The 72,089-nt window shown below is 34.7% G+C and overlaps 5 protein-coding genes and 1 pseudogene across 5 annotated transcripts in view; 1 reads left to right on the top strand and 5 right to left on the bottom strand.

The window, feature by feature from the left end:
- LOC141516697 (olfactory receptor 5B12-like) overlaps positions 1-54 on the bottom strand; it is a 933-nt gene extending 879 nt beyond the window's left edge. The window contains exon 1 of the mRNA XM_074227694.1: positions 1-54. This exon is cut by the window's left edge and continues 879 nt beyond it. Within this exon, the coding sequence (XP_074083795.1) occupies positions 1-54 (54 nt within the window).
- Positions 55-10,574: 10,520 nt separating this feature from the next.
- Positions 10,575-11,507, bottom strand: LOC141516696 (olfactory receptor 5B2-like). The gene has a single exon (XM_074227693.1). It carries the CDS (start codon positions 11,505-11,507, stop codon positions 10,575-10,577), a length of 933 nt encoding a protein of 310 aa, XP_074083794.1.
- A 14,518-nt stretch (positions 11,508-26,025) lies between these two features.
- On the bottom strand, positions 26,026-26,949 carry LOC141516694 (olfactory receptor 5B12-like). Its single transcript, XM_074227692.1, has one exon. It carries the CDS (start codon positions 26,947-26,949, stop codon positions 26,026-26,028), a length of 924 nt encoding a protein of 307 aa, XP_074083793.1.
- A 14,668-nt stretch (positions 26,950-41,617) lies between these two features.
- On the bottom strand, positions 41,618-42,550 carry LOC141519500 (olfactory receptor 5B12-like). Its single transcript, XM_074231726.1, has one exon. The coding sequence runs from the start codon at positions 42,548-42,550 to the stop codon at positions 41,618-41,620; it is 933 nt and encodes a 310-aa protein (XP_074087827.1).
- A 17,440-nt stretch (positions 42,551-59,990) lies between these two features.
- LOC141519499 (olfactory receptor 5B12-like) lies at positions 59,991-60,926 on the bottom strand. The gene has a single exon (XM_074231725.1). The coding sequence runs from the start codon at positions 60,924-60,926 to the stop codon at positions 59,991-59,993; it is 936 nt and encodes a 311-aa protein (XP_074087826.1).
- Positions 60,927-68,394: 7,468 nt separating this feature from the next.
- On the top strand, positions 68,395-70,283 carry LOC141519498 (rho GDP-dissociation inhibitor 1 pseudogene; annotated as a pseudogene).
- Positions 70,284-72,089: the final 1,806 nt, after the last annotated feature.

Raw genomic sequence — 72,089 nt, 5'->3', positions numbered from 1 at the left:
TAATCCTGTAAGGATGAATTCATTGACTTCAGATCTGTTCTCCATAGATATCATTTCAGAGTGATGTCATTTACCTGCAACAAAAATGTAACCATCAGAAAAATCTACTTTGCAAAAAAGAACAACTTTAATACATAAAACTCAGTCAGATACCTATTTTATGTGAAGGGTGGAAATAAGCAATTAAGGGACTGTGATTATATACATGATTGTCACAGATGTTGCTCTAGTCCCCAAAATTCATTCCTATATTTTCTCATAAAGACAGTGTCCCATATTTTTTCATACTACTGCAAATGTAACTATCCACATAGTGGTATTTCTCACTTAGAAAAGGAAAGTGCCTTTTTCTCTAACAATAATTAGAATAAAAGGGGGATTATTTTTATTCTGTGTTGCAGTTCTAGATTTTTTTCTCATGAATATGATAAAGAGAGCAAAGAGGAATAAAGAAGAAGAGGGAAGAAACAGATAAGAGGAAAGATTAAAAAAATTGATACAAGGGAGAAAAGGATGAAATAAATTTGGCCAAGAGTTCTTTGGGATCCTTCTCAGACTTAGAGTAATTCTAACTCTAAGGTTTATGCATTGAACTGCAGACATCAGTCCTTGGGCAGGTTTCATTGTCATTGGACATCAGTTGCATCATTATCGTAATCATCCATCAAAAAAAAAAGCACTGATGTATTAGCAATAAATGGATGACTTAGTATGTTTCTTTTGCATTGCCAATCTCTTTTCCTATTCTCTATCACTGTCACCGTCGAAAGGGAAGGAATCCACAAGCATGAATAATTTGTCTTTTCATTCACTCTATGTTTTGGGGGGATCCCAGAAAAAATTATCACTTTTGTGCTTAACCTTCCAATTTGAATAGAAATCTTATCTATAGAAAGCCTTGCTTGATTCATTCTTTTCCCTTTCAGTGTCTTCCCTCTTTTGATTATCTCTTTTCCTGGATATAATCTGTTGGTAAACTCATATTTTTATGTTGTATTCATAGAGATTGTGTAATCTCTGATGACAGGACTGACTTTTCCTTTTTTATGTATTCTCAGTACATAGTATGGTGCTAGAAACATGCAGGCACTTAATAGATATTTATTAACTCACCGATTGGATAGTAGTCACTTTGATTTTTTTTTTAGGTTTTTTCAAGGCAAATGAGGTTAAATGGCTTGCCCAAGACCACACAGCTAGGTAATTATTAAGTGTCTGAGGCTGAATTTGAACTCAGGTCCTCCTGACTCCAGGACTCCATTGTGCCACCTAGCTGCCCCTTACTTTCAATTTCTAAACTTAGTTGACCTTTAGTCCTCAGACAACTACAAAGTTCTTTGCCAGGCACAATTTTCAGTGTTTATATCTGGAAAGTACCAGCAACAGGAGTGCATCATTTAATTATTCTTAGCTTTAACTGTACCACCATGAGTTATTAGAAGTTTTCATAGAAATTATTAGCAGTGTGTCATGTTATATATAATGATTTGAATTTTAAAAAAATCTATTGTAAACAAAGCAGAGACTCTCAATTAAGCATGATTCCTCAAAGGTCATCTAATTTAAATCATATTTGACCAGGAATTACCTCTTGTCAAAAGACACAGAAAATTGGAAAAAAGAAGATTCCATTAATGAGGAAGAATGATAGAAAAGATATATAATTAACTCTAGCAGCAAGTTGTGGTCTGCAAAGAATTACATCTGACGTGTAAGATGAATTAATATCTCCAATACATGAAAACAAAACCGATTTTTCAGTTATCATTTAACTTGAGAGATGGGACGCCTAATTGAATTGTGGTTCTGGAAACTATTTTTCCTCATTTGAATGAAATAGGTTTGATTAGACTATTAGAATAATTTAATTCTAAGATAAAGAAACCTAGAAATTGCAGTTTAAAAATGCATTGGGGAAAAAGATTATTATAATAATTTTACATGGAGAAAATATACTGAGATACAGAAACCTAGGAATCACATAGGGAAAACATGGTAGAAAGCATTTATAATGCTGTCAGTATATATACTTATGGCAATTTTCAATATCTGAACATCTGCTAGGATGTTCTATTTATTCTACTTGTCTGTCCTTCAAAGCCTTTATTTCTGTAATTCTGTATCCATCTCTGTATTTCTGCATATTTTCTCTCTGTTTCTTCTTATCTTATTTTTACCTTTTGCTTTATCTGCCTGCTTCTCATTGTTTCTCTTTCTATCTGAATATCTATGTGTGCATCATTGCATCTATCTATCTATCTATCTATCTATCTATCTATCTATCTATCATCTATCACTTGATCTAGCATCTGACTCTCTCTTCTCAAATAACAGCAATTAATTTCTTAATGAAAATGATAATTTTATACTTCAAACATTTAAAATGAAGCAGCAAATACGATAAAATTCTATTTTGTATATTATTTTTACAAAATGAGAAGCTATTAGGTAGGATAAAAATAAATTGGAATGTTGTAAGAGTGGAGGGAGAAGTAATTAAATCATTCTAAAGTTTGAGGTAGATAAAGAAAAGAAAACTAGTAAGTGTGAGTTATGCACATTATGGTTTGGGAGAGTCAACATCAGACATTTTAGAAGAAGGATAAAGCACAATAATTTAAATCAATCTTTAGGAAGTTCAAATTTGAAGGAATAGAAATATCTCAAGAATGAATTTTTGAAGATACAAGAAGAAAATTGATAATAAATAAATAAATATGACAAAATATTTACAGGAAAAAAAAGAGAAGATAAGGAAGAATTCAAAAGCAGGTTCTATCCTATTGTAATGCCAAGGGTAATAAAATTGAACTGAAGGAAGTACTAAAGGCTGCAAAAAATGTTGATTTTTTTCATTGAAAGACATCTATTTTAGAGAACAAAGGATTATAATATAATGGAAAGGATTGATTCTCAAGGTGAACAAAGAATGGTAAGAAAAGACAGAACTTTTCAATTTAATTTTATTTCCATTTTCTCTGACAAGCAGAATGACCTTTAGATTTAGAAGAAGAAATAAGAGTTGACAACAAAGTTAAGAACTAGAGCTATGTTAGTGGAGAAAAGAGAAGAAACATTTATATCGCATTTATTATGTTCCAAACATTGTACTACATTTCATTAATATTATCTTATTTGGTACAACACCCCCTATGAAGTGGTACTGTTATCCACAATGTGAAGTGTGAACTTAGGTAATGATGGGTTGAGTGACTTGCCTGGAGTCATGCCTGAAGCGTCTGCAATTGGATTTGAATTCAGGAGTTTTTCCTTTCCCATTCCAATGCTCTATCTACTCTAACAGGGCCGCTTCTTGAAACTGTGTATAGTATCTTAAACACATTGGATCATTTGATTCCCCCAATTTTGTGACATACCTGGCAAGCAAGAAAAGCAATTTGTTATTCCACTACAGTAAGAGACAGAGCATCCAAGCATGCAGAAGACCAATATGACATCACTATGTTAGAGTCCAGTCACATTGTCTGGCTGTAGCTGATCAGATCGACAGGAGCTCAGAGTGCTCTATCACAGGTCCCTCAGAAATAGAACATTAGGGTGGATTCTCGAGAGGAGGGCAATCCTATGCCAGTGTCTAATGTGTATATGTATGCATATGTATATATTTATTTATTTGACTTTAAAAGGTAGAGACAGAAGCAGAAAAAAAAATATTTCTCATTTTATGAAAATAGTTTACTCCTAGCATTTCCTATTGATCCATGACTGAGCCCAAGTCGCCTCATTTCAGATCCTCAATTCATGTCAAAAGATATTTAAAAAATAAATGTCACCTTCATTATAGGCCTGTTAGGAGAAGAAAAATAATCTTGCAAAATGCTCTGAAAATCTTAAAGTTCTTTAGAGGAGTTAAGTAGAATCAATCCATCACAGCTGCTATTATCTATTATCTTTCACAAATGTAGGATATCAAAGGATACTTGACTAGAACCTCTAAGATTCTTTCAGTCTTTAAACTGATGATACCATGACTCTGTGCACTAAATGTGAAGATATTCATTAGTCTTAATAACACCACAGTGAGAGAACTTTTTTTTCCTCATGTGACTAATACAAGACTAATGGTAAGCAAAAGTAAATAAATAAAAATTTAGCTCATAAAGTATTTGAAAAGCATAAAAATTATTTTTGCATCCAACAATAAGGAATGACTTTCCTTTAATGCAATAGGAACTATTTAAGTAGAAAACAAAGGACAACTTAGAGTCAAGATTCATTCATATATTTGTCTCATTCATGATATATATCATGTTCATAATCAATATTATTGAATTAAATTTATGTAGACATATTCTAGGCTATTCCTTTTCACCGATGTACTGAATGTTGAGTCCTCTTGAATTCCCATGTCTAGAAAGAGACTTTCTTGGTTATCAGGGCTGAGCAAGTGATTTGTTTTCCAAAGTGAAATTCCCAGGTGTTGGTAAATAGCACTTTCTTCAAAAAAAAAACAAAAAACTATTGCTAGGCAATCTGAAGATAGGGATTAAGCTTGCTTGGATATTTTCTCATTTTATTTTTGATTTCATGGAAGTAAATCAATATTTCTGCACCTCTATCTGTTCATTTGGAAAATAGGCATAATATATTTTAGAATATGGAGTTAGTTGCGAGGGAAGTGTTTGCCAGAAATTTAATGATATAAACATGAGGTTTACCATGATCAGTACAGGTTATTGCACCTTTCCATGATTATGGAAGATGCTCTGAGAAACATAAAAACGTAGAGAAGAGGACAAAGGTACTATTACACTACACAATGCCAATGTGATACAGGAGAAAGTGCTTTGACCTTAGAATCAAAAGAGGTGGATTTAAATTCTAACTCAGACCCTCATTAATTGTGTATATCTGAACAGATAACTTTGTCAATCAGTCTCAATGTACTTCTCTTTAAAATGAGGATAAACATAATAATAGTAATGGCATTTATCTCTAACAGTTGATGAGAAGTTAAAGAAAACTGAAGTTCTTTCCAAATATCATATATATATATATATATATATATATATATATATATGTAATATAAATTTTACTTCAATGCAAGAAGTCCGTCTGACCTAAATGTTCATATCTAGCAGTTCCCTAAAGGTTTTAATTTAGTTGCTTGCATAGAGTTTACCTTTAATCAACTTTATTAAATGTTGTATTAATTTGCATTACACAATCACCTTTCCTTCAAATAACTCCTTCCAATACTGAAGACTGATACATTTGAAAAGATGCAAGTAGTGGATAATAACAGGTGCTTATAGATCCCTGTGTGTTTGAACACAGTTGCCATACATGATCTCATTTGAGATCTCAGACAGTTCTATGAAATAAGTACCACAAGTGAAATTATGCCTAGTTTATGAATAAGGAATGAAATTTAAACATCTTTTCTATGGGGAAAATAAGTCAGTGTCTGAGTTAGAGGGGATTTTTATGAAGGTCTTCTTACCTCCACATCCAGGAATGTTTCCACTACATCCTTTTAGAGTCTACAGAAGTTCTGCAGTCTTGGGACTGAAAATTCTAGAGCCTTGATATGGAGAAAAGTGGTCTAGACTCCATAAAGGAGAGTCAAAAATTTTGTAGTCAATATTTGGCCTTGAACTCCCAGTTTAGGAAACTTCTACTCATATTAGAGTCCCTGGGACAAAGAGATTAAAGGTTCCTAGTGGCAGAGAGGTCACTTCTGGCCAATACTGTGGCAAGGGTGTAATGAGAGTTGGTGATATCAACTCTTACCCTTCATTCAGTTCAAACTCAGGCAGCACAAAAGACACTAGATGAGTGAATGGATGGTACAGGGAATTTGATCCACTACCTCATTCCCCAGCACTGAGTCCTATGGTGGAATGTTTCAATGTCAGTATCTGAAGTCAGAGTAGAACCATGGACTTTTTTCACAGCTGGAAGTTTGATACCTCTTGGGAGATGATGTTCCCTTGGAGATAATTGGCATCTCTGTTGCCAATTCGTAGGGAAGAAAAGTCATTAAATCCTGCTCTGACCATGGGGAAAAATTATTTTCTCTTAGGTATTTTCTCATTCTTAGGTTGTTTTTACCAATGTGAAGTAGAAAGGCTGCTGGGCAAGAGCTTCTCCTTTCTCCCAGGGAATTTATATTGGTCAAGTCACTAAATATCTCCAATTCTTAATTTGGTCTCCTTTGAAATGGTTGCAATAACCTCAGAACTGAAAATTATTAAAAGGTTTTTGATGAAGCTCAAATGTAATACTGAACATGAAAGAGATGTGGTTTATTGAAAAGATACCCATAAAATCCACAAAAAAATCACTGAATTTTTCAAAAGATCTGGGTGGAATTTGAGGTCATTGTGAATCTTTAAAAGTGTCCCTACTTCTAGATCAAACTTGATTTTCTCATTTTTAAATTCAGGTCTTCCTGACTCCAGGGCAAGTGCTCTATCCACTGTGCCACCTAGCTGCCGCTCATTTTTAAATTCAGATGAGCATACTTGTTTGCTCTCATTCTCATAACCATTGTCAAGATATTAATTTATAAATCAACAAATGATATTCATGTTGTTCTGAATATTTTAGTTATTCTTCTTTATAAATATACTAAGAACATCTAATTTAACCATTTCTTCAACCTCATCTCAACCTGTCCCATTGTGTTTTAACTCTAAGGACCCATGTACTAATGTTTCTAAAAAGTGTTAATTAAAGGCAATGCAGCAATAATCATTTCTCAGGGTTGAAGTGGAGCCTTTTACAAGCTCCCTCCTGATATTCTTTAGGACAAAATGCAAAAACAGATAGAAAAACAAAGGAAAAGATAGTAAAGAGCACAATGTGGTTTTGCATGCTCAATTCAAGAATGCGTCAATAATGACTTATCAATTTGGAAGTTAGACTGTCCTAAGCATCTGCCTTCTAGCTTTTCCCCTACACTGCAAAAATCAACTTTTATTTGCTATTTATATATTTTATGTGTATGCTTATTGCATGTGTGTATTTATTTACACTCATTAAAATTTGTTTTCTTAAACACAGAAATTATATTCATTTCATCTTGGCATGTCAATAACTTACCCTAATCCTTAATTAAATTATTGATCTAATAAAATATTTTGGAATTTAATTATCATTTACTAAGAGAATTCAATAGTGGCATCCTTATCATTTTTTCAGATGGCAAAAATCCAGGAATGACAACTATCACAATGAGAGATCTATTCAAGGTTCAAAAATTCAGAATTTTCCATTAAATTGAACAAGATGAAAACTTGAAAGGAAACATGCAAAATTGCATATTTCTGTTACCTGTATTCCAATATGCTCCCTTTTAGACTTTGTACCTCATGTTCTAACTCACATAGTTTCAGTGTATTTATGTATGTATTTCCACCTGTATTTCTGCATTTAAAAATACTAATAACTCTATTGATACATTTTTCCGAGATTATCAAAAGACAATAAATATCATATTACAATTATAAGATTAATAATTTTCTACTTATGGTTAAATGTAAACTAAATATAAACTCTAAATATAAATTTATAACTTTCATTAAAACAAATATTGGGTTTGTCATATTCTGTAAGCATTAAAATGAATAATCTAAGAAGATTTAAAATGTTAATTCTCTTTTCTCAGATTTCTTGTTAAATTTCTTTATACATTTTGTGAAATTGATATTTTTAATAAAGTGATAAATTAGGTATATTTTCATGTTCTAGCAATTTATACATATCTAATTAAAATTCCATAGTAGACTTTTAATTTGAACAAAGAATTACAGTAAGTGACCTAACACCACACATATTTTTAAACCTGGTTTCATATCAAGTTAATATTTGCATTTTGATGAAAATTAAGAACAAAATGAAAATGTTTGCTCACATAAATATGAGGAAGAAATTATAGAACTGGTGAATTTTTGTGGATGGATAAAAGATTTATATATATATATATGTTTTTATGTACACATATATGTATTATATATAATTTAATAATAATAATAATGACCCATCACTGAAACTAGCTAGTTATGATATGAATTTTTTGATTTTTTACTGACTACATATTAATCAGTCAATAAATATTAAGGACCTACGAACTACCAGGCACTATTCTACATGTTGGCAATAAAAAGTGACACCAGACAATTCCTGCTCTCTAGGAAAAGAATACTAAATAATAAATGTACTTGCAGTTCATTTGTATATATTGCTTCTTAAAAAATAACATTTATATAAGAATTTGCTGTGTAATGGAAAGAATCTTTTCATATATTAATATTGATCTCTAAGGGGGAGCTTTTGGGCACATGGTAAAAGACACTGGATCTGAAGTCAGAAAAAAGGTGCATTCAAATCCATTCTGAGACACTAGTTATGTGCCCATGCACAAGTCATTTAACCTCTGCTTCAGTTTGGCTTCCTTGTGAGGATCAAACATCATAGCATTGACCAAGCTTTTATTCTACTTCCTATTGTATCATACGTTGTATAACTACTAGCAGCCATCATCATCATCATCATCATCATCATCATCATCATCATCACTGTACTGGTACTTGAATACTAGCTATTCTCTAATAGACACTATCAAATGAGTGACCAATGTTGCCAACCAGATCATTTGAAAATTAACCAAGCACAAAAACAATAACATATGAAGATAATGAGTTGAAAGTAGAATATCTGAACCTTGATGTTACAATGGAACATAATATATTGCTTGCTATTTTTTATGATTTAATATTTTATTATTTCTCTACATGTAAAAGACATTTTGACATTTCTTAAACATTTTTGTCACAAATTTTGTATCTCCCTTTCTGCTCTCCCTCCTTTATGAAAGCAAGAGATCTTATACAGTTTATAAACGTTTAGTCATACAAAACATATTTCCACATCAGTCATGTTAGAAAAAAAACCAAAACCACAGATGCAGCCAATAGTTTAGTTAATAAATGTTATAGTGCTCTGGTTGGAGTATTATAGAGAAAGAGCAAGAGAGAGTTCTAAAATGACGAGACTTAAATAGATCACTGGGAAAAAGGACAAAAAAAGAAAGAAAAAGATATACTTCAATCTGCATTCAGATTTCATTCATTCTTTTTTTGGAGATGGATTTCATTTTTTATCATAAACTCTTTAGAACTGCCTTGGATCATTTTATTGCTGTGAATAGCTAGGTCATTCACAGGTGATCATCATACACTATTGTTTTTATTACATATAATGTGCTCTTGGTTCTCCCCATTTCACTTTGCATCACTTCATGTAAGTCTTTCCAGGTCTTTTTTCTTTTTATATTCATTCATTCATTCATTATTACTTTTTTGTAGTTTAATGTGATCCTAGAAATAGTCACAGTTGGACTATCTATGGATGGTTAGAGTTGGATATATGTCTCACATGTATAATCCCCACAGAGACAAATGAGCAAATGAGTCCCTCCATTCCAGCTTCTTTTACTCAATATGGAGTGGTCCACTAGCTAAGTTTTTCCCCTGTTCTAGGAGGAAAGTTAGAGGGATGGATATTAAAGTTAGGAAAGTGGGGGCACCTTCCTTTCTCTTACCTCCAAAGTAGCCCCAGAGAGAAAGTCAATAACCACAGAAAAGTACGTGAATCACATCACAATATCACTAATAGCAGGATGGCTGAGGGTTTAGGAAGAGAATGCGATGGTAAACTAAATGGGGAAGGAATTAAGAGAAAGTTATGGGAGGGGGAGATTCACAGGAAAGTCCATGCCAGTCCTAACCCATTAGTATAGGTGCTGAGTGTCTCCATCCATAAAGTAAGTTGGTTGGCTCAGTTCCAGGGGTGGATCCCCAGATATCTGGAAAAAGGAAGAGTCTTCACAGAGTTCACCACAGGGCTGGAATAATCCTGATTCCCCTTGAAGATCTTTACTTTGCTATTCTGATGAATAAAAGGCCAAGGGTTTGCTATCCTGGCTCCTGGGGAATAAGAACTCTTTGATATTCATGCTATTAAGGATGGTCTTCATTCCCTGGCTGTTGCTTTTCTTCAGCTTCTGAAAAATCCACATGCAACCATTTCTTCTACCAATTCTCCTGGGGTCTCCAGGCATGGTTTTAGTCCTTCAGGTTAAGTCCGGATGTAGAAGGGGCTCAGGTAGCAAGTATATAGGCATTCTGGATGAAGCCATGAGCTGGGAGTCAGAGATGCTTGATTTCTCATGTTTAATGGAAAATTATAATTGCTTTTAACATAAAGAAGAGTTGTAACTCATCTTCAAAATCCCTTCAGATCTCATATGGACCACATTTAATTCTGGAAAATAACCGAGAAAAATTCTCTCTCTCTCTCTCTCTCTCTCTCTCTCTCTCTCTCTCTCTCTCTCTCTCTCTAGCATATGCCTGAATCAAGGTTGCTATTGAAAAATCAAGCTACATGCTGAAACTAAGATTCTTCCAATGTGTTCTAGTTGCCTAGGGTTATACAATATGAAATAATCTAAAACATAATGTTTTCTTTGAAAAAGTATGGATTATACTTCTCTTTACCTAAGAAAAAAGCTTATATTATATTTTACTTCTAAGAAAAAGATGAATTAATCAAACTCGTCCCCTCACAGCTTTCCTGAAAGCATTCCTGACGTCTTTGTTCCTTAGACTATAGACCAATGGGTTCAACATTGGGATGATTATGGTGTAGAACACTGACACCATTTTGTCTGAGTCCATTGAATGATTAGAGCTCGGCTGGAAGTACATGAACATGATTGTCCCATAAAATATAGACACTGCTGTGAGATGGGAACCACAGGTGGAGAAGGCTTTTTGGCGGCCTTCAGCAGAACGGATCTTCAGGATGGTGATAGAGATTAACAAGTATGAAGTAAAGACAACAAGGAATGGGAAAAAGACAGTGAATGACCCTAAGATAAATACTACTAACTCAATGACGTGGACATCAGAACAAGACAGAACCAGAAGAGGGGGCATATCACAGAAAAAGTGATGGACCATGTTGGATCTACAAAATGAAAGACTAAATATGTATCCTGTGACTACAGAGGAGGTCAAAAAGCCACAGATATGAGCAGCACTGGGTAGAATTACAAAAACTATTGGAGTCATGGTGGTGGTGTAATGTAGGGGCTTACACACAGCTGCATGGCGATCATAGGCCATGGCTGCTAAGAGGAAACTTTCAGTACCAGAAAAGGCCCCAAAGAATAGAAACTGTGTAGCACATCCTTTATAAGAAATGACTTTGTCCCCTGAGAGGAGACCAGCCATCACCTTGGGAGTAATAGTTGAGGAGTAGCCAATGTCTACCATAGACAGGTTACTGAGGAAAAAGTACATTGGTGAGTGGAGGTGGGAGTCCCAGGAGATCAGAATTACTAGCCCCAGGTTCCCTAATAGGGTGATAAGGTAGATCAGCAGGAACATAATGAAGAGAGGAACCTGAAATTCTGGGACATCTGTTAATCCTGTGAAGATGAATTCATTCACTTCAGATCTGTTCTCCATAGATGTCATTTCAGAGTCAAGTCATTCACCTGCAACAAAACTGTAACAATCAGAAAATTATACTTTGCATAATGAACAAGTTTAAAACATAAAACTCGGTCAGAAACCCATTTTATGTGAAACAGAAATAAATAATGAAGGGACTAAGAACATATAGATACCTGTCACAGCAGTTACTCAAAGTTACATTCAGTCTATGTTTTGAGGGGTGTCTCAAAGAAATCATCATTTTTGGAAAGCCTTTCTTGATCCATTCTTTTCAATTTCATTGCCTTTGCTCTTTTAATTCTCTCTAATTTTTCCTAAATGTGATCTCTTTTAAGTCTAAATTTTCATGTTGTATGCAAAGAAACTTAGTACTACTTGATGGCAGAGTTAACTTTTACTTTTATATTCTCAGTACTTAGCAAGATGCTGGAAACATAGCAGGCACTTAATATTTATTGATTCACTGATTGTCTCATGGGAACTTTTAATTTCTAAATTTACCTTATCTTTAGTCAACAGACAAGTACATGGTTCATTCCCAGACCCAACTTTGAGCCTTTACATGTGGGAAGAACCAGCCACAGTGGCACATCATTCAATTAGTCTTAGAGTACTTAGTTTCAACTGTACCACCATGTGATTCTCGAAATTTTCATAGAGGTTATAAGTAGTCTGTCACATGCTAAATATAACAATTTGTATTTTGAAAATCTATTGTAAACAGAAACAGAGACTCTCAAGTTATCCTGATTCCTCAAAGGTCATCTAATTCAACTCATATCTGACCAGGAATCACCTTTATCAAAGTCTCAAAAAACCCTAGAAGATTGGCAAAATAAATGAACTTATTGAGGTGGAAGAATGAAAGAGAAGAGATAAATAAATCAAGTTGCATGTTGGGGAGCCCAACAACAATATACCTCACATTCAACATGAATTAGGATTTCCAATGCATGAAAACAAAACTGCTACCATTTAGACTTGAGAGATTGGATCCCTAAGTGAATTCTGGTTCTGGAGTGATTTCTCTCATTTGAATGAAATAGGATAGCTTAGAGTAGATTATTATAATAATTTTATACTGAGATAAAGAAACCCAGCGGGTTTCAGTGGGAAAGACAGTGGGAAACAATAGAGTAGACTATTATAAAAATTTTATCATGAGAAAATATCCTGAGACAAAGAAACAGGAATCACATTGGAAAACAGTTGAAAGCATTTATAATGGTATCAATATGTTACTGATGGCAATCTTCAGTATCTGAGCATCTGCTGGGATATCCTCTCAGAGCATTTGTTTCTCTATTTCTGTTTCCATCTCTGTATTTCTGCATATTTGTCTCGTTTCTGTCACTCCCTGTCTATATATATTTTTTTTAGATTTTTCAAGGCAATGGGGTTGAGTGACTTGCCCAAGGCCTCACGACTAGGTAATTATTAAGTGTCTGAGGTTGGATCTGAACCTAGGTACTCCTGACTCCATGGCCAGTGCTCTATCTACTACGCCATCTAGCAACCTCAACTCCCTATTTTTACCTTTTTTGTCTCTTTCTAGCTGCATGTTTTTACATCTGTGTTTATATCTATTCATCCAGTCATGTATGTATGTATGTATGTATTTATATCTATCTATCTATCTATCTATCTATATCTATCTATCTATCTATCTATCTATAATCTCTCTATTCTCTCTCCTCAAAAAAACAACAATTAATTTCTTAATGGAAATAACTGTTATTCATCAAAAGTTTATGAAGCAACAAATATGAGAAAATTCTTTATAAAACATGAGAAATCATTAGGCAGGGTAAATAAATTGCAATGTTGTAAGAGTAGATAAAGAAGTAATTAAATCATTCTAAAGTTTGAGATGAATAAAGGAAAACTGACAAGTGTGAGCTATTCACATTATGCTTTGGGAGAGTCAATACCAGACATTTTAGAGGAAAGTTAAATAGAATCCTATGAATTAATCCTTTATAGATTCAAGAGACTTGAATATATTGAATGTCAAGAATGAAATTTTGAGGACCCAAGAAGAACATTGATAAGTAAATAGTTTAAAAAAGACATAATATTTGCAAGAAACAAAGGAGAAGAACCCAAGGAAGAATTCACAGATTCTGTTCTATAATCATTGATTCAAAGAAATATCATGGCTCAAGGTGAGCTGAAGGAAGCACAGACAGCTGTAGACTTCAAAAAAGTTGATTTTTCACTGAAAACCAACTATTTTGGGAAACAAATGATAATCAAATGAGGAAATAGATTAATTCTCAAGGTGTACAATGAATGACAAGCAAAAGCAGAGCTCCCCAATTTTTGTTTTGTTTCTGTTTTCTCTGACAAAGACAATGATCTTTGGATTTAGAATAACTAAGAGTTGCCAATAAATATAAGGGCTGGAGATATATTAGAGAAAAGAAGGAAAGAAGCATTTTTATAACATCTATTATGTGCCAAACACTGTGATGCAATTCATTAACATTATTTTATTTGCTATTCACGCCAACCCATGAAGTAGTATTGTATCATTCACAATTTAAGTAAGAAAACTTAGGTAAAGAAGGGTTGAGTGATTTGCCTTTAGTATCTGTAATTGGATTTCCACTCAGGATGTCTTCCACTCTACCGAAGTTGCTTCTTTAAAATGTGTACAGCACCTTAAACACATTGGATCATTTGATTCCACAACAACTTTATGACATACCTGGCTAACAAGAAAAGTGTTTTGACTTTCTATTGTAGTAAGAGACAGAGCCTCCAAGCATGCTAAGGTGATCCTCTCTATTCTCCATTGGGAGTAAAACGATCAGTTGTGGAATCCTCACTTTAGGAAAGGCATTGATGGGCTACGGATTATTGAGAGGAGTTTAGCCTGAGCAGAGAAAGATTTATAATCTTGCCATACTGAAATTGGTGGAAGAAACCGTAGGTGTTTGGTGTAAAGAAGATAAAATGTGACTGTCAGAGCAGGGGTTGGGCATAAATTATCTTCAAGTATCTGTAAAACTAACATATGGAAGAGGGATTTGGTTTGTTTTATTTGAACCCAGATGAAAGAACCAGCAAAAAACTGTAGAAATTATGGACAAGCTAATTAAGGTTTGATGTAAGGAAACTATTGCAAAAAGATGCTATTTAGAAGTGGAAGATGATGACTTCATATGTACTGGATTTCCCCTCCCATAAAACCTTGAGGAAAAGATTTGTTGATCACTGGCTTGTACAACATATATGCAAATAGACATATGCAAATTTGGTCGGTTATTGTCCTTTGTTCTCGAACAGGACAAATACAACATCTCTATGGGAGAGTCAAGATGCATTGTGTCTGACTGTGGCTATTCAGAACCCCATGAGCTCAGAGCGCTCTGCCACAGGTCTATCACAAATAGAACAATATGGGTGGATTCTCTTGATGAGAGTTCCTCATGCCGGCCAAACTTGTGTCATTGTTTAATATACATATATATATATATATATATATATATATATATATATATATATATATATATACACATATATATATGTATATATATATGTGTGTGTGTGTATATGTATATATATATGTGTGTATATGTATATATATACATATATATACATGTATATATACATATATATATGCGCATATGTATATCTTTATATGGGATAAAAAGGTGGAGAAAGAAAAAAAAAAGAAAAAATAGTTCTCATTTTATGAAAATAATTTACTCCTAGCTCTTCCTATTGGCACTGTGACAGTGGAGCCTCAATTCACACATATGTCAAAAGATGATTAAAATTGTCACCTACATCATAAGCCTGCAGGAAAAGAGAAATAACCTTGTAAAATACTTTGAAAATCTTAAAGCTCCTTAGAGGAATTAACTAGGATCATTCTAATTAACACTGTTGCTACTATTATCTTTCACAAATGAAGATATTCAGTAGTCTTCATTGCAGCATAGTAAAGAACTTTTTAATGTGGCTCATATTAAACTAATGGCAGGAGACAAAAGTAAATAAATAACATTTTATCTCAAAAACTACTAGAAAAGTAGAAACATGTTTTTACAATTAGCAAGGAAGAAGTTTTCCCTTAACACAATAGTAACTATTTTAAGCAGAAACCAAGCAACCAACATAGGATTCAAAATTCATAGTAATATTTGTCTCATATATGGTATACATGCCATTTTCATAATGTATATCATTGAATCAAATTTACGTAGACATATTCTAAGATAATACTTTTTAATAGTGTGCTCAATTTTGAGTCCTCTTGAGTTTCTATCACTTTTGATTGCCAGGGTTGAAAAAGTGATTTGTTTTCCACAAATTCCTACTTATTGGTAAATAGTACTTTCTTATAAAAACTATTGATCAGCAGTCTGAAGACAGGTTCTAGTCTTGCTTAATCTATGATTTCATGGAAGCCAATATTATTGTACCTCTCTTTGTTCATTTGGAAAATAGGTAAAATAGAAATAATATATTTTAGGATGTGGAGTCACCTAATGGTTGTGAGGAAAGTGTCAGGAATCAAATGCTATAGAAATGAAATTTATCATGAATTAGCACAGATTATTGGAGTTTTTATGATTATGAAAGAGCAGGTGCTCTGAGAAATATAAAAGCATAGAGAAAAGAGGGTAGAAATATTATTACACTGCACAGTGCCAATGTGATATAGTAGAAAGTGCTTTGATATTAGAATCAAGAAGAGGTGGATTTAATTCTAACTCAGACCCTTATTAATTGCATATGTCTGGACAAATCACTTTGTCAATCAGTCTCAGGTTTCTTAGCTTTAAAATGGGGACAGACAAAACAAAATAATTATAACATTATTTATCTCCAACAGTTGATGAGAAATTCAAATGAGAAAACTGAAACTCTTTCCAAATATTATATAAATGTGAGCTACTTGTCATTCAGGGCAAGAACTCCATTTCACCTAAATTTTATTATTCAACACCTCCCCAAACCTTTTAATTCAGTTCCTTGAATACAGTTTACCTTTAATTAACATTATTTAATTAAATATTTGATTGTATTACACAATCACCTGTTTTGAAGTGACTCCTGATATTGAAAGCTCAACAACTTGAAAAGCTACAAGTGGTGGATAACAGGTGTTTATAGAGAACTGTTTGTGTCAGCACAGTTGCCATGCATGATTTCATATGAGACTTCAGACAGCTCTATGAGATAAGTACCACAAGTGAAATTATGCACAGTTTATAGGTAAGGAAATGAAAGTCAAACAACTTACCCATGGAAAAAATACTTCAGTGTCTGAGTTAGAGATTTTTATGAAGGTCTTCCTGCCTGCAGGTCCAGGAATGTTTCTACTGCATCACTTTTGAATCTACAGAAATACTAGATCGGACATTCTAGAACCTAATTGTCTTGATATGGAGAAAGAAGGTCAAGACTCCATAAAGGAGAGTTAGTCAACAACATTATATTCAATGTTTGTCCTTGGACCCCAAACCTAGGAAACATATACTCATATTGGAGAAATTCTTCACTAGTCCTTGAGTCAAAGGTTCCTAGTGTCAGAGAGCTCCCTCCTGGTCATTGTTGTGGTATGCATAGAATCAGTAGAATGAGAGCTAGTGATGCCAACTATTTCCTTTCATTCAAGTCAATCTCAGGGAGCACAAAAGACACTAGATGAGTGAGTAGAATTTGACCCCAGCACTTAGCCCTCTCTTGGAATGTTTCAGTGAACAATATCTGAAGTCAGGGTAGAGGCATGGACTGTTTGAACTTCTGGAAGTCCTATACCTCTTGGGAGATGGTGTTCCCTTGGAGATAACTGGCATCTCTACTGCCAACTGACGAACAAAACATGTCATTAAAATTTGCCCTGACCATGGGGAAAAATTACTTTCTCATAGGCATTTTCTTATTCACCGATTGTGTTTACCCATGTGATATAGAAAAGGTACTGGTTAAGGGTCCAGAGAAAATCTGTTTTCTAGGTCAGCTTCTTTCTGTCTTCCAGGGAAGTTACATTAGTCAAGTCACTGTCTCCATGTCTCAATTTTTTCTTTGAAATTGTTGTAATAAATATCAGTACTGAAAATCATCAAAAGATTTTAGTGAAACTCAAATGTGATACTGAACATAAAAGAGATGTGTGTGGATTATTGAAAATATGTCCACAAAATGAGGCAGTGAAAAAAAAATCACTAGCGGATCTGGGGTGGAATTGGAGGTCATTGTGAACCTTTAGGCAAATCTCTTATTCTGGATAAAACTTGATTTGTAACATATAGATGAGCTCATAATTATTATCAGTATATTAATTTATATTTTATAAAATAATATTCTTGTTAGCCTGAATATTATACCTATTCTTTAAAAATCTACTCAGAGCTCCTAATGTTCCTATTTCCCATTTTATCTCATTCTTTTCCTGATGTGGTTTTTAGTCCTCAGGACACATGTAATTAAGTTTCTAGTCCAATGGCAACTCAAGGGTATATTGAAATAATTATTCCTCAGGATTTAAGTGGAGTCTTTGATAAGTTTTCTTTTGCTGTTTTTGAGGACTAGATGTGAAAAAAGGAAAAATACAGAACACAATGTGGGAGATGCAAAATATTTTGAATACTTAGATTCAACAATGAATCAAAACTGACATAATCAGTTTGTAAAGTTTTCTATCCTAAGCATTTGACTACTAGTATCACCCCCACACAAAATCAACTTTTATTTGCTATTTATATATTTTATGTTTGCTTGCATATATATATATATATATATACATATATTCACTCATTAACTCATTTACTCAGAAGCTACAGTATTCCTTAATTAAAATAATAGTCTAATGAATTAATTTGGAGTTGAATTATCATTTGCTTGGGAAAACCAATATTGGAATCATCAAATTTCCAGATAGCAAAAATACAGGAATGCTAACTATCACGGTGAGTGATCTATTCAAGTTTCAAAAATATCTCAACAAACCAAAATGTTCCATTAAATTGAACAAAATGTAATTTTGAAAAGAAGTATGCAAACTTGTATACTTGTGCTCACAATATTCCAATGTGTTGTTCCCTTTCAGAACTTTCATTTTGTGTATATTAATGAATATTTGTACATTTATTCATTTTAGTAAGTATAGTGATAACTTTATTTCATAATTTTCTACTTATAATTCTATATAAAGCTCTAAATGCAAATGTATAACTTTTCTTATAAAATATATTTTGTTTGTCCCATTCTGGAAGCAATATAAATAGTATTCTAGGGTGAATTAAAATGCTTATACTCATCTCTCAGATTTCCTGTTAAATTTCTTTATACATTTTGTGAAATTGATATGATTTTAATAAAGAAATAAATTAAATATGTCATGTTATACCATATTTAGACACAACTAATTAAATTTCCATAATAGACATAATTTGAATGGAAAATTGCAATAATTGCCATGACACACATTCTTAAACCTATCTTCACATCAGGCTAATATTTTCATTTTGATGTCCAATAAATACAAAATGAAAATGCTGGCTCAAATAAATATAAGTTAAAAATTTTAGAAGAACTGATTAATCTTTTGTTGTGATAAAAGAATTTTTGGTTAATTTATTTTACATTATTAGAATAATTTTGTTGTGAGAGTAAACATATCCCCACTCCAAAAAAAAAAAAGATTAGAATCCACAATAATAGTGAGAGTGAAAAAGATGTAATTCAGTCTGTGGTCAGATCCCAATGGCTCTGTCTCTGGGATGAGTTGCCTTCTTTATCATAAGTACACTAAAGAAGTTGCTTCAATTTTTTTTCCCACAGTTGCTATTACTAGCTGTATTTTACTTCATTCTATGCCTCCCCTCTCTCATTTATTCTATTTTCTCCCTCCTTTCTCTCTGTCCCTGTTCAGAAGTGTGTTGTATCTAAGTACCCTATCCCACTATCTTCCCTCTCTTCTATCACCTATTCCCCCTCTCCCTCTCCCCATTCCCCCCTATCCCATTACTTTCCTATCATTTTTCTTGACGGTAATATAGGTTTCTATACCCTATTAAGTGTGTAAGAGCCATCTCTGATGAGAATGAAGGCTCACTCATTCCCCCTCACCTTCCCCTGTTCCACTCCTTTGTAAAACACTTCTTTTGATTCTTATGTGAAATATCACAACCCTTCTTCCTCTCCTTTCTCTTCCTCCCAGTATTTTGCTTTATCAACCATTGACCCCATCTTTTTACTATATTATAACATTATATTCTGTTCCTTCTTGTGCCTTTTCTATGTATGTTCCTTCAAACTACTCTTATGAGTGAGAAAACTCATATGAGTGATCAATATCTTCTTCCCTTGCGGGAATGCAACAGTTCAATATCATTTTAGTTCCTCATAGTTAGTCCTTCTTGTCTGCCCTCTCTATGGTTCACCTGAGTCCTGTAATTGAAGATCAAACTTTCTATTCAGCTTTGGTTTTTTCAATAGGAAAGTTTGAAAGTCCCCTGTTTCATTGAAAGTTTATCTTTTCCACCTTAAAGAGGATGTTTACTTTTGCTTGGTAGTTGATTCTCAGTTGTAAACCAAGATCTTTTGCATTCTGGAATATCATATTAGAATCTCCAGGAACCCTGAAGGTGGATGCTATCAGATCTTGTGTAATCCTGACTATAAAGCCACGATAGTTGAATTGCTTGTTTCTGGCAACTTTTAGTATTTTCTCTTTGACTTGGAGTTTGGGAATTTGTCTATAATATTGCTAGAAGTTTTTCTTTTTGGATCTCTTTCAGAAGGAGATCAGTGAATTCTCTCAATTTTTATCTTACCCTCTGCTTCTAGGATCTCAGGGCAGTTTTGCCGTATTATTTCTTTAAAAATGAAGTCTAGGTTCTTTTCCTGATCATGACCTTCAGGTAGCCCAATGATTTTTAAATTATCTCTCCTGGATCTATTTTTGATGTCAATTGTATTTCCAATGAGAAATTTCACATTTTCTTCTAGTTTTTGATTTTTGGAATTGCTTTATTTCTTTCTGATTTCTCTCAAAGTCATTGACTTCCTTTAGTTCCATTCTGCATTTGAAGAAGTTATTTTCTTCAGAGAACTTTTTCATTCTCCTTTTCCAGCTGCCCAATTCTGCTTTTTAAGTCATCCTTCTCTTCATTTGCCTTTTTGTGTTGCATTTTCCATTTGGCCTAAACTTATTTTTTTTACCTATTATTTTCATCAGTATCTTTTTGTATTTCTTTCACTAAGTTGCTAATTTGGTTTTCATGATTTATCTGCATCATTCTCATGTCTCCTTCCAATTTTTCCTCTACCTCCATTAATTGTTTTTCAGATTCTTTTTTGAGCTCATCCATATCCTGAGCCCATTTCCTATTTCTCTTGGAGGTTTTGTATACTGAAGCTCCAATTTTGTAATCTTTTGAATCTTCCATGAGACCAAAGTAATTTTCTATGATCAAATTATTACTTTTCTTTTCTTTACTCATTTTCTCAGCCTATGACTAATTTACCGCATTTCCAAGGATTGAAAGGGGGAGGTTGGGACAACCCAAAGGCACCTTAATTCCTCCAAGATCTTATGAGAGGCTCTGACTGCTCTTTTGCCTGTGCTGTGGAATGTGGATGATCACAGGCCCTCCCCTCTGCCCCTGAGCTGTGAGGAAGGTTCTTGCTAGGCTATGATGGTGTGGGGGCCTGGACTGAGACCTGAATTTGAATGTGGGGAAACACTAGATCCCTTCCCCCAGGGAAAGCAGAGAGACCTCTGCAGTATCCCCTGACACCCTTACTGTCTGTGGGCTGCACTCTGGACATGCTGTGGGGCTTTGCTGACTGCCGCAGCTTCTCATTGCAGCACTGCTCTGAGGCTGCTGCTTACTCCTTACTCACTCTGGTGTGGCAGAATTCTCTCACACCCCTTCAAGCTGTTCCCAGTGATCCCTGGGCCAGGAGATCTGGAAACTGACCCCTCTGCCACAGACCCAGGTGCCCTCAGTGATCTAGGTACTCGGCTGGCTGCACTTGCAGAGGCTTTTTCCAGCCACAGGTCATGGTGAAACAGCCCTTTCCTGTGGAACTTCTAAGTTGTCTTGTACTGGGAAATTGTATCACTCAGTCTTTCTGTGGGTTCTGCCCCTCTAAATTTTGGCTCAAGTCATAATTTGATGGCTTTTGGAGTTTTTGGGGGGAATGAGTTCCTGGAAATTTCTGTCTTCATGCTGCCATCTTGACTTTGCCCCCAGAAAAATTTTTCAAAAAAATTTGCCAAATTAACCAGTCACTGAAACTAACTAGTTATGTTAGGAATTATTTTGCTTTTATACTGGCTAAAAATCAGTTAGTAAATATATGTTACCTAAGTCCTTATTGGCTACCAGGTATCATTCAACATGTTGGCAATATAAAAAAAGGGACAAAAGGCAATTCTTGACCTCAAAGAAAAAAGAGAACTAAATAATAAGTGTACTTGAAATACAACTGTATATATTGCTTTCTTTTAAAAGTCATTTATATGAAAACTTAACAAGGTATAGAAAGAATTTTTTCAGATATATATATAGATATATATACATATATATATGTATATATATATGTATATATATATATATATATATATATATATATATATATATATATATACATATTACTTTTTTTCTCTTGCAGGCAGCTTTTGGGCATATTGTGAAGGACTTTGGGTCTGGATTCAGAAACATGTGAGTTCAAATCTATTCCAAGGCACTAGCTATGAGACCTGGGACAACTCATTCAACCTCTGTTTGCTTCAGTTTGCCTTTTTTCCAAGATTATTGTATCAAACCTTATTGTAGGACAGGTAAGTGGTGCAGTGGATAGGGCACCACCCTGGAGTCAGGAGGACCTGAGTTCAGGTCTGGCCTCAGACACTTGATAATTGCCTAGCTATGTAAGCTTGGGAAGGTCACAGCCCCATTGCCCTGCAAAAATAAACAAGCAAACAGAAAATAAAAAATATATATATTGTATTGGTAAAACACTTAGTCAAGTGCACGTCATAGCTCAGGTGCTGCATTACTATCATCATCATCATCATCATCTTCTTCTTCATTACTATATTAGAACTTCAGTACTAGCTGTACTCTAATAGAGTATATCAAAAGAATGACCAATGTGGACAAACAGGTCATTTAAAAATTAACCGAATATAAAACAATAACATATGCAGATGATGAGTTTAAATTAGAATTTATGAACCGTAATATTGCAGTTACACAATATATTGCTTGTTATTTTTATAATATAATATTTTATTATTTCCCAATTACATGTAAACCATTTTAAATTTTCTAAATTTTTTTTGTCACAAATTTTGCACCTCCTTTCTATCCTCCTTCCCTTAAGAAGGCAAGCAACTTGGAATAGCTTATATATGTTTAGTCATGCAAAACATATTTCCACATTAGTCATTTTGGAAAAAAAACAAAACAAATCAACAGAGGGAGTGTACCCATAGTTTAATTAATGAGTGTTGTAGTGCTATAATTGGAGTACTATAGGGAATGAGCAAGAGACTATAATAAAAGGACTGAACTTAAATAGATCATAAAAAGAAACAGCCAAAAACAAGAGGTACTTTAATCTGCATTCAGACTACATTCATTCTATTTCTGGAGATGGATATCATTTTTTTTTTAACATAAACCATTCAGAACTTTCTTGGTCCATTGTATTTCTGAGAATAGCAAAGTCATTCATATGGCCTTGGGTGATGAAGCTGTGTGCTGGTAGTCAGAGATACCTCAATTTTCCATATCTATTGCAAAATCAGACTGCAGCCTGGACAGATGGGATTGGAGATAGGGACATCACTGGCAGAGCCTGTAGTCTTTGGTCCCAGGGTCATCCTAGATTCTAGCTTTTTTCTAAGATTTGATAAATGGTCAACAGATATGAAAATGGAGTTTTCAGTGAAGAAATTAAATCTATCTATGTTCATTTGAAAACAAAATTTCTCTAAATCATTATTGATTAGAGAAATACAAATAAAAATAGCTCTAAGGTGAAACCTCATGCTTATTATATTGACTAATATGGCAAAAAAGAAAAATGGGAAATATTTGAAGAGATAATGTTAGACTAGGATATTAATGCAGTGTTGGTGGAGTGACCTAATCCAACCATTCTGGAAAGTAAATTGAAATGCTGACCAAAGGACTCTAAAACTGCCCATACCCTTTGATCCAATACTATTCCTAGGTCTATATCCCAAAAAGATTGTCAAAAAGGGAAAAAGACTCACAAGTACAGAGATATAAATAACAGCTCTTTTTGTGGTGTCAAGAAACTGGAATACCTAAAAAAATGTGGTGCATGAGTATCTAGAAATACTATTCTTCTATAAGAATCATGAGCAAGTGAATTGCAGGAAAAAACCTGGAAAGACTTCCATGAACTGATGTTGAGTGAAGTGAGTGGAACCAAGAGATCACTGTACACATTAATAGCAATATTGTATGATGATCAACTATAATACACTTAGATCTACACAGCAGTATAATAATAAAGACAATTCCAAAAGACTTGTAATAGAAAATGTCATTCATATTTAAAGAAAGAACTATGAAGTTTGAATGTAGACCAAAGCACAGTATTTTTACTTTTTAAAAAATTCATTTTATGATTTTTTTATTCTCACATTTCACCCATTTGTTCTGATTCTTCTTTTACTACATGATTAATATGGAAATATGTTCAACATGTATAATCTATATGAGATTGCTTGTTACCATGGATATGCTTTAAGGAAGGGAGGAAACTAGAAAAATGTGGAACTTGAAATCTCATGGGAAATGGATAGTGAAAACTATCTTTACATATAATTTGTAAAAACAAAATTAAAATAAAAGAAGACACATATTGCCCACAGTATAAAAGTTCTTCACAAACCCTTGTCACTATCCTTAGGTTTTATTCCTTCTTAAAAAGTAGCCATTTTGAAGAGGTGTTTTGGAGTCAGGTCCAAGTGACTCTCAAAGAAATAATAATAATAATAATGACTATGATGATGATGTTTGTCCTTCATTTTCTTTTTTTTTTTTGTTCAAGGCAATGGGGTTAAATGGCTTGTCCAAGGCCACACAGCTAGGTAATTATTAAGTGTCTGAGGCTGGATTTGAACTCAGGTACTCCTGACTCTAGGGCTAGTGCTCTCTCTCTATCTACTGCTCTATCTAGCTGCCCCTTGTCCTTCATTTTCTTTTTTTGTTTTGTTTTGTTTTGTTTTAGGTTTTTGCAAAGCAAATGGGGTTAAGTAGCTTGTCCAAGGCCACACAGCTAGGTAATTATTAACTGATTGGGACTGGATTTGAACTCAGGTACTCCTGACTCCAAGGCCAGTGCTTTATCCACTATGCCACCTAGCCGCCCCTTGTCCTTCATTTTCAAAGAAGACCATGACATCAAGGAGGTGAAGCCACGAGAAGCACATGAATTGTATTTGAGTGAAGGAGTACCATACCAAGTTGCCAGGCTCACTTTCTCCTTCAGAGCCAGCTGGATCCATTGGCCAGATATGAATCAGGATCACTGGAGACAGTACTGGATGCTAGGCAATCAGGGTTAAGTGACTTGCTCAAGGTCACACAGCTAGTTAATGTCAAATGTATGAAGCAGGATTTGAACTTCCATCCTCTGACTCCAAGGTCACCTAACTACCCTTTCACAAAGAAAAAATTACATTTTGAATATATATCCTGAACTGAAGAAATTAACAAATGGTACAGATGAGGACTTAATTCATTCTTTTGTTGCTGATCTAGAATTCAGAACATGATGGAGAAAATAATAACTGATTTAAAGTATATCAATTTTTTTTTCTCTCAAGACTTGGTTTTTAACAATTTATTGGAAGAATTCTGGTTTAGGAAAAATCATTATAATAACTTTATCGAATTTAGATGTCTGTGTGTATGTATGAATGTATGTGCGTGTATGGTTATGTGTGTGTGTGTGTGTGTGTGTGTGTGTGTGTGTGTCAATGGATCACTTATTGGAGCACTAGCCTTGGAAAAACGAGGAATCATCTTTATGAGTTACTAAAGAGTGTAAGTCACTTACTGGGTGTGTGACTTTGAGCAAGTCTCCTAACTCTTTTTGCCTCATATCTTCATCTGGTAAATGATAGAAGGAAATGGGAAAATCACTTCAATGTCTTTGTAAAATAAAATGAAGTCATGATGAGTTAAACACAACAGAATAATAAGAAGATAACACACATATTATTCATTCCACATAACAATTTTATTTTATAGGTTATACTCTAAAGACATTTTAAGCATGTGGAACCTAATATTGGGTCTTGCCTATTTCTATACAACATGAAAATATCTAGGAAAATATAAATTCATGTTTCTCCTTATTCCAAATCGATGATACTTTCTTCTACATAATGTTGCCTTTGAAAAATTTTGGACTATACTTCTCCCTGAATAAGAAAAATAGCTTGATTTGGGAGATGGATCACAGTGTGAGGAAGGTACATATTGAATCTTCTAAGGAAAAAAATATGATCCAATTGAAATCATTGTCAACTTAAAGCTTTCTTGAATGCATTCTTGACATCTTTGTTCCTTAGACTGTAGACCAGAGGGTTCAACAAGGGGATGACCATGGTGTAGAATACCGATACAAATTTATCTGTATCCATTGAATGACTTGAACTGGGTTGAAAGTACATAAACATCATTGTCCCATAAAATATGGACACTGCTGTTAGATGGGAAGCACAAGTGGAGAAGGCTTTCTGGCGGCCTTCAACAGAATGGATCTTCAGGATGGTGATGAAAATTAACAAATATGAAGTAAAGATGACAAGGAATGGGAAAAATGCAGTGAATGGACCTAATATATACAGTACTAACTCAGTGCTATGAATATCAGAGCAAGATAGAACTAGGAGAGGGGGAATATCACAGAAAAAATGATGGATCACATGGGACCTACAGAAGGAAAGGGTAAATGTCTTTCCTAAAGCTATGGAGGAGGCTAGAAAGCCACAGAGGTAAGCAGCAGCAGCCAAATGTGCACATAGAGTTGATGTCATAGTTGTGGTATAATGTAGGGGCTTACACACTGCTTCATGGCGATCATAAGCCATAGAGGCTAAGAGAAAACTTTCAGTAGTAACAAAGGCCCCAAAAAAGAAAAACTGTGAAGCACATCCAATAAAGGAGATGACCTTGTTTCCTGTGAGGAACCCAGCTATCACCTTGGGAGTAATAGCTGAGGAGTAGCCCAAATCCACCAGAGAGAGGTTACTGAGGAAAAAGTACATGGGGGTATGAAGGCAGGAATCCCAACATATCAGAGCTATTAGCCCCAGGTTCCCTACCACGGTGATGAGATAGATGAGTATGAACATTATGAAGAGGGGAACCTGAAGCTCTGGGGCATCTGTTAATCCTGTAAGGATGAACTCACTTGCTTCTGATCTATTCTCCATAGATGTCATTTCAGAATAATGTCATTCACCTGCCAAAAAAAATTAACATCAGAAAAAACACTCTTCATGAGAAATGATTCCAAGATATATAACAAAGTCAGAGACATGTCTTATGCATTAAATAGAAATAATTCTTTGAAGTACAAGAACATCTAGATGACTGTCCTAACAGTCATTATAGGTCCCCCAAATTCACTCATCCACTTTTTCATAATGAGGGAGAGTTCCTCACCTGTTACTTCTTAATTTTCAAAATCTACTGCAAATATAAGAATTCCCAAAGTCACATTTCCCACTTTGGGGAAAGTAGGCCATATTCCCTGGCAAAATTTGCATCAGAATGGAATTTATGTTGTTTGGGGTTAGAGAATTTGACACTTTCTCATGAACATGCTTCATTCTGATGAAGAAAAAAGGAATGGAGGCAAAAAGGGAGAAATCAAGTGAAGTTAAAAAACCAGAAGAGTGGATTAAACCAAATTTCATCAAGAGTTCTCAGTGATCCTCTTGTAATCATTGTTGCATTAATACTTATGAAATGCATTGATGTCACCATTACCAGAATTATGAAAATTGCCAATAAACACAAGTGGCCTAGTTGTGTAAATTACTTGTCAAAAAATCCAGTAATGGATCACTTAACAATAAATAAATATTTCCTAAATTTGCTTTCTCTCTGTCCCTTCTTCAATTCTCCACCTTGGCTATAGTGGAAAAAGAAGGCAGCATCAGAGTGCGCTTTCATTCGCTATGGAGTTTTTTTGAGTCCCAGAAAAATCAACTCTTGATTTTATCCTTCAAGTTTGAGTTGAAATTCTACCACCAGGAAGCCTTTCTTGATGCATTGATCTCAATTTCAGTACCTTCCTTCTTTTGTTCATCTGTAATTTGTCCTTAATATAGCTTCTATGTAAATATATATATGCATTTCATTTGCACAGAGATTATGAAATCCTTGATTGCAGAGACTCTAACTTTTCTTTCTACTCTTAGGGCTTAGTATGCTGCTTCACACATCATAGGTACTTAATAAATGTTTATTGACTCACCAGTTATCCGGTATAACCCACTATTTCTGAAGTAAGCTAAGTTGACCTTAGCCATCAGTCAATGACATAGTCTAGGCACCACTTTAGAGCTTTACAACTTAGAATGACCTGCCACAGTTGTGCATCCCTCAGATAGTCTTAGAGTACTTAGTTTCATTTCTACCACCATCAGTTATTAAAAAGTTTTCACGGAAATTATAAGTAGACTGCCACATGCTGCCTATAACAATTTGTATCTTTAAATAAATCAATAAATAGAAAATCTCAAGTCAGCATGGTTCCTCAGAAAAACTACAATTCAAGTCACACCTGATCATATGTCACCTATTTCGAAGTGTCAAAAGACATGAAAGATTGATAAAGAATAAATTCTAGGGTGGCTAGGTGGTGTAATGGATAAAGCACTGGCCTTGGAGTCAGGAGTACCTGGGTTCAAATCTGGTCTCAGACATTTAATAATTACCTAGCTGTGTGGCCTTGGGCAAGCCACTTAACCCCATCTGCCTTGCAAACAAAAACCAAAAAAAAAAACAAAACAAAACAAAACAAAAGAATAAATTCTGTTTAAGGAGGAAGAAAGAAAGAAGAAATTAGAAAATTAGTTTGATTAGCTGATTGGGATGACCAAGAAGTTATACCTCATATACAAGATGAATAGGAATCTCTAATACATGAAAACAAATCTGGTTGTCAAAGTACCAATGAAAATTCAGAGATGGGATTCATAAATAAGATATGGTTCTGGAAAGCTTTTTCCCTTATTTGAATAATTAGAGTAAGTTAGAGAAAGTAATTATCATATTTTTATACTGAAAATTTATACTAATGTTAAGAAATTCAGAAATCACAGTAGGAAAACTTGTGGGAATTAATTTATACATTCAAATATATTACTGATGGGAGTCTTCGATTATGTTGTCGTATGCCAGTATATTCTCTTTTTCTGAGTCTCAGTGCCTTTCATTGCCTCTTTCTCTATCTCTGTGTTATTGTATCTCTGTGTATTATTCTCAATCTTTATCTCTCTGGTTGTTTTTCCCTTTTTTGTTGTAATGCTGTTTTTGTCAGTATATGTCTGTCTGTCTGCCTGTCTGTCTGTATTTGTTTGTCTGTCTTGCTCTCCTCAAAGAATAGCTATTAATTTCCTGATGAAGATGATATTTTTATACATCAAAATAAAGGCACAAGTAAGAGAAAGAATCTAACCTTCACTGAGTCTCATAAAATATAAGGTATTATTAGGTAGAGTCAAAATAAATACTAATGTTACAAGGCTAGGGAAAATTAGTGAAATCATCCTAAAGTTTGAGATAAAGAAAGCAAAACTGCCAGTAATGCGCATTATGCTTGGGGAGAGCCAGTACTAGGCATTTTAGAGAATGGCTAAAGCAGGATCCCATAGATTACTTCTTTAGGTAGTTAAAAAATGGAAGAAAAAAGAAAGGTCTTAAGATTTTTGGAAGATAAATATGAAAAAATAACTATTAGGCAGACTGAGATGTGTAAAAATATTTCAGAAAAGGAAAAAGTCAATGTAACCAAGGATGATTGCGAACGCAGATCAGATATTAATAGAGTTTGAGTAGTGCTGAGGCTCAGGCTGAACTGAACTAAAGACTGCAAAAGATGGATATTGGAAAAATAGGATAATCAAACAAGAACTGGACTGATTCTCAAGACTGAGAAGACAAGTGCAGTGAATGATAAGCAAAGGCAGAGATGCACAATTTTTATTTTGAGTATAAATATATATACATATATTTCCATGTTTTATGTTAAACAGGGCAGCTTGCCCTTTTCTCAAGACTTGATGGGAGACAAAATCCAATACATGTTTAAAAAAAAGTCCTTTTCCACATCTGAACTGAAATATTTTGGAAATATTTTCCTTACATTAAATCTAAGTCACCTCATGTCAGAATCTCAGTTCTCTCATAAGTCAAAAAGGGATAAATGTAATGATACCTACATTAAAGGACTGTCCTATGAAGAGAGAAATCTTTTAAAAATTGTATGAAAACTAAAGCTTTCTAAAAGACTTATCTATTGTTTTTTAATTAACACCACTACTACTATTTATTTGTCTTATCTTTCACAAACCCCTTAAGGACTTTTACTCCTAGAAAAACATGTATCTCAGTTTGCTCATTCATAAATAAAAGATATTACAATAGATGACTTCTGAAAATTAATGATCCTATAAAACTCCCCCCCCAGTGTCAATTTTAAAGATATTCATTAGAATTCATAATATTACAGGGAAAGACCATTTTTATGTAGCTAATGTCAGACTGATAGGAAGAAAAAAGCAAATAAAACTTTATGTCACAAACTATTAGAAGAGTACAAAAAAATTCAACTGATGCAACTAACAATTATGAAAGATTTTTCTTTAAATAATAGTAAAATTTTAAGTAGGAAACTAACAGCCAACTTAGAGTCAAAATCTATAGTAATATTTGTATTATACAAGTGAGGTATGCTATTTCCATAATAGATACTATTGAATCAAATATGTATAGACATAGTTTATGTCAATTCTTTTCACTGATATACTCAATACTGTCTCCTTTTGAATTCCTATGTCTAAAATGATTCCTTCAGGATCTATATGACTTGAAAAGGGATTTGCTTTCTAGTCAGAAAAATCCACATGTTGATGAATAGCACTTTCTTAGATAGTGTGTTAAGTGTCTTAAGTCTTGGCTTCTAATCTTGCTTTCACATTCACTTTATTTAATCTCTAATTTCATGGAAGTCAATCATTTCTGCATGTCTTTCTGCTAATTTGGAACATGAGGAGAGTATTTCTTAGATTACAGAAGTCAATCAGTAGTGGTCAGGAAAGTGTCAAAATCAAGAATCAAATGCAATAGGCATGGGACTTACCCTGATCATTATAGGTTATTGAACCTTTACATGCTTATGGATGAGAAACACGAAGGCATATGGGAAAGGTCAGAGCCCCTACTGATGTGTAAAATAGAAAGTGCTTTGATCTTCGTGTCAAGAAGATATGGATTTAATTCTTACCTCAACACATTATTAATTTTATATTTCTGGACAAATCACTTAAGTCAGTCAGCCTCTGCTCACTTATCAGTGAAGGGGAGGACATAATAAAATGATATTTAGCTACAACAATTGTTGGGAAATTTAAATGAGAAAATATAAGCTCTTTCCCAATGTTATATAAACATGAACCTTTATCCTTCAGGGAAAGGACTCTACATCACCTAAATTTTCTCATCAAACGTCTCCATAATACAATACCTTGCACCCAGTATGCCCCTAAACAACATGATTAAACTAAGTTTGTTTGGACTATGCAATCATCCATCCCTCAAATGACTCCATCAGTTTCTAAAGAAGGATGAGTCTGAAAAACTGCAAATGTGTATAATGTGTTTTTAGAACCCTTTTATCTTTGAACACAATTGACACACACACACACATATATATATATATATATATATATATATATATATATATATATATATATAATTCATTTATACCTTGAAAGTCCTATGAAATATGTACCATAAGTTAAATTATGCACAATTTATTAATAAGGAAATATAAATCAATAGACTTACCATGGGAAAAATGAGTCAGTGTCTGATACTGAAGGTTTTTGTGCAGGTCATGCTGACTCTGTTTAAAAATATTTCTGCTATACCATGTTGGTGTCTACATAACCACTGCAATTAGGTTTTAGATTTTCTAGAACTTAGTTTTTTTGATATGGGGACAGATCACCAAGACTCCAAAAAGGTAAATTAATCAAGAACTTTCTATTCAGAATTTTGCCTTGAACATCCAAGTCTGGGGAACATATGATCCTATTAGAGTCTCTTTACTAGTCACTGGGACAAAGAATTCAATGTTACCAGGAGGCAGAGAGATCACTCCTGATCATTGTTGTGACATAGATGGCAGTTGAGTTAGTGATGCTCAGTCCTATCCCTCCCTTCAGTTCACCTTCGGAAAACAAAGTAAATGAGCAAGTAGATTATTCAGGGAATTTGGCTTACTACTCTGTTCCCCAGCACTGAACCCTATAGTTAAATATTTCAATGTCAGTAGCTGAAGTCATGGTAGAGCCATGGACTTTTATCAGACCTATCTGATAGTCCTACAACTCTTGGGAGATGGTGCCCCCTTGGAAATACGTAGCTGCCTTGCTGCCAACAAACGAACAAAACAAACCATTAAATTATACTTTGACCAAGGGGATAAACTATTTTCTCATCAACATTTTAGCAATTGGGAAAGAAAGGAACCTGGGGAAGGTCATTGACAAAAGCTGGCTTTTAGTCCTGCTCCTAACATCTCCTAGTTAGGATGCATAATTCAAGTCACTGAACATTTCTGGGTTTCAATTCATTCCTCTTTGAAATGGGTCTAAAAATCTCAAATTCGAAAACATTTAAAATATTTTAGTGATGATAAAATGTGATACTGACCATGACATATGTTTATGTTATTTAAAAGATCTCTATAAAATGAGACAAGGAAAAATCACTGAACTTGGTGTTAGGAAATCTGGAATTTTTGAAAAATGCAATGGAGTGGAAGGTGTGGGGGAATGAGTGAGCCTTCATTCTCATAGAAAGTGGTTCAGAGAGGAAACAGAATACTCACTTCTAGAAGAAAAAGGAGAAGAAAGGAATGGGAGGAAGGGAACAGGGGGAGGGGAGGGGGGTGAAGGTCATAGAAGAAAGGGAAGATTGTGGGGAGGGTAATCAGATAGAACCTTCCTTTGAGGAGAGACAAAGTGAAAGGAAAGAGAAAAATGAAATAAATGGGAGTGGGGAGGAATAGAATGGAGGGAAATGTTGTTAGCAATAGCAACTCTGGGGGAAAATATTGAAGCAACTTCTCTGATGGTCTTATGATAAAAAATGTAATCCATCCTGGAGACAGAGATGATGGTATCTTAACAAAGTCTGAAGTCAATATTTTTCCCTTTTATCTCTCAGTTTTTTTTAGATTTATCTATCTTTGTGGGGGGCAGGAGGATTATGTTTACTTTTACAACAAGACTATTGTATTAATGGGAAAATGAATGATATTTTTGAAAAAAATTAAAAAAAGATCTGGGATGAGAAAAAATAAAACAATACAACAATAATATCAACAACAGACCTATCTGAAGAATTAGGACATCTGAATGCAGAGAAAATCATCCTATATTCACTTTAAAAATTGCTTTTATGTTTTTTTCTTTGTTATGCTTTTGCCTAAGTTCTAATTTATCTTTCAAAACATGATTAATACAGAAATATGTTAAACACAATTGTAAATTTGCAACCATCTTTTATTCACTGTATTAGGGAGGTGGGATAGGATAGAAATAAAGATGATAGAAAATATGGACTTCAAAAACTTGCCAAAGGATGGGTGTTGAAAGCTGCATTTGAATGTAATTGGAAAAAGAAAATTAAAAAAAGAAGAACAAAAGATCTGGTATGGAATTGTGAAATTTTAGACAAGTCACTTATCCTATTAAAATACTTGATTTCCTCATTTGTAGAATGCAAATCCTCTAATTCTCATGAGCATTGCCAGAGTATTAATTTGTAAATAATAAATCATATTCTTATTATGCTGAAAATTATAGCTGTTCTTTTTAAAAATCCACTTAGAGCTGCTAATCTATCCATTTTTCCAAACTCCATCTTATCCTGTCTTTTTTTCTTCTAATTTGTGATGACACATTCCCTTAAGGATTTAGTTCAATTGTAAATTAAAGGAATGTTGCAATAATCATTTCTCAAGGTAGAAGTGGAGCCTTTGGCAAGTTCTCTGCTGCTAATCTTTTTTTTTTAAGGTTTTTACAAGGCAAATGGGGTCAAGTGGCTTGCCCAAGGTCACACAGCTAGGTAATTATTAAGTTTCTGAGGCTGGATTTGAACTCAGGTACTCCTGACACCAGGGCCAGTGCTCTATCCACTGCACCACCTAGCTGTCTTCTCCTGCTATTCTTGAAGACATTAAAAAAACAAACAGTAAAGAACAAATTGTAGCAGAGACAGATTTTTTTTCATACTTAGATTCTAGAAACATTCAATAATGGGTCATCATTAAATTGCAAGTTGATGTACACCAAGTCTTTTCCTGTTAGCATTTACCACACATGTCAAAAATCACATGCATGAGTAAATTTATTAGCATATATAAAAAACTTGCTTTCTCATGAACCAACACTATATTATTTTTGCCTTGGTATACTCAGAACCCACACTGGACCTGAATTAAAGTAGAAGTCAAATAAACTATGGAGAAATTCAACTCATTAATCATTTGTTTGGGCAAAGCAATATTGACATCTTTATATTTTCAGATAGAAAAAAATCTAGGAGGGGCAACTAATAGAGGAATCTATTCAAAAATATCTCAGCAAACTAGGTTTTTCAGTTAAATCTAACAAGATGAAATTTTGAAAATAGACTAGCTAACTTTAATACTTTTGTTTTCTGTTGTCCAATGTGTTCACTCCCAGAAACTGCAATGATCTTCTTGTATGCAAAGTCTATTGTTAACAGATTGAAGGCAGGCATGAACTATCTTGTTATGATGATAGTTAATTGCCCTCATGTTAGGGTGTACAAGGTTCTTCTGGATTTGCTCATCGGACTCAGCATCAGTTGCTGCAAATCCTTCCAGGCTTCCCTGAATTCCCATCTCTCCTGATTTCTAACAGAATAATAGTGTTCCATCACATACATATATACAACAGTTTGTTTAGCCATTCCGCAAATGATGGGAATTCCTTCAGTTTCCATTTCTTTACCATCACAAACAGAACTACTATGAACATTTTTGTACATGTGATGTTTTTAACCCTTTTCTTAATCTCTTCAGGGTAGAGATCCAGCTGGATCAAAGAGTATGCACATTTTTGTTGTCTTTTGGGCATAATTCCAAATTGCTCTCCAGAAAGATTGGATGAGTTCACAGCACTACCCACAATGTATTAGTGTTCCATATTTCCCACATCCCTTCAACACTGATCATTGTCTTTCTGGTCATACTGGTCAATCTGAGAGGTGTGAGGTGGTGCCTCAGGGGTATTTTAATTCTCATTTCTCTAATAATTAGTGATTTAGAGCAATTTTTCATATGACTATGGATCGCTTTGATTTCCTCATCTGTAAATTGCATTTGCATATCATTTATCTATTGGGGGGAATGGCTTGTCTTTCTTCTAAAATTTGACTCAGTTCTCTGTATATTTTAGAAATGACTCCTTTGTCAGAAATACTAGTAAAAATTATTTCCCAATTTACTACATTTGTTTTGTTCTTGGTTACAATGGTTTGGTCTGTGCAAAAGCTTTTAAATTTAATCTAATTAAAATAATTTAGTTTGTTTTTAATGATGTTTTCCCTCCCTTTCTTGGTCATAAATTGCTTCCCTTTCCATAGATCTGACAGGTAAACTATTTCTTGGTCTTCTAGTTTGCTTATAATATTGTTTATGATGTCTAAATTGGGTATCCATTTTGATCTTATCTTGGTATGGGGTGTGAGGTATTGGTCTAATTTTAGTTTTTTTCATACTAACTTCCAATTTTCCCTACAGTTTTTATCAAAGAGAGAGTTTTTTATCCCAATAGCTGGACTCTTTGGGCTTATCAAACAGCAGATTACTATAATCATTTCCTGCTACTGCACCTACTAGTCTATTCTACTGATCCACCATTCTATTAGCCAATACCAGGCAGTTTTGCTTTATAATATATTTTTAGATATGGTAGGGCTAAACCACCTTCTTTTGCACTTTTTTCATTAATTCTCTGGAGATTCTCGATGTTTTATTTCTCCATATGAATTAACTTGCAATTTTTTTCTAACTCCTTAGGGTAATTTTTTGGAATTTTGATTGATAGGGCACTAAACAAGTAGTTTAGCTTTGGTAGAATTGTCATTTTTATTATATTAGCTCTCCCTATCCATGAGCAGTTGATATTTGCCCAGTTATTTAAATCTGATTCTATTTGTCTGAGAAGTGTTTTATAATTGTTTTCAAAAAGTTTTCTGAGTCTGTCTTGGCAAATAGACTCCCAGGTATTTTATTTTTTCTGAGGTTACTTTGAATGGGATTTCTCTTTCAAGCTCTTCCTGCTATATCTTGCTAGACATATATAGAAAAGTTGAGAATTTATGAAGGTTTATTTTATATCCTGCAACTTTGCTTAAATTGCTAATTATTTTTAGGAGTTTTTTGGATGTTTGTTTGGAAATCTCTAGGTATACCACCATGTCATCTGCAAAGAGTGAGAGTTTTTTTTCTTTTCCTTCCCTATTCTAATTCCTTCAATTTCTTTTTCTTATCTTATTGCTGAAGCTAACATTTCTAATATGATATTGAATAATAGTGGTGATAGTGGGCATCCTTGTTTCACCTTGGATCTTATTGGGAATGCCTCTAGTCTATTCTTATTGCATATAATGCTTGCTGATGTTTTCAGATAGATACTGTTTATTATTCTAAGGAACAGTCCGTTTATTCCTATGCTCTCTAGTATTTTTTTTAGGTTTTTGCAAGGCAAATGGGGTTAAGTGGCTTGCCCAAGGCCACACAGCTACGTAATTATTAAGTGTCTGAGACCGGATTTGAACCCAGGTACTCCTGACTCCAAGGCTTGTGCTTTATCCACTACACTACCTAGCCGCCCCATCTCTAGTATTTTTAGTAGGAATGGGTACTATATTTTGTCAAAATCTTTTTCAGAATCTATTGATATAATCATCTGATTTCTGATAGGATTTGTATTGATATAATTAATTATACTGAGAGTTTTCCTACTATTGAACCAACCCTTCATTCCTGGGATAAATCCTACTTGGTCATAATGTATTATCCTAGGGATAATTTGTTGTAGTCACTTTGCTAAGATTTTATTTAAGATTTTTGCTTCTATATTCATCAGGGAGATAGGTCTATAATTTTCTTTCTCTGTTTTAACTCTTCTTGGTTTAGGTATCAGCACCATATTGGTGTCGTGTTAAGTGTTAGTCAGAGTTCTGTCTTCACCTGTTTTTCTAAATAGTTTATATAGAATTGGAACGAGTTGTTCCTTTAATGTTTGATAGAATTCATTTGTGAATCCATCTGGCCCTGGAGATTTTTTCTTAGGGAGTTCAATAATGGCTTGTTGAATTTCTTTTTCTGATATAGGGTTATTTAGCTATTAATTTCCTCAGCATTTAACCTGGCTAACTTATATATTTTTGTAAATTTTCATACATTTCATTTAGATTATCAAATTTTGGCAAAATAATTCTGAATTATTACTTTAATTTCCTCCTCATTGGTGGTGACTTCACCTTTTTCTTTTATGATACTAGCAGTTTTATTTTCTTTCTTTTTTTAAATCAAATTGGCCAGAGGTTTATCAATTTTATTGTTTTTTTTCTTAGAACCAGCTCTTGGTTTTATTTATTAGTTCAATAGTTTTCTTGTTTTCAATTTTATTCATTTCTCTTTTGATTTTTTTTTGAATTTCTAATTTGGTATTTAACTTGGGTTTAATTTGTTTTTTTCTCTAAATTTTGTTGCATATTTTGTTCATTGATTTCCTCTTTCTCTAATTTAATTATATAAACACTCAAAGATATAATATATCCCCTGACAGCCACCTTGAGTGTATCCCATAGATTTTGGTATATTGTTTAATTATTGTCATTATCTAGGATAAAATAATTAATTCTTTCTATGATTTGCTTTTTGATCCACTCATTCTTTAAAATGAAGTTACTCAGTTTCCAGTTAGTTTTGCATCTATATCTCCCTGGCCCAATATTGCATATGATTTTTATTGCATTATTATATAAGAAATATGTATTCACTATTTCTACCTTTCTGCCATTTAGTATTAGGTTTTTATGTCCTCCTACATGGTCAACTTTTGTGACTCTTTTATGTGAAATATCTTAAGCCCCTTTTTCTTATCCTTTGCCTTCCTCCTAGTACTCCATCTTTTGACTATATTATACCATTATATTCCCCTCCTTTCTATGCATATATTTGTGTGTGTGTGTCTATATTTGCTCCTTCTAATTGCTCTTATAAATGATAAGGTTCATAAGAGTTAACAGTATCTTCTTCTCATGCAGGAATACAAACAGTTCAACTTCATTAAGTTCCTCAGTTAGTCCTTCTAGTCCACTCTCTCTGTGGTTCACCTGAGTCCTGTACTTGGAGATCAAACCTTCTGTTCTGCTGTGGTCATCTCATTAGGAAAGTTTGAAAGTCCCCTGTTTCATTGAAAGTCCATATTTTCCCCTGAAAGAGGATGTTTAGTTTTGTTGGGTAGTTGACTCTCAGTTGTAATCCAAGATGTTTTTCCTTCCAGAATATTATATCTCAAGCCCTGCAAGCCCTTAATGGAGATGTTGCCCAATTTGTGTCATGGTAGCTGTCTTTTATTATTTTTGGCAGCTTTTAGAATTTTCTCATTGTCTTGGGAGTTTGGGAATTTGGCTATGACATTCCTGGAAGTTTTTCTTTTGAGTTCTCTTTCAGGAGGTTATTGGTGAATTCTCTCAATTTGTAGTTTTCCCTCCACTTCTAGTATATCAGGGCAATTTTACTGGATTATTTCGTGAAAAATGAAATCTAGACTTTTCCTGGTTGTTTCTTTCAGGTAACCCAATAATTTTTAAATCATTACTCCTGGATGTGTTTTCAAGATCACTTGTTTTCCCAATGAGATATTCTTTCTTTTTATTTTTTTTTGGAAGGCAAATGGGGTTAAGTGGTTTGCCCAAGGCCACACGGCTAGGTAATTATTAAGTGTAAGAGGATGGATTTGAATTCTATACTCCTGACTCCAGGGCCGGCACACTATCCACTGTGTCACCTAGCTGCCCCCCCATGAGATATTTCATATTTTCTGCTATTTTTTTTTATTCTTTTGCTACAGCTCTATTTCTTCCTGATGTCTTCCAAAGTCATCGACTGCCTGTAGTTCCAGTCTACATTTGAGGGACTTATTTTCTTCAGAGAGTTGTTTTATTGCCTTTTCCAGCTGTCCAATTCTGCTTTTTAAGGCATCTCCTCATTTGCCTTTTGAGTTGCCTTTTCCTTTTGACCTAAACTGCTTTTTAACATGTTATTTTTTTAATATAGTTTTGTATTTCTTTCACCAAACTACTGACTTGGTTTTCATAATTTATCTGCCTCACTCTCATTTCTATTCCCAATTTTTCCTCTACCTTCCATAATTGTTTTTCAAATTTTGCTCAGCTCTTCTACTACATAAATCCATTTTCAATTTCTCCTCAAGGTTTTGTATACAAAAGTTTCAACTTTGTCATCTTCTTCATATGCATTTTGATTCTCTATGGTACCGAAGCAATTTTCTGTGGTCAGATTCTTCTTTTTCTGTTGTTTGCTCATTTCTTCAGTCAGTGACTGATTTACTGCACATCCAAGACTTTGGAGCATTCTTGGGGCATCCCAGAGGGACCTTATTTCCTCCAAGGTCTTCTGAGGGGTTCTGAATGTTCTTTTCCCTGTGCTCTGGTATGTGGATGACTACAAGCCCTCCCCTTTTCCTGGAGCTATGTGAAGGGTCCCTGCACCACTATGGTGATATGAGGGTCCAGACTGAGGACTGGATCTAATTGTGGGCAGACAACAGAGCCCTAACCCAGGGAGAGAAGAGAGATCTCTGCATCCACCCCCTGCCCTCTAACCCCTTACCATCTGTGGGCTGGAAGATCTGTAAGTGCTGAGTGGTTTTGCAGATTCTTGCTGCAGTTTCTCACCCCAGGGTTACTCTGAGGCCTGAGCTCTGTTTTGAGATCACTCTGATGAAGCAGAGTTCTCTCACTACTCCTTCAAGGAGTCTTTGGTGATCCCTAGGAAAAAGAGGTCTGGAAATCACCCCCTCTTCCATGGACCCAGGAACCCCCAGTGACCAAGATGCCCCCAAGCTGTTCCTGGAAGGCTGGAGCTTGTTTGCTCTGGCCAGGCTGCACTGCACAGTGGCTATGGTTGTTACCAAGCCCTGGTCTCAGTGAAACAGACCTTTTCTGCAGGTCTTCTAAGATATCTTGGACTGCAAAATTGTATCACACAGTTGTTCTCTGGGTTCTGCCTCTCTAAACTTTGGTTTGATTCATAATTTGATGAATTTGGAGTATTTTGGGGAAAGACTTCCATGGGAATTCTTGCTTTCAAGCACCATCTTGATTCTGTCCACCTGGTCTTAACAAGACACATCTTGAAATACTGCAGTCACTATACAAATTAATGTTTACCTAGATAAATATTCTCATTTCCTTAATTGTTTCTTATATGGAATAATCTTCAGTAAATTTCCTCTCTTCATGCTCCTCTCAACAGTGTTCTTCCTAAGATGTTTCAACCCCAAACTGAAGAAAAGACACAGATATAAGCCAAAAAGGAGTACCTGGTGTTATAGTGGAAAAAGAACTGGGTGGATCTAGCGTCAAGAAATTGTGAGTTCAAATGGTGCTGCAGACATTTCCTAGTCATGTAGCACTGTGCAGTTCTTCAGACATAGATAATTATAAAGCACCCAATGAAATATTATGTAGAAGGGAACTGATATTGAAGTTGGGGTCAGTATATTATACTGACAATGCAATGAAATAACTCTTTCCCCCCTGGATCAAATATATTTCCCATCTCTTGGGACTATGAATTGGCTTATTTTCCTTTCTAAATGTAGTCAAAAGAGAGCTGTTCTAGAGCCAGGACCAAGGAACTCACAAAGAGATCATTAGATTTTGTGTGTAAGTACTTGTGTGGTAGAAATCTATTAATGCTACAAATCAGAACATAATTTTTTTGTTTATTGATGATCCAGATTTCAGAAAGTGATAGAGGCAATAATATCAATTAAATTTCAAAGTATAAACATATACTATTTTTTTTCTGGAGAGATAAATGGTACTTAACCATTGATTACTTCATAACTGGTTCAGGAAATGCTTAGCTAACAATGCCATTAATATAAAATTTATATCATCTAGATGACCCAGTGACTTTATTCTTCAGGTAATAACACCTTCAAAAATTATGCAGCTGATCTTTCTCTTTCTAGCAAACATAATTGCAATTGTTCTGTGTGTGATTGTGTGGGTATGTGTGTAAGCACCCAGACACATGTATATCTAGGTGGCTCAGTATGTAGATCTCTGAGTTTGTAATAAAGAATAATAATTTTCATGAGTCTTTTAACCTCATATATCTGCGTTGGGTAATGACTGGGGGGCAGCAATACAAATCAATCCATTATCTTTGCCAAATAAATCTCAAAATTGATTTATGGGACAATAGAGTCATGAAAAGTCAGACACAACTGAACAGCAACAAAAAATATAATAAATTACTTTTATTACATTCATAACGATTCCATAAGAGCAGAGATGCTATTAAGTTCTTTTAAACAGATCTGAGATTGGGATTTGTTAAGAGTTATACAGCATAAAAATATCAAGGATAATATAATTCATCTCATTCCTAATTTTGCATCTATTTTCCATTTTACTATGTAAAATTGATTTACACTTCTGTGTGCAGAAGGAGAATAGTCTGAGGGGTGAATATACAGACTGGATTTTCTCTCTAAGAAAAAAAGGCTCTAATTAATGTGGTTGTCCCCTCACAGCTTTCTTAAAAGCATTTTTGACATCTTTGTTCCGTAGAGAATAGACTAGAGGGTTCAACATAGGGATGAACATGGTGTAGAACACTGAAACTACTTTATCTGTATTCATCGAATGTTTTGAGCTGGGTAGGAAGTACATGAAGATGATTGTCCCATAGTATATAGCCACTGCTGTGAGATGAGATGCACAAGTGGAGAAGGCTTTTTGTCGACCTTCAGAGGAACGGATTTTCAGGACGGTGTTGAAGATTAATAAATAAGAAGTAAGGATAACAAGGAATGGGAACAATACAACGAGGGACCCTAAAATGATGAGCATTGTCTCAGTGATGTGTACATCAGAGCAAGAAATAATGAGAAGAGGGGGTATATCACAGAAAAAATGATGGATAATATTGGACCTGCAGAAGGAAAGGCTAAAAGTCTTTCCTGTAAGTATAGAGGAAGCCAGAAAGCCACAGACATAAGCCCCACTGACCAGATTTGTACATAGAGTTGGTGTCATGATGGTACTGTAATGTAGGGGTTTACAGATAGCTGCATAGCGATCATAGGCCATTGAGGCTAAGAGGAGAGTTTCACTACACGAAAAGGACCCAAAGAAGAACAACTGTGCAGCACATCCTATAAAAGAGATGGTCATTTTCCCTTTGATGAGACCAGCCATCACCAAGGGGGTAACAGCTGAGGAGTAGCCAAAATCTACCAGGGAGAGGTTACTAAGGAAAAAGTACATTGGGGTGTGGAGGCAGGAGTCCCAAATGATTAAGACTATGATCCCCAGGTTCCCTACCAGGGTGATGAGATAGATGAGCATGAACATTATGAAGAGAGGAACCTGAAGCTCTGGATCATCTGTTACTCCTGTAAGGATGAACTCACTCACTTCAGATCTGTTCATCAAAGACATCATTTGGGAGTGATTTCATTCATTTGCAGCAAAAGTGGAAGATCAGAAAAATTCACTCTGTATGACGATTGTCTCTAAGATACAAAACACTACCATAGATATAAAAGCTAGAAATAAGCAATTAGGACACCAATATCGTTGAGGTAGTTGTCATAACAAGTAATCTAGGTCCCCAAAATTCACTCATTTATTTTCTTACAGAATCCTTCCTCCATTGCTTCTCACTTTTCAAAATGTACTACTAATGTAACAATGCCCAAAGTGGTATTTCCTACTTTAGAAGAGGGAACTGAGCTTTCCTTATGAATATGTTCACCCTGATGAAGAAGAGAGAAAAGAGGAATAAAACTGGAGAGGGAGAAACCAAATGAATGGAAAGTTGAAAAAAAATTATGACAATAAATAATAGAATCAACAAAAGTTGATCAAGAATTTACTGGGATCCAGCTCAGTCCTGTAATAATACTTGTTATAAAGTTTAATTCAATTCAGAGAAGGATCAATTCTCAGGGAAACAAAGTTGAATATTTATGGGAATTATTTGTCAAAAAGACCACTGGTTGATCAATTATCAATAAATATATGTTTTCTATTTTCTTTCCTTCATACAATCTCTTGCCGTTCTCCTCCCTAGTCATTGTGGTAACAAAGTGTATAGGTATCTTGCCCTTTCATTCACCATATTTTGGTTCGAAGAAAAATAACCATTTTGGGGTTGTATTTGAAATTCATGGATCTAAATTTCAGTTCCTTTCTTGTTGGATTATTTATGTTTTATCCTAACAATATCTTGCTTTCAAACTGATATTTGCAAATTATTTACATAGAGGTCATGGGCTTCTGATGGCAGGGACTGTATTTTGCCTTTCTTTATATTCTCAGTGCTTAGCATTGGAAATATAGTAATCACTTAATAAATGTTTATTGTGTCACTAATAGGTCAATAGCAACATTCAGTTGTCTGAAATAAGACATGGTGGCCTTTGGGCACCATAAAATACATGGTCTATGCTCAGCTGCCACATTAACCTTTACTGCTTGGAAGGACCTGCCACAGTTGTGCACTATTCAGGTAGTCTTACAGAACTTCATTTCATCTCAACCAATGTAGTCATTAAACGTTATATACATTAATGGAAACATTAATAGACCAATTAGAATTCTTCTCAGAAGTTCACTGATATAAAAAAATCATGACAGACTTGTTATGACAAATGACATCCACATTCAGAAAATAAAAAATTAAGAAATCCAAAGCTGTGTAGTCTGAATGCAGAGAAAGTTACTATTTTCACTTCTTAAAATTTCTTTTGTTTTTTTTTCATGATTTTCCCCCTTACTTCTAAATCCTGTTTTACAACATGACTAATAAAGAAATATGCCAAACATGACTATATACATAAAATTTAAACCAGATTGTTTGCTATCACAGTTGGGCTGGGGTGTGGGAAGGGAGGGTGGTAAAAAAATGTGGACCTCAGAAACATGAAAATGGATCAATATTGAAAATTGTCTTTGCATGTAATAGAAAAAACAATAAAATTTCTAAGAAAAATTTTCATTGAAGTTATAATTAGACTGCTACGTGCCATCATTAGCAATTTGGAATTTTAAAACCTATGGAAAGCAGAAACATAGAATCTCAAGTCAGTGCTAACTCATACGCAATTTATTTCAGCTCCTATCTGATTAGAAGTCACTCTTTTAAATTAGTAATTACTTCATTAATTAGTTATTTATGGAAAACAGGATATATTAAAGATAGGAAGTGAAATAGATAAAAAGAAAGAATGAATGAGCAGAGCAATAGAGTTCTAGGAGTATTTTGGAGTGTTCAGAGAATTAAGCCTCCCATACAAGATGAATTAAACCTGTAATGCATGAAAGCCAATCAGGCTGCCAATGTACCATTCAGATTTCAGGGATGAGGCTCACGAATTGAATATGAATCCAGAAAGCTTTTTCCCACTTTTTGAATAAAATTGAATTAATTACAGTAGTTTATTATTTTAACCTGGAAAAGAAATATATACTCAAATAAAAAAATCAAGAAAAAATGAGAAAATGTGTTGGAAAGCATATATATTACTGTTGGCCATGTTCAATTATCTCACCATCTGTCAGAATGTTGTCTCTTATTCAGTCACTCAGTCTCTCATTGTCTTTCTCTGTCTTTCTCTTTTCTGTCTCTGTTTCTTGTATCTCTTCAAATGTATCTCTCTACACCATCTGTTTTTGCATTGTCTCTCTGTTTTTCTCAGTTCATTTTTTCTATCTTTCTATCTATCTCTATATCACCGACCAAAGAACACTTATTCGTTTCTTAATGAAAATTACATTTTATGTATCAGATTATTCATTAGGAATTGTTATGTACGAGCAAAATAAATTGGGGTGTTTGAAGACTAAGAGTAAAGTAATTTAATTATCTGAAAGATTGAAATATATAAAGAAAGGAAGATGAGAATTTTCAGTAATGCGCATTATTGTTGTGAAAGTTAAAACCAAGTATTTTAGAGGAACGAAAAAATAGGATTCCATAGAATGTCGCTACAGAGAGTTCAGATTGGCAGATGAGTGGAATATTCCCTCTTAAGAGTTAAGGACTTCCTAGTGAAGTTCCCATTAAAACAAAGACAGACTATTACTCTTAGAGTATTCTTAGAAGAAAGATGGAGAGAGACCTTGCATTCTAAGCCAGATACCCTCTCCATTCTGTTATATGGGGGAAACAATGGACTATTTCTAGAAAGACCTTGCATTTTTAGTTAGTCACCTATTTGATGATAAAATTATCTTAACTGGGGGAATGGTATACTATCCCCAGGAGAAAAACCTTGCATTCCAATGAAGTTCTTAAGACTCTTCTTCTTTGATGGTAGTAAGTAGACTGTTCCTAGACCTTGTGTTTCAAGACAAGTTACATTACTTCAATAAGATAGTTATAATCCTGAAGGTTATTCTCACCATTTAGATGGTGAGGTATTATTTCATGAAAACCTTTCATTCTTTCCTTTGTAACTGGGGCAGATTCTCAGAAGTAAAATGTATCTCCGAAGACTAATCAATGAGTCGAGAGAGAGAGAGAGAGAGAGAGAGAGAGAGAGAGATGATAGGGAGGAGGAGGGGATCCTGTTAAGACATAAAATCTTTTTGGCCTCAATTCAGGGCAGCTCCTTCATCTTCAACACCTTTGTGAGGCTTGGAATGTAGCCTTTTTTTTTAAAGAAAAGTCAAAACAAACTTTTTTTTTTCTCAGAAGAGTTTCTTATTTTTTACGTGGACTATTATCCCACACACAGGTAAAGAAATATCTCAATAATGAAATATTGAAGATTAAAAAAAAGAAAATTGGCTATTGGGCAGACAGAAAAAATAAAGAAGAAAGAGAGGTGTCCAAGGATGATTGCTAAAGTAGTTCCTATTTCTCATCAATAGGATTGGAGGAGGAGTTTCTGTATTCAATTTGAACTGAGAGAAACCAAGAAAATTAAACATTACAAAAGGTCCAATATTTTTTCATTTTTAAATTGGCTATTTGGGAAAGAAAAGATAATCAAATAAGGAATTGAACCGATTCAGAAGGCTGAGAAGGCAAGTACAATTAATAACAAGAAATATCAGAGGTGCTCAATTTGTTTCCTATTTTCTCTGCCTAGGAGACTGATCTTTAGACTTAGAAGAATCGAAAAATTAAACCTTGATATGACAGATAATAAGAACCAACCCTAATATTAGTAGAGAGAAAGGAAGCAAAATATAGACTCTTATGTGCCAAACACTTCATTACACTTCATAAATATTGTGTTGTTTCTCACAATAGCCCAATGTAGTAAGTATTGTTATTATCAACTTTTTTTTTTCAAATTCAGGTAACTGAGGCAAACTACTGTTGAATGACTTGCTCAGGATCTTACCTTAAGTGTCTACTATGTAATTTGAACACACACTTGTGATTCCAGATGTAATGTTTTGCCCTCTCTACCACAGCATCTCCTTTAAAATATTAAAAGCCATGTAAATACATTGAGGCATTTGCTCCCCACAGCAACTTTGTGACATACATGGCAAACAGGAACACCTATTTGCCCTTATGCTACATAGACACACAGTGTCCAGTCATAGGAGGAGTCCTTTCTATTCTACTTTTGCAGCAATCATTCAGCTGTGGCTTCCTTGCTTTAGGATGAACAATGATAAGCAACCAGAATGGATAAGAACTTGGAAATCTTGTCCTCTTGGGACTGATGGAAGGAACTGAGGATATTTGCTGTAGAAAAGGGGTTGGGATTAAAGCTACCTTCATGTAGGACTCAGATATGAAGGAAGCATTTGATTTGATTTATTTGTATCTCAGGCAAAGAATATGAGGAAATTTTAGGTGTTTAGGAGAAGTAAAACTTATAAGAAAAATATTCCCAAAATATTGCTTTTCACAAATGGGAAGCATTGTCTTAACAGATATTCAATTTTCTCCCCCTTAATGTCTCTAGGGAAGGACTGATTGACCTCCTTTTCAGCTCTCATACATATTTGTGTTCAAATTTAAATTAATGAATGTACAAATAATATCAGAACCCAAGTCTTCAGAAAAGGATGGAGACAGACAAAAATGTTTTATTTCTCATATCAAGGAAAAATTGCATCCTAATTCTTATTGGTTTTGTAACTATTTACAAGTCACTTCAACTCAGATCCTAAGTTCACTCAGAAGCCAAAAAAAAGATAAAAAGCAACATCCCCTACATCATAGTTCTGTTCTATGATGAAAGACAATTTTGTAAAAAAAAAAAGGTTTAAAAACCTTAAAGCTCTACTATTTCCAATTTTTAAAAGGTGTCTTATGAATTATGCCTTTTTCCTCTCTAATATTTATTTTCTGGTTGCAATTGACTCTTCTTCACAACATGATTAATATGGATCTATGTTTAGCATAATTATACATGTAGACCTTATATAGTATTCTTTTTGTTGGGATCACCGGGAAGAGAGAAAATAAAAAAAAATCAAAACTTAATAAAATGATTGTTGAAAATTACCATTTCATTTACTTGGAAAAATCAATATGTAAAATACTATAAATAAAACTTTGCAAATCTATTAAATTTATTTAATGTTATTCTAAACAATTCTGTAGCTGCAATCTCTATTTTCTTTCACAAATCCCTTAAATTATTTTAATCTTAGTATATCATGAACTTCAATTTTTCTTTGGTAAAGACTTTTCACTTCCAAGATTCTTTCCATCTTTGAAGTGATTATCCTAACACTTTTGATCTGTATCAATTTTGAGGATATCTATTTGTCCTCGCTACAAAACATTTTTTCTCACTGTGGTTAATGAGAGATTGATAGGCAATGATAAAGTTAATAAGAGTTCATCATGTAGATTATCAAAGGAGTAGGAAAAAACAAACTATTTTTTGACAACTACTGAGGAAAGATTTTACATTAATATAATAGGAACTAGATTAAGTAGAAAACAAAGAACCCACATAGAGTCAATGTTCACAATAATCTTTACTTCATACATGAAAAGTGTTGCATTTCCCTAATTGATGATATTAAATTAATATGTATGACAGTTCATCCTGATGCAACAATGTGGGGTCCACTAGAATTACTTTGTGTAGGGAGAGCACGTCTTGATCACCAAGACTGACAGGTTTTTGTTTCCTACACAGATATACACAGGTGTTGGTGAAAAGGACTCAGAATAATTATTTAGAAGTCTGAAGACTTGGATTCTGATCTTATTTGTATGTTCACTAATTTAAACATTGTTTTCAATAAGAGTAATCAATCCTTCTGCACCTATCTCTGCTCATTTGGAAAATGGGAAAAATATTTTTTTAGAGAATGGAGGTCACACAATGGTTATGAGGAAAGGTTTACCAAGAATCCAATATTACTGACCTGAGACTTACCATGATCAGAGCAGGCTATTGGACTTTTTACATGATAAGAGATAATCAGGTGATCTGTGAAGCACAAAGACAGGATGTTACAAAGCACTGTTCTGGCAATATGGTTTACTAGAAACAGTTTTGATCACTGAGTCGAGAAGATGTAGATTTAAATGGCATGTCAGACTCATTAACTGTAATCGAGACAAATCACTGAAGTCAATCAGTGTTACTTATCTGTGAAAGGGATAAGAATGTAATTATAATATACATGCATACATATATAAAAGGGAATTATCTATAAAAGCAAATTATAACATATATACATAAACATATATCCAAAAGTTGTTGGGAGATACAAATGAGAAAACTGAAGGTTTTTTCCCAAATGCTTTATGAATATGGGCTATTATCCTTCAAGGAAGGACTCTCACCTAAATTTTTTTTCCCTTAATTCCCTCTCTAAAGTTTGGAATACAGTACTTTGCAGTATATGCACATGCAGGACAATGCATGCAGAATACTCTTGAACAGCAATATTAAATTAAATGTTCCTTTAGACTTAATAATCATCTGTCCCTCGAATGAATCCTTGTGTTCCTGAAGGATGAGAAGCAAGAAAAGCAGCATGTTTGTGTAAAATGATGTGTTTCTGCAGATCGTGTATGTTTGAAACAGAACTATACATTATCTCATTTGAGCCCTATACAGCCCTAAAAATTAAGTACCACAAATGTAACTGTGTCCAGTTCATGGATAAGGATACAGAAGTCAAAAGACTTACCCACTGGGGAAATGAGTCAGTGTCTGAGACAAAGGGCATCTTCCTTCAAGTCTAGAAGGTTTACACTAAAATATTTTGACATCTACAAAAGAACTGCACTCTTTGAATCGATCACAGAAATTAGTTGGCATGAACTAGAGAAAGGTGGTCAGGATTCCAAAAAGAAGAGTTAACCAATAGCTTTATATTCAAAGCTAGGATCTGAAACTTCCATGTCTAGAAAACATAATCACATTGAATAACCTCTTCGCTAGTCACTGGGGCAAAATAATATGTTTTACTATCAGTAGGCAAAGCCATGGAAGATATAAGGACTTTTTGTAGAACTGAATGACCTAGAGCTCTTGGGAGATGATGCTCCCTTGGAGATACCTTGTGACTCTACTGCCAACTCATGATAAATAAACAAAGAAAAGAAACAAACCATTAAATTTTGCTCTGTCCAAGGGAGAATTATTTTTCCTAGAAGAAAGATGGAGAGAGACCTTGCATTCTAAGCCAGATACCCTCTCCATTCTGTTATATGGGGGAAACAATGGACTATTTCTAGAAAGACCTTGCATTTTTAGTTAGTCACCTATTTGATGATAAAATTATCTTAACTGGGGGAATGGTATACTATCCCCAGGAGAAAAACCTTGCATTCCAATGAAGCTCTTAAGACTCTTCTTCTTTGATGGTAGTAAGTAGACTGTTCCTAGACCTTGTGTTTCAAGACAAGTTACATTACTTCAATAAGATAGTTATAATCCTGAAGGTTATTGTCACCATTTAGATGGTGAGGTATTATTCATGAAAACCTTTCATTCTTTCCTTTGTAACTGGGGCAGATTCTCAGAAGTAAAATGTATCTCCGAAGACTAATCAATGAGTCGAGAGAGAGAGAGAGAGAGAGATGATAGGGAGGAGGAGGGGATCCTGTTAGGACATAAAATCTTTTTGGCCTCAATTCAGGGCAGCTCCTTGATCTTCAACACCTTTGTGAGGCTTGGAATGTACCCTTTTTTTTTCAAGAAAAGTCAAAACAAACTTTTTTTTTTTCTCAGAAGAGTTTCTTATTTTTTAAGTGGACTATTATCCCACACACAGGTAAAGAAATATCTCAATAATGAAATATTGAAGATTAAAAAAAAGAAAATTGGCTATTGGGCAGACAGAAAAAAATAAAGAAAAAAGGGAGGTGTCCAAGGATGATTGCTAAAGTAGTTCCTATTTCTCATCAACAGGATTGGAGGAGGAGTTTCTGTATTCAATTTGAACTGAGAGAAACCAAGAAAATTAAACATTACAAAAGGTCCAATATTTTTTCATTCTCAAATTGGCTATTTGGGAAAGAAAAGATAATCAAATAAGGAATTGAACCGATTCAGAAGGCTGAGTAGGCAAGTACAATTAATAACAAGAAATATCAGAGGTGCTCAATTTGTATCCTATTTTCTCTGCCTAGGAGACTGATCTTTAGACTTAGAAGAATCGAAAAATTAAACCTTGATATGACAGATAATAAGAACCAACCCTAATATTAGTAGAGAGAAAGGAAGCAAAATATAGACTCTTATGTGCCAAACACTTCATTACACTTCATAAATATTGTGTTGTTTCTCACAATAGCCCAATGTAGTAAGTATTGTTATTATCAACTTTTTTTTTCAAATTCAGGTAACTGAGGCAAACTACTGTTGAATGACTTGCTCAGGATCTTACCTTAAGTGTCTGCTATGTAATTTGAACTCACACTTGTGATTCCAAATGTAATATTTTGCCCTCTCTACCACAGCATCTCCTTTAAAATATTAAAAGCAATGTAAATACATTGAGGCATTTGCTCCCCACAGCAACTTTGTGACATATATGGCAAACAGGAACACCTATTTGCCCTTATGCTACATAGACACACAGTGTACAGTCATAGGAGGGGTCCTTTCTATTCTACTTTTGCAGCAATCATTCAGCTGTGGCTTCCTTGCTTTAGGATGAACAATGATAAGCAACCAGAATGGATAAGAACTTGGAAATCTTGTCCTCTTGGGACTGATGGAAGGAACTGAGGATATTTGCTGTAGAAAAGGGGTTGGGATTAAAGCTACCTTCATGTAGGACTCAGATATGAAGGAAGCATTTGATTTGATTTATTTGTATCTCAGGCAAAGAATATGAGGAAATTTTAGGTGTTTAGGAGAAGTAAAACTTATAAGAAAAATATTCCCAAAATATTGCTTTTCACAAATGGGAAGCATTGTCTTAACAGATATTCAATTTTCTCCCCCTTAATGTCTCTAGGGAAGGACTGATTGACCTCCTTTTCAGCTCTCATACATATTTGTGTTCAAATTTAAATTAATGAATGTACAAATAATATCAGAACCCAAGTCTTCAGAAAAGGATGGAGACAGACAAAAATGTTTTATTTCTCATATCATGGAAAATTGCCTCCTAAATCTTCTTATTGGTTTTGTAACTATTTACAAGTCACTTCAACTCAGATCCTAAGTTCACTCAGAAGCCAAAAAAAAGATAAAAAGCAACATCCCCTACATCATAGTTCTGTTCTATGATGAAAGACAATTTTGTAAAAAAAAAGCTTTAAAAACCTTAAAGCACTACTATTTCCAATTTTTAAAAGGTGCCTTATGAATTATGCCTTTTTCCTCTCTAATATTTTTTTCTGGTTGGAATTGACTCTTATTCATAACATGATTAATATGGATCTATGTTTAGCATAGTTATACATGTAGACCTTATATAGTATTCTTTTTGTTGGGATCACCGGGAAGAGAGAAAAGAAAAAAAAATCAAAACTTAATAACATGATTGTTGAAAACTACCATTTCATTTATTTGGAAAAATAAATATGTAAAATACTATAAATAAAACTTTGCAAATCTATTAATTTTATTTAATGTCATTCTAAACAATTCTGCAGCTGCAATCTCTATTTTCTTTCACAAATCCCTTAAATTATTTTAATCTTAGTATATCACAAACTTCAATTTTTCTTTGGTAAAGACTTTTGACTTCCAAGATTCTTTCCATCTTTGAAGTGATTATCCTAACACTTTTGATCTGTATCAATTTTGAGGATATCTATTTGTCCTCTCTACAAAACATTTTTTCTCACTGTGGTTAATAAGAGATTGATAGGCAATGATAAAGTTAATAAGAGTTCATCATGTAGATTATCAAAGGAGTAGGAAAAAACAATTTTTGACAACTACTGAGGAAAGATTTTCCATTAATATAATAGGAACTAGATTAAGTAGAAAACAAAGAACCTACATAGAGTCAATGTTCACAATAATCTTTACCTCATACATGAAAAGTGTTGCATTTCCCTAATTGATGATATGAAATTAATATGTATGACAGTTCATCCTGATGCAACAATGTGGGGTCCACTAGAATTACTTTGTGTAGGGAGAGCACGTCTTGATCACCAAGACTGACATATTTTTGTTTCCTACACAGATATACACAGGTGTTGGTGAAAAGGACTCAGAATAATTATTTAGAAGTCTGAAGACTTGGATTCTGATCTTATTTGTATGTTCACTAATTTAAACATTGTTTTCAATAAGAGTAATCAATCCTTCTGCACCTATCTCTGCTCATTTGGAAAATGGGAAAAATATTTTTTAGAGAATGGAGGTCACACAGTGGTTATGAGGAAAGGTTTACCAAGAATCAAATATTACTGACCTCAGACTTACCATGATCAGAGCAGGCTATTGGACTTTTTACATGATAAGAGATAATCAGGTGATCTGTGAAGCACAAAGACAGGATGTTACAAAGCACTGGTCTGGCAATATGGTTTACTAGAAACAGTTTTGATCACTGAGTCGAGAAGATGTAGATTTAAATGGCATGTCAGACTCATTAACTGTAATCGAGACAAATCACTGAAATCAATCACTGTTACTTATCCATGAAAGGGATAAGAATGTAATTATAATATACATGCATACATATATAAAAGGGAATTATCTATAAAAGCAAATTATAATATACATAGATAAATATATATCCAAAAGTTGTTGGGAAATACAAATGAGAAAACTGAAGGTTTTTTCCCAAATGCTTTATGAATATGGGCTATTATCCTTCAAGGAAGGACTCTCACCTAAATTTTTTTTCCCTTAATTCCCTCTCTAAAGTTTGGAATACAGTACTTTGCCGTATATGCACATGCAGGACAATGCATGCAGAATGCTCTTGAACAGCAATATTAAATTAAATGTTCCTTTAGACTTAATAACCCTCAAATGACTCCTTGTGTTCCTGAAGGATGAGAAGCAAGAAAAGCAGCATGTTTGTGTAAAATGATGTGTTTCTGGAGATCGTGTATGTTTGAACAGAACTATACATTATCTCATTTGAGCCCTATACAGTCCTGAAAATTAAGTACCACAAATGTAACTGTGTCCAGTTCACGGATAAGGATACAGAAGTCAAAAGACTTACCCACTGGGGAAATGAGTCAGTGTCTGAGACAAAGGGCATCTTCCTTCAAGTCTAGAAGGTTTGCACTAAAATATTTTGACATCTACAAAAGAACTGCACTCTTTGATTGGATCACAGAAATTAGTTGGCATGAACTAGAGAAAGGTGGTCAGGATTCCAAAAAGAAGAGTTAACCAATAGCTTTATATTCAAAGCTAGGATCTGAAACTTCCATGTCTAGAAAACATAATCACATTGAATAACCTCTTCGCTAGTCACTGGGGCAAAATAATATGTTTTACTATCAGTAGGCAAAGCCATGGAAGATATAAGGACTTTTTGTAGAACCGAATGACCTAGAGCTCTTGGGAGATGATGCTCCCTTGGAGATACCTTGTGACTCTACTGCCAACTCATGATAAATAAACAAAGAAAAGAAACAAACCATTAAATTTTGCTCTGTCCAAGGGAGAATTATTTTTCCTAGGCTCTTTGCCATTCAGAGAATATTACTAAAGTCATGTAGAAAAGGGCATGGGCAAAGCCCTTGAGAGAAGATGACTTCACTCCTTTATCAACTAACTCTTATATCACTCCCATTAGCAAAGTGATTAATCATCATAAAGTCTTAATTTATTCTGCTTTGAAATGTTTGTAATAATCTCAGATCTAAAAATCTATAAAAAGATTTGAGTGAAGGTCAAATATGATACTAATAATGAAAGCTATATATATGTATATGTATATAATTACATATATATATAGATGTAGACATTTAGATAGATTAGAGAGATATAGAGAGATATGCATATAGGAACCTTGATTACTTCAGTTGTAACATGCAGATAAAGATAATTTCATTGTCTATTACTCATGACTTTATCAGGGCTATAATTTTTAAATTGCAAATGTTAATCTTACCTGACCTCATACACTTAATACTTAGATGAGTGACATTGGGCATTTCATTTAATCCCATTGCGTTGCCAAAAAAAAATGGTACTCTATTTCCTGCATATTATTACTATTATTTATTTTTTTAGGTTTTTGCAAGGCAAATGGGGTTAAGTGGCTTGCCCAAGGCCACACAGCTAGGTAATTATTAAGTGTCTGAGGTCAGATTTGAACTCAGGTGCTCCTCACTCCAGGGCTAGTGCTCTACCCACTGCACCACCTAGCTGCCCCTATTGCTCTTATTTCAAAAATCCACTCAAATCCCCTAATTTTTCAATTTTCCCAATCTCCATTTTTTCCTCCTGTCTTGATTTTTTTTTACTCTGAGTGCATAGGCCCTTAAGGTTCTAGTACAATGATAACTAAAGGGAATCCTATAATAATCATGTATCAAGGTTGAAGTGGAACCTTGAACAAACTTACTATTCTTTTGAACAAGAAGCAAAAAGACAGTAAAGAGCATGGTGCAGCTGATTTAGAAGATTTTTGTACTTGGATTTAAAATAAATTCAGTAATAACTCATCATCAAGTTGGAACTTTTTAGTCCTAAGCATCCTGCCAGGTAGTAGCCCCCTTATACCAAAAAATCACCTTTCATTTACTGTCTATATGTTTTATGTTCTCTTATATATGCATTTTTATTTTCATCCTATAAATTTTGTTCTTCATGGAGGGTTACTTTTCTCTTGATAGACCAAAGACCTAAACAGGATCTTAATGTAGTGACCAAGTATTTTTTTTTTTGTCGAGTTCAATTGATTCAACACTTCCTTGGAAAAAACAACATTGGTATCTTTATCAAATTTCCAGATGGCAAAAATCCAGAAAGGACAGTGTCATACTGAGTGATCTATTCAAAATTCAAATTTGTGTGAGCTGGCCAGAATTTTTTTTTCAAGGTAAATGGGGTTAAGTGGTTTGCCCAAGGCCACACAGCTAGGTAATTATTAAGTGTTTGAGACCAAATTTGAACCCAGATACTCCTGACTCCAGGGCTGGTGCTTTATCCACTGCACCACCTAGCCACCCCTCAGAATTTTCAATTAAAGGAATCATGTAACATTTTACACTTGTGTTAGGTTCAGTTACATGTGTTTCCTTCCAGAAATGACATCTCATGTTCTGTCTCACACTTCCATATTCAAGGTATTTGTTATACTTTGTGTGTGTGTGTGTGTGTGTGTGTGTGTGTGTGTGCATCTATGAATTATTCTGAAGATTATGAGAAATAATTCAGGAAGATCTTAAAAGCTTACTTTTTTTTTGCCTACTTTATCATAAGTTCACCAGAGAAGTTGCTTCAATATATTTCCCACAGTTGCTATTACTAGCTGTATTTCCCTTCATTCTATTCCTCCCCTCTCTCATTTATTCTATTCTCTCTCTTCTTTCACCCTGTCCCTGTTCAGAAGTTTATTGTATCTGAGTACCCTCTCCTGTGATCTTCCCTCTCTTCTATCACCTATTCCACACTATTTCCCCCTTTTTCCTCACATTTTTCTCTAGGGTAATATATATTTCTATACCCTATTAAGTGTGTATATTATTTCCTTTCTGAGTCATTTCTGATGATAATGAAGGCTCCCTCATTCACCCTCACCTTCCCCTGATCTACCTCATTGCAAAAACTTTTTCTTGATTCTTTTATGTGAAATAGCTTAGCCCCTGCTTCCTCTCCTTTACCTTTCTCCCAGTACTGTCCTTTATCACCCATTGACTCCATCTTTGTACTATATTATACCATTAAATTCACCTCCTTCTTGTGCATGTCTGTGTGTCCATATATGCTCCTTCTAACTGCTCTTATACATGAGAAGGTACATAAGAATTATCTGTACCTTCTTCCCATGAAGGAATATAAACAGTTCAACATCATTAAGTTCCTCATAATTAAATCTTCTCGTCCACCCTCTCTATGGTTCACCTGAGTCCTGTACTTGGAGATCAAACTTTCTGTTCTGCTCTGGTCATTTCAATAGGAAAGTTTGAAAGTCCCCTGTTTCATTGAAAGTCCATCTTTTCCCCAGAAAGCAGATGTTTAGTTTTGTTGGGTAGCTGACTCTCAGTTGTAATCCAAGATCTTTTTCCTTCCAGAATATTATATCTCAAGCCCTATGAGTCATTAATATAGATGCTATCAAATCTTGTGTCAACCTGAGTATAAGAGTCATGGTAGTTTAATTGTTTCTTTTTGGCAGCTTTTATTTTCTCACTGTCTTGTGAGTTTTGGAATTTAGCTATAATATTCCCAGAAGTTTTTCTTTTGAGATCTCTTTCAGGAGGTGTTTGGTTTCTAATTTGCTCTCTGCTTCTAAGAAATCAGGGCAATTTTGCTGTATTATTTCATGAAAAATGAAGTTTAGGCTCTTTTTCTGGTTGTGACTTTCAGGTAGCCCAATAATTCTTAAATCATTTCTCCTGAATGTGTTTTCAAGGTCAGTTGTTTTTCCAATGAGATATTTCACATTTTCTTCTAATTTTTGGTTCTTCTGGTATAGTTGTATTTCTATCTATTTCTTGCAAAGTCTTTGACTTCCTTTAGTTCCATTCTACATTTGAAGGTGTCATTTTCTTCAGAGAGCTGTTTTATCTCCTTTTCCAGCTGACCAATTCTCTATTTTAAGGCATTCTTCTCCTCATTTTCCTTTTGGGTTTTTTTTTTCTTTTGACCTAAACTGCTTTTTAACATGCTATTTTCTTCAATATGTTTTGTATTTCTTTCACCAAGCTACTGACTTGGTCTTCATGATTAATCTGTATCACTCTTATTTCTACTCCCAATTTTTCCTCTACCTCCCTTAATTATTTCAATTATTTTTGAGCTCTTCTATTACATAAAACTATTTTCTATTTCTCTTCCAGGTTTTGGATACAGAGTCTTCAACTTTCCCATCTTCTTCATAGCCATTTTTATTCTCTAAGGGACCAAAGCTATTTTCTATGGCCCAATTATTCTTTTTTTTTGTTGTTTTGCTCATTTCCTCAACAAATTTACCACACATTCAAGGCTTTCAGAAGTTCTTGTGTCATCCCAGAGGGACCTGATTTCCTCTGAGGTCTTATGAGAGGCTCTGACTGTTCTTTTCCCTGTACTCTGGTATTTGGAAAACTATAGGCCCTCACCCTTCCCTGAAGTTATGTGCAGGGTCCCTGCTCCACTATGGTAGTATGAGGGTCCAGATTTTGACCTGGATCTAATTGTAGGAAAATAATAGATTCCACCCCAGGGAGAACAGAGAGACTTCTGCAGTCCCCCCCTTCCACATACACCCTTGCCATCTGTGGGCTGGAAGGTTTGTAAGTTCTAGGTGTCTTTGCAGATTCCTGCTGGAGGTTCTCACCCCAGGGCTGCTCTGAGGCTGGAGTTCTGCTCTGATGTCACTCTTGATGAGGCAGAGTTCTCTCACTACTCCTTCATGGAGTCTCTGGTGATCCCTTTGAGAAAGGGGTCTGGAAATCATCCCCCTCTACCATGGATCCAGGCAGCCCCCAGTAACCCAGATGCCCCTCAAGCTGTTATTGGAAGGCTGGAGCTGGTTTGCTCTGGCCAGGCTGCTCTGCACTGTGCCTGGTACAACCACTGGTCTCAGTGAAACAGACCTTTTCTACAAATCTTCTAAGATGCCTTGGGCTGGGAAATTGTATGACACAGTCTTTCTGTGCATTCTGCCTCTCTAAATTTTGGCTCGAATCAAAGTTTTATGGCTTTTGGAGTATTTTAGGGAAGGAGTTTCTGGGAATTTTTTCTTTCAAGCACCATCTTGGCTTTTTCCCCCCTTGATCACAAAGACACATCTTGAAATATTGCAACCACTACACTGAAATAAATAGTTGCCTAGATAAACATCTTCATTTCCTTAAATGTTTCTTGCATGGAATCATCTTCAGTAAACTTCCTCTGTGCATGCTCCTCCTATCAGTGTTCTTCCTAAAGTGTGTCAACCCAAACTGAAGAAAATAGTCAGATATAGCCCTCAAATGAGTACTTGTGCTTTATAGTGGATAAAGGACTAGTTGGATGTAGAGTCCAGAAGATGTGAGTTCAAATGGAGATGCAGACATTACTTCGTTATGTACCACTGTGCAACTCTTCACACACACAGATAATTATGAAGCACCTAAAGAAATATTAGATAGAAGGGAATTGATATTGAAGTTCATATCTGTATATTATACTGACAATGCAATGAAATAAGTTGTTTCCACTGGATCAAATATATTTCCTGGCTCTGGGGACTATGACTTGGTTTATATTGCTATTCTAGAGCCAGGACCAAGAGACTCGCAAAGAGATCATTGGATTTGGAGTGTAAGTAATAGTGTGGTAGAAATCCATAAATGCTACAAATCAGAACATACTTATTTTGCTTGTTGATGATCCAGATTTCATAAGGCAACAGGCAAAATAATATCAGTTAATTTTTTTTAGGTTTTTTGCAAGGCAGATGGGGTTAAGTGGCTTGTCCAAGGCCACACAGCTTGGTAATTATTAAGTGTCTGAGACCACTTGAACCCAGGTACTCCTGACTCCAGGGCTCGTGCTTTATCCACTACGCCACCTAGCTGCCTTAATTAAATTTCAAAGTATAGGCATATACTATTTTTTTTTTTTCTGGAGAGGTGAGTGGTCCTTAAACATTTATTACTTTATCATTGCTTTACGAAATGAATAGCTAGCAATGCCATTGATAACAAAGTTTTATCATATAGATGACTCAGTGACTTTGTTCTCCAATAATAAACTCTTCTCTTTCTAGGAGACATATCTGCAATTGCTCTGAGTGCATTTTTGCGTGTGTGGGTATGAGCACAGACACATGAATGAATAGGTGGAATAGTATGTAGATCTCTGAGTTTGTAATGAATAAATTCAAACTGAATCTCAGGGTCTTATTGGTTCTGTGACTATTGACAAGTCTTTTAATCTCATATCTCTGCCTTGGATAATGAATGGGGGACAGCAATAGAAATCAATCCATTATCGTTGACAAATAAAACCCAAAATGTATTTAATGGGACTATAGGGTCACAAAGAGTCAGACACAACTAAATAGCAACAAAAATATAACACAATTTTTATTATATACATAACAAGTCCATAAGAGAGGAGATGCTGTTAAGATCTTTTACACAAAACTGATATTGTTATTTGAAGTTACATGGCATGAAAATGTCAACGATAATATAATTCTCATTCCTAATTCTGAATCTATGATTCATTTTGCTATGTAATATTAGTTTGAAAAAGTTTGATTTATACTTCTGAATAAGGAAAATAACGTGAATTGGGTAATGTGTCCCCGAGGGGTGAATGTGCAGATAGAACTTTCTCTCTAAGAAAAAAAGAGGATCTAATTAATGTGGTTTTCCCCTCACAGCTTTCCTAAAAGCATTTTTGACATCTTTGTTCCTTAAAGAATAGACTAGAGGATTCAACATAGGGATGAACATGGTGTAGAAAACTGAAACTACTTTATCTGTATCCATCGAATGTTTTGCGCTGGGTAGGAAGTACATGAAAATGACTGACCCATAGTATATAGCCACTGCTGTGAGATGTGACGCACAAGTGGAGAAGGCTTTTTGTCGACCTTCAGAAGAACGGATTTTCAGAACGGTGTTAAAAATTAATAAATAAGAAGCAAGGATAACAAGGAATGGGAACAATACAACGAGGGACCCTAAAATGATGAGCATTGTCTCAGTGATGTGTATATCAGAGCAAGAAATAATGAGAAGAGGGGGCATATCACAGAAAAAATGATGGATAATATTGGACCTGCAGAAGGAAAGGCTAAAAGTCTTTACTGTAAGTGTGAAGGAAGTCAGAAAACCACAGACATAAGCCCCACTGACCAGATGTGTACATAGAGTTGGTGTCATGATGGTACTGTAATGTAGGGGTTTACAGATAGCTGCATAGCGATCATAGGCCATAGAGGCTAAGAGGAGAGTTTCACTAGCAGAAAAGAACCCAAAGAAGAATAACTGTGCAGCACATCCTTTAAAAGAGATGGTCATTTTCCCTTTGATGAGACCAGCCATCACCAAGGGGGTAACAGCTGAGGAGTAGCCAAAATCTACCAGGGAGAGGTTACTAAGTAAAAAGTACATTGGGGTGTGGAGGCAGGAATCCCAACAGATTAGGACTATGATCCCCAGGTTCCCTACCAGAGTAATGAGATAGATGAGGGTGAACATTATGAAGAGAGGAACCTGAAGCTCTTGATCATCTGTTACTCCTGTAAAGATGAACTCATTCACTTCTGATCTGTTCTTCAGAGACGTCATTTGGGAGTGATGTCATTCACTTGCAGCAAAAGTGTAACATCAGAAAATTTCACTTTGAAAGATGAATGTCTCTAAGATATAAAACACAACCGCAGACATCAGAGCTAGAAATAATCAATTAAGACACCAAGATCATTGAGGTAGTTGCCATAGCAGTTACTCTAGGTCCCCAAATTTCACTCATCCATTTTCTTATAATGTTCTTCTTGCATTGCTTCTCACTTTTCAAAATGTATTACTAATGTAGCAATACTGAAAGTGGTATTTCCTACTTCAGGACAATGAAGTCATCTTTCCTTTTGAGTATGTTTTACTTTGATGAAGAATTGAGAAAAGAGGAATAAAATTACAAAGGGAGAAGCCAAATAAATGAAGAGTTGGAAAAACTACAACAAGAAATAGAGGATCAACAAAAGTTGGCCAAGAGTTTACTGGGATCCAGCTTAGTCCTGTAATAATGCTAGTTATAAGGTTTAATTCAGTTCAGAGAAGGAATAATTCTCAGGGAAACAAAGCTGGATATTTATTGAAACTTTTTGTTAAAAACACCACTGATTGGTCAATTATCAATAAATGGAGGCTTTCTATTTTCTTTCCTTCATACACTTTTTGCCATCCTCCTCTATAGCCAATGTGATAACAATGTGTAGAGGTATTTTGTCCTTTCATTCACTATATGATATTTTGGTTCAAAGGAAAATCACAACATTTGGATTGTCTTCTTTGAAATTCACTGAACTCAATTTAAGTTTCTTTCTTGTTTGATTATCTATATTTTCCCTATAAATATCTTGCTTTCAAACTGATATTTGCAAATTGTTTACATAGAGATTATGGCCTTCTGATGGCAGGTACTATGTTTTGCTTTTCTTTAAATTCTCCATGATTAGCATTGGAAACCTAGTAAACACTAAATAAATGTTTATTGCATCACTAATAGGTTAATGGCAACTTCTCATTGTCTGAAATAAGACATGTTGGCTTTTAGGCAAAATACAATACATGGCCTATGACCAGATAACACATTAACCTTTCACTGCTTGGAAGGACCTGCCACAGTTGTACATTACTCAGGTGGTCTTGCAGAACTTCATTTCATCTCTACCAATTTAGTCATTAAAAATTGTAAACATTAATGGAAACATTAATAGATCAATTAGATTTGACAAAGTTCTTATCAGCACTTCAGTGATATAAGGAAATCATGAAATATCTGTTATGAAAAGTGAAATCCACATTCAGAAAACAAAAAAATATTAAAAACCAAAACTATATAGTCTGAATGCAGAGAAAAGCATACTATTTTCACTTTTTAAAATTTATTTTGTTTTTTTTCTTTTTTCTCATGGTTTTACCCCTTAGTTCTAAATCCTCTTTTACAACATGACTGATATGGAAATGTGCCATACATGATTGGATATAGACAACTTATACCAGATTGTTTGCTATCACACTTGGGAGGAGTGTGGGAAGGGAGTGTGTAGAAAAATGTGGAACTCAGAAACATGAAAGTGGATCAATATTGAAAAGAGTCTTTGCATGTAATTGAAAAAAAATAAAATTTCTAAAGAAAGTTTTCATAGAAGTTATAATTAGGCTGCCACATGCCATCTTTAGCAATTTGCATCTTTAAAACCTATGGAAAATATAAGCATAGAATCTCAAGTCAGTGTTAACTCATAAGCAATTTATTTCAGCTCATATCTGATTAGCAGTCACTCTTTTAAATTAGTAATTACTTAGTTATTAACGGAATACAGGATATATTAAAGATAGAAAAGGATATGAACTAGATATGAAGGAAGAAGAAATGAGCAGAGCAATAGAGATTTATTAGCATTTTGGAGTACTCAAGGAAATAAGCCTCACATACAAGATGATTTAAACCTGTAATGCATGAAAGCCAATCTGGCTCCCAGTGTACCATTCAGATTTGAGGGATGGGGCTCATAAATCAAATATGATTCGGGAAGGTTTTTTCCTTCTTTTTGAACAAAATGGAATTACTCGCAGTAGTTTATCATAATATTTTAACCTGATAAACAAATATATATTATATATATGCAAATAAATAAAACATGAAAAAATTCAGAAAATGTGAGAAAAAGCATATATATATATATATATATATATATATATATATATATATATATATATATATATTACTGTTGGCCTTGTTCAATTATCTCCCCATCTGTTAGAATGTTATCTATGACTCTTAGAATCTTCTTAGTAGAAAGAGGGAGAGAGAGCTTGCATTCCAAGCTATTCTCTTGGGTGGGGCAGTGGACTATTTCCAGGGAGACTTTGTATTTTTAGTTAGTCACCTATTTGATGATAAATCTATCTTAACTAGGAGAACAGTAGATTGTTCCCATGAGAAAAACCTTGCATTCCAGCGAAGATCATAAGACTCCTCTTGTTTGATGATTAATAGATTGTTCCTAGACCTTGCATTCCAAGACAAGTTACATTCCTTTAATAAGAGAATTACAATCCTGAAGGTTATTCTCACCGTCTGGGTGGTGAGGTAATAAGGTATGAAAACCTTTCATTATTTTCTTTGTTTCTGGGGTAGATTTTCACAAGTAGAATGTAACTCTGAAGACTAACCAATGAGTTGACAGAGAGGGACAACAAGAAGGAGGAGGGGATCACGCATTGCTTGACTGGCAATTCGGGGCAGCTCCTTGATCTTCACTACCTTTATGAGACTTGGAGTGTGCCCTTTTCTCGAGAGAAGCCAAAATAAAATTTATTTTTTTTTGTTCAGAGGAGTCTCTATTTTTTAAGATTTTTATCCCACACACAGGGGAAACACATAGTTCAATAATGAAATGTTGAAGATACAAATAGAAAATTGACTATTGGGCAAACAGATAAAAAATGAAGAAAAAAAGAGAAATATCCAAGGATGATTGCTAAAGTAGTTCCTATTTTTCATTAGTAGAGTTGGAGGTATACCTGTATTCAATTTGAACTGAGGGAAACCAAGAAAATTAAACACTAAAAAAGGTCCAGTTTTGTTTTTTATTTTAATTGACTATTTGGGAAACAATTGACAATCAAATAAGGAATTCCACTGATTCAGAAGGCTGAGAAGACAAGAACAATTAATAAGAAGGAATGTCAGAGCTGCTCAATTTGTACTCTATTTTCTCTGAGAAGGAGATTGATCTTTAGATTCAGAAGAAAGGAAAAATTAAACCTTGATACCACAGACAAGAACTAAACCTAATATTAGTGGAGAGAAAGGAAGAAGCATATAATTTCTTATATGCCAAACAATTCAGTACACTTCATAAATATTATGTTATTTGTTTCTCACAATAGTCCAATGTAGTAAGTACGGTTATTATCACATTTTTTCAAACTGAGGAAACTGAGGCAAACTACAGTTGAATGACTTGCTCAGGATCCTACCTTAAGTGTCTGCTATGGAATTTGAACTCACACTTGGGATTCCAGATGTACTGCTCTATCCACTCCACCAGAGCTTCTCCTTTAAAATATTAAAAGTAATGTAAATACATTGAGGCATTTGCTTCCCAAAACAACTTTGTGACATACATGGCAAATAGGAACACCTGTTTGCCCTTATGCTACATAGACATTCGGTGTCCAGTCATAGGAGGAGTCCTTTCTATTCTACTTTTGCAGCAATCATTCAGCTATGACTTCCTTGCTTTAGGATGAACATTGATAAGCTAGAATGTTTCCAGAAGAGTTCAACCAGGATAGATAATCTCATATAGGACTCAGATATGAAGGAAGCATTTGATTTGGTTTATCTATATCCTCAGGCAAGGAAGATCAGGAAATCTTAGATGTTAAGGAGAAGTAAAAAATATAACAAAAATATTCCCCAAATATTACTATTCAGAAATATAAATATTTGAAAATGATGAAGACAAAGACAAAAAAGTTTTATTTATCATATCCATGGTGACCATGGACAAGTCACTTCTTCTCAGAACCTAAGTTCACTTGTAAGTTGATAAAAAGCACTGGCCCCTACATCATAGGACTGTCCTATCATGAAAGGCAATTTTTAAAAAATATTTTTGAAACCTTAAAGCTCTACTATCTCTAATTTTTAAAAGTGGGCTTGCGTATTATTCTTTTTCCTCTACAATTTTTTTTCTATTTGGAAATGACTCTTCTTTCATAACTGATTAATATGGATCTATGTTTAGCATGGTTATACATGTAGAGCCTCTATTGGATTCTTTTTGTTGGGGTCAGGGGGAAGGGAGAAAATATAAAATTGAAAACCTCTCACAATGATTCTTGTAAACTACCATTTCATGTAGTTGGAAAAATAAATATGTGAAATACTGAAAAACTTTGCAACACTATAGAAATTATTTAATGTTATTATAAAAAATAATGCAGCTACCATCTCTATTTTCTTTCACAAATCCCTTGAATTCTTTTAATCTGAGGATATCATGAACTTCAGTTTTTCTTTAATAAAGAACAGACATTTGACCTCCAATGTTCTTTCCATCTTTGAACTGATTATCCTGACATTTTTGATCTTTATTAATTTTGAAAATATCTATTAGTCCTCATCACAATGGATTTTTTCTTCATGTGATTAATGGGAGACTGATAGGCAATGACAAAGTTAATAAAAGTTTATCGCAAAGATTATCAAAGTAGGAAAAAATAAGGTGTTTTACAACTAATGAGGAAAGATTTCCATTAAAATAATAGGAGCTACGTTAAGTAGAAAACAGAGAGCCTACATAGAGTCAATGTTCAGCATTAACTTTAATTCATACATGACATGTGTTCCATTTCCCTAATTCATCCTATTAAATCAATATGTATTATAGTTCTCCATGATGTAACAATGTGGGGTCCACTAGAATTCCTTTGTCTAGGGAGAGCACTTTTTGGAAACCACAGTTGACAAAGAGATTGGTTTTCTACACACACATAGACAAGTGTTGGTGAATAGGGATCAGAAAAAATAATTGATTAGAAGTCTGGAGACCTGGGTTCAGATCTTAATTGTATATTCACTAATTTAATCAGTGATCTCATGAAAATTACTCAGTTTTTCTGTACCTCTCTGCTCATTTGGAAAAATGGGAATAAAATTTTTTAGAGAATGGAGGTCACATAGTGGTTGTGAGGAAATGTTTACCAAAAATCAAATACTACTGACATGAGACTTACCATGATGAGAACAGGCTATTGGACTTTTTACATGATAAGAGATAAGTGGGTGATCTGTGAAGCACAAAGACAGAAAGAAAATATTACAAAGTCCTGGCCTGGCAATGTAGTTTAGGAGAAACAGTCTTGATCACTGAGTCAAGAAGATGTAGATTTAAATGGCATGTCAGACTCATTAATTCTAATCTAGACAAATCACTGAAGTCAATCAGTGTTACTTATCTGTAAAAGGGATGAGAATGTAATTATAATATACATACATATATAAATGGGACTTATCTGTAAAAGGGAATTATAATATGCACACATGCATACACATATATCCAAAAGTTGTTGGGAGATACAAATGAGAAATTTGAAGCTCTTTCCAAATATATGGATATGAACTGTTCAAGTCAAGTTCATTCTCACCTAAAGTTCTTAAAATTTTTCCTAAAGTTTTGAATAGAGTACTTTGCAATACATACAAATAGAATACAGTCCATGCAGAATACTTTTTTTTTTAGTTTTTTTTTTTCCAAGGCAAATGTGGTTAAGTGGCTTGCCCAAGGCCACACAGCTAGGCAATTATTAAATGTCTGATGCCAGATTCGAACTCAGGAACTCCTGATTCCAGGGTTGGTGCTCTAGCCAATGCGTCACCTAGCTGCACCCATGAAGAATACTTTTATGTGCTCCTTTAAATTTAATAAATATCTGTCCCTCAAATGACTTGTTTAGTTCTTGAAGGATGATGACCATGAAAAGCATTGTTTGTGTAAAATCATGTGTTATTACAGAACTTGTATCTTTGCACAGAACTATACATGACCTCATTTGAGCCCTACACAGCCCTGGAAATTATGTACCACAAATACAACCATGCCCACTTTATGTATAAGGAAATAGAAGTCAAAAGACTTACCCATGGGGAAAACGAGTCAGTGTCTGAGACAGCAAAGATAATTATGTAGGTGTTTTTGCCTCCAAGTTCAGAAGGGTTTACACTACAACATTTTGGTATCTACAAAAGCACTGCCCTATAGAACCTAATTGGCAGGAACTAGAAAAACGTAGCCAGGATTCCAAAGAGCTTTATATTCAAAGCTAGGATCTGAAACTTCCAAGCCTAGAAAACATAATCATATTGAATAATGTCTTCACTAGTCACTGGAGCAAAATAATTAAAATGTCCCAGAGATCACGCCTTCTAATTTCTGTAGCAGAGATGGCAGTAGAATCAATCATGTCCACTCCTACCCTTTGTACAGTTCAATTGTAGAAAGGGCAAAATAAAATAGATGAGTGAGTGAATGACCCAAGGAATTTAACCTGCTGTTTATTTCCCTGTTACTGAACCCTATAGAATAATGTTTCACTGTCAGTAGGCAAAGCACTGGAAGATATAGGGACTTTTTGTAGACCTGGATGACCTACAGCTCTTGGCAGATGATGCTCCCTTGGTGATAAATGGTGACTCTGCTGCCAATTCATGAAAAACAAAAAGGAACAAATCATTAATTTCTCCCCTGACCAAGGGGAAAATTATTTTTTTTCCTAGCTTTTTTGTCATTCATAGCATATTACTAAATCATGTAGGAAAGGGCATGGGCAAGGCCCTTGAGAAAAGGTGACTTTTAGTGCTTTGTCTACTAAATCTTATCTCAGTCCCATTAACAAAGTCACTAAACTTCTTAAACTCTCAATTTGTTTTGCTTTGAAATGCTTGTAACAATCTCAGAACTAAAAATAGTCAAAAGTTTTTGGTGAAGATCTAACATGACCCTAACAATGAAAGATAGATAGAGAGAGAGCAAGATAGAGAGATAGTGAGATAGAAAGATAGATATGTTTTTGAAAAGATCTCAACAATGTGAGGCATTAAAGAATTCAGTGAATATGCTGATAGATCTGGGATGGAATCAGAAGTCATTGTGAAACCTTAGGCAAATCACTTATCATGGAGGAACCTTGTTTACCTCAGTTGTAACACGAAGTTATTTTTATAATGGACTTTTTCTTACTTTATCAGGATAGTAATTTTTGAATTACAAATGTTACTCTTATCCAACCTCAGACACATAATACTTACTTAGCTGAGTGACCTTGGACATGTCACTTAACCCTATTGCCTTGTAAAAAAACAAAGAAAAGATATTCTTAATTTTCTTCACATTATTGCTATTATTTCAAACATCTGCTCAGATCTTCTAATTTTTCAATTTTCCCAATCTCCATTTATTTTCATTCTTTCTTGAATTTTTGTTCTGAAGACACAGGCCCTTAAGGTTCTAGTACAATGATGACTAACGGGAATCCTGTAATAATCATCAAGGTTTAAGTGGAACCTTCAACAAAATCCCTCTTACTATACTTGAGGACAAGAAAAAAAGGCAGTAAAGAGCATTGTGTAGCAGAATTTGAACATTTTTATACTTGAATTTTTTTTAAAAAATTCAGTGGTAACTCATCACTAACTTAGAAGTTGTCAGTCCTAAGCCTCATACCAGCTAGTATCCCCCTCACACCATGACACCAGCTTTCATTTATTGTCTATATATTTTATGTTCTGTTATAATGTGTTTTTTTATTTTCATCCTATAAATTTGGTTCCTCATGGAGAGGTACTTTACTCTTGATAGACCAGAGACTTAAACTGGATCTTAATTAATTGGTATCTTTATCAAATATCCAGTTGGCAAAAATTCATAAAGGACAGTATCACACTGAATGATCTGTTCAAGATTCAGACATATATGAGATGACCAGAATTTTTAATTCAATCTAATAAGATGAAATTTTGAAAGGAAATGTAAAATTTTTATATTTGTGTTATGTGCAGTCTAATGTGCTTCCTTTTAGATATTTCATCTTATGTTCTGTCCCCCCCTTCAACATTCAGGGGATTTGTTGTGGTGTGTGTTTATCTAAGCATTATTCTGAAGGATTATGAGAAATAATTCTGGAAGAGCTTAAATGCTTACTTTTTCACATCATATTTCCTTGCAAATTTTTGCATTCAAATAAAATTAATGACTTGAAATGGCACTTTCATAGGTTAAATGACAAAATAATTGAAAGCAATTAAAACTTGAATCTATAGGGAAAAAAGAGACAGGCTAATTTTAATAATTTTATTATCTGCTGTCCAATGTATTCTCTCCCAGAAATTGCAGTTCTGGACTCCCACTGACCAAATTTATAGATATTGCACATTTCAGATATTTATATAAATTGATAGATATTGCACATTCCACTGATCCTAGAATTAGGAACACATGAGGTTGCATCCATCCTCAGGCCCGTCATTAATTCTTTTTCAGCATACATACACTTACATGTATAAATATATGAAAAGGATGAAGACAGAGACAAAAAGTTTTATTTCTCATATCATGGAAAATTGCCTCCTAATTTTTCTTACCATGGACAAGTTATTTCATCTCAGAGTGTGAGTTCACTTATAAGTAAAAAAAAAAAAGATAAAAAGCACTGGCACCTATATCACAGGGCTATTCTATGATGAAAGGCAATTTTGTAAAATGCTTTAAAAACCAAGTTCATGAAGTAATGGGAGAGGCGTCCAATACATTGAACCCATTAGTGTGCAAAGTTCAGTCAGGTAGTAAGCGTGGTAAAACAAGAATCTTCAACAGAGCAGCTGGCTCAGATTGCAGCTGTCAATGAGGGGGATGAACACTACGTCATCTATAAGACCCCAGCACAGAAGAGCAACCAGGAGATCCAGGAGCTGCACAAGGATGATTTGAGTGTTTGTAAGTATAAAGAGGCCCAGTTGGGCAGTGTGACTGTTTCTGAGGATCCCAACACTCCTAATGTCATTGTGACATGCCAGACTCTGGCGTGCAGCACTGTGCCTGGTCCAAGAAGCAGTCATGCTGAAGGAGGGTGTGGGTACCAGATAAAAATCTCCTTCCAGTGAATAGGGAGATCATATCAGGCATGAAGTACATCCAACACACTTACAGAAGAGGTGTCAAAATGGACAAAACTGACTCCATGGTAGGTGGTTCTGGGACTCAAGCAGTGGAAGATGAGTTCCTTACCCCAGCAGAGGAGGCTCCCAAAGGCATGCCTGCTTGTGGCAAGTCTAGTTTCACAGATGATGACAAAGTGGATCACCTCCCATGGGAGTGGAACCTCATCATCAAACAGGAATGGAAGAACTGAACCTATAGCCCTAGAGGGGGAGGGAAGCATCCCCAGACTGCAGTCACAGAAAAGTCCACCCTGACCCTGAACCCAATACTCCCTCCTTCTTACCTTCTCAACCCCTAATCCCATAATAAAAGGGATATGGGGAGTCCCCACCCCCACATTAATTTCTTCTCACCCCCCTGGACTTTCTTGTGAATGGGGGGGATTTCCTATTTTTGTCTTCTTGGGCCCCTTCTCAGCATCTCAGGTGGTTATTGTCATTTTTCCTGTTGCTGCTACAGCTCAGGATCTAGCTTGGAAGTGGGGCTCCAGCCAAGGCCTAACCTTCCTTAAAGTCCACAATTCTTTCCTTGAGTCGACTGGAAGGGGGGTCTGTCCTGGGCTTCAACAGGAATTTAAATTTTCTTCCTTTGGCTGCTGAAACCTCACCTACCAATCATATCTTATTTCCCTTTGAAGTTGGGGGAGAGAGGTGCACCACAGAATCAGGATAGTGAAGAGACCTCTGGCCATTCTTTTGCCCCTCCTGTGTGACCATCTAAGGCCTGTCTGCCCATTCATTGCTGTCTGTAACTATGTAAACATGATGCCTTAACACGTGGAACGTGTGCTGTGTGGGGGAGAACTGCTCCCCCAATCCCTAAGCTTTGGCTCCCCCGTGTCTTGCATAAGCATGTGGTTGCCTATCCCCAGCTTTTCTCCACTTCTGCTAATTACAGCGACTCACATTCTCTTCCTGCTGCTGCACCTTCTCCCTAGCTTGCCTACGGTCTCAGTCCTACCCCCTCTCCTAGACGGGGGCTACAGGAACTGCCCCCACTGGTGAGAGCTAAATGCCAAACCTGTTCCCTCTGTCCATGCCCTACCCCCACATTCCAGAAGAGTTGGGGGTGCTTCTTCACTCCCTGGGGACCTGGGGCGGCTCTGCCTTCCTCATCTAGGTCACCTTCCCGTGTTCAGGGCAGCTCTCCTACCTGGGAAGTCTCTAGGCCTATTTGAACAAAGACCCCTGAAGGACAAAGTCAATGGTTGAGCCTTACTTGGCCCTGGCTGGAGCTCTCGGCACACAGACTGGAAGCCCTGTCTCCTGTGCCTCCTTACCCTTTCCTATCTCCCCCCACCCACTTCACTGCCCTCAGTCTCTTGGTTTGGTTTTAAAAACTTTAGAGGTCTTTGGTAACAGATTTGGAATTGGTTGGCTACTTCTTTTCAGATTGGGGAAATAAACTCAATGTAGAAAAACCTTAAAGCTCCACTCTTTCCTATTTTTCAAAGTTGTCTTATATATTATATCTCTTTTTTTCCCTCTTCAGTTTTTTTTTTCTGCTTGGAATTCACTCTTCATTCACAATATTATTAACATGGATCTATGTTTAGCATGATTATACATGTAGAGTCTCTCTTGGATTCTTTTGGTGGGGGTTAGGGAGAAGGAAAAAAAATATAAAAATTCAAAACCTTGCAAGATGATTCTTGTAAACCACTTTTTCATGTGGCTGGAAAAATAAATATGTAAAATTCTAAAAAAATTTGGAACTCTATAGAATTTTTTTAATGTTATTCTAAACAAAACTGCAGCTACCATCTCTCTTTTCTTTCACAACATCCTTAATCAAATTCTTTTAGTCTGAGGATATGATGAACTTCAGTTTTTCTTTGATAAAGGAAAGACATTTGACCTCCAAGATTCTTTCCATCTTTAAAGTGATTATCCTGACACTTGATCTGTATTAATTTTAAAAATATCTATTATTCCTCTCTACAAGGCATTTTTCCCACTGTGGTTAATGGAAGATTGATAGGCAATGACAAAGTTAA

Source organism: Macrotis lagotis, chromosome 3 (genome assembly GCF_037893015.1).
Source record: "Macrotis lagotis isolate mMagLag1 chromosome 3, bilby.v1.9.chrom.fasta, whole genome shotgun sequence".
Taxonomy (NCBI): domain Eukaryota; kingdom Metazoa; phylum Chordata; class Mammalia; order Peramelemorphia; family Peramelidae; genus Macrotis; species Macrotis lagotis.
Note: the sequence above shows the minus strand (reverse complement) of the source record. Positions and strands in the feature narration are given on the sequence as shown.

What these genes read in the sequence shown, in the direction of transcription:
- LOC141516696 (XM_074227693.1), bottom strand. Translation starts at nt 11,507, where the DNA reads ATGACATCTATGGAGAACAGATCTGAAGTGAATGAATTCATCTTCACA.
- LOC141519499 (XM_074231725.1), bottom strand. Translation starts at nt 60,926, where the DNA reads ATGACGTCTCTGAAGAACAGATCAGAAGTGAATGAGTTCATCTTTACA.
- LOC141516694 (XM_074227692.1), bottom strand. Translation starts at nt 26,949, where the DNA reads ATGACATCTATGGAGAATAGATCAGAAGCAAGTGAGTTCATCCTTACA.
- LOC141519500 (XM_074231726.1), bottom strand. Translation starts at nt 42,550, where the DNA reads ATGTCTTTGATGAACAGATCTGAAGTGAGTGAGTTCATCCTTACAGGA.